The 72,089-nt window shown below is 46.1% G+C and overlaps 1 long non-coding RNA gene across 1 annotated transcript; it reads left to right on the top strand.

Moving 5' to 3' along the window:
* Positions 1 to 38,618: 38,618 nt before the first annotated feature.
* Positions 38,619 to 63,315, top strand: LOC129385315 (uncharacterized). Its single transcript, XR_008612890.2, has 3 exons — positions 38,619 to 38,825; positions 51,616 to 51,883; positions 63,070 to 63,315. It is a non-coding gene; the product is annotated as an uncharacterized lncRNA (long non-coding RNA).
* The last annotated feature ends 8,774 nt before the right edge of the window (positions 63,316 to 72,089 follow it).

The raw sequence follows: 72,089 nt of genomic DNA, 5'->3' as shown, positions 1-72,089 counted from the left end.
TAGATTTGCTCATTGCACCCCCCTCCTACAGAGGCATACTCTAGTAGTTGGAGGCACACAGCAGAATTTCAGAAACACAACAGGTGAGTGGAAATCATGCAATATACGGCATGCAATTCCAAGAGCGTCAAGGGCATCTTGTGTAATTATCTATGTGAAGAGAAGCTTAGCATAGCATTTTGTCGAAGTACACACCAAGATCTTTCATTTCATCGACCCTAAGGAGTGGAGCATCATGTAGGGTGTATCAAAATTTCACATGGTGCGTTTTGTGCATATAACTTAATGCCATAGTGTTGGAAGCATTTAAGAGTACTTATTGCTTCTGCACCAGTTTGAGAGTGAAAAAATTTCTTTTTGGAAGTCGATGCAGTGGTGAACACTGTTGACAGTCTGAAATAGTCTGAAAGTCTGAAATGTCGGCACACAAAGTCATGCTGTTCATTTATTAAAATGCTCTTAGCACTAACAGAAAGCGAGGAATCCCATATCGATTCAAACACCTGACGCACTGAAGAGGATAGATATAGATTGGCAGTTAGTAACTGCACATCTAGCACCTGATTTGTGCATGGGCAATGTCCATGCTACCTTCCGAGTGCTAGAAAAGGTACTAGACTTTAGGGAACTATTGAAGATGCTTGTGAGAACGAGGAACAAGTATGCTTCCATACGTCTTAACCCTTTCAGACACCACTTTATCCCGTTGATTGAAAGTTGCTTTCACCACATCTCTTGCATCCTCAGAATCGTAGAAAGTGTACAGCTGCAGCAAATATTAAGAATTTTCAATTGTTTAGCGAGTTTTGTCAAGTTTACAAAATTTCGACTCCATGCGAAAACTCACTACAGGAACACAAAATATGAAAACATGTACTATTTCGTGCTTTGAAAAGCTTGAAAGGCACTTATCCAGCCACTTGACAATTATGCCTGGTGCACGACATTGTAAAAAACAATGAAAGAAGTGAACCCGCTACATACAACATACTGACACAGAGTAACAACACGCAGCCGTCCACCTTCTCACTCATTTTGTTAAAACATTCTGCACATTATTCAAAATTGCAGCACAGTTCCAATAATAAGTGTTTCAAGATGTATGAAACACATTTTAAATACCATTACTTTCATCAGTGCTTTTGCTATTGATGCATGCTCCTGCTGTGCCCAATTGTGTAGACAGCGTCTCAAAGGGTTAAGCTCTGTGGAGGAAATACCATCAACACCACAAGAAAGGGAAAGTTTAAGGCACTTCATATACTTGGAAACGAGCTTGTCATTGACTATTAGCATACACTGCGCCAGACTGAGAAGGAAGGTTACTTGAAGCATATTTCACACCATATAGCAAACAGAAATGTTCTGCAAAGGCATCAGCAGTGTTCGAGACAACACCACTATGTTCATGAAGAAGACGTACATCTTTGGCACTCCTTTTAGAAAAGAGAGCCCACAAAGCTCCAGAAATATTTTGAATTATGTGTCACGCTGGCTTCAACACAATCAATGTGGTCAAAGTGATGATTCTAATAATAATAATAACAATAATAATAATAATAATAATAATAATAATAATAATAATAATCTTAGTGCTAACTTGGCACACTAGACTAAAAAGAAGGCTGATGCCTGTATGTTAGAGCATCTGATAACCAGACATCCAAAGCAGGAATTTGCAGGATGCAGAAGACACTTCCTTCCGCTCCACGTGCACACACACTTGCTCAATAACACAGCACGGCACACACGCACACATTCAACAGGTGCACAACACACAGGAGTGCCAATGAAGTCTGGTTCCAAGGAACGAGAATCCAAATCGCCAGGGGGGTGGAGAGAAAGCTCTGCATGCCAGATATAATCATGGAGTTGTGGTGTCGGGCCATAGAGGCGTGATGAGGGCTCAGGCTGTGCTGACCACTTGTTCAGACGAACTGAAGAAAGATTAGTGCTGTCCAGAGAGACGTCAAACACCCTGCAGTATAGACTAGTGCAATGTTGCGTTGGTATTGCAGGGTGTGCTACTTGAGGGGTTTGAGGCAATCCTCGAAGGCTGGCATGAGCTTGTGACAACCGAAAAGACGGGAGTAAAGGGTGCGTATTGTCCGGCGCTGAACAAGCTTAAGCTTGTTAGCGTTGCGAGTTTGGTACGGGAACTATACTGATGAGCAGTACTCAAGTCATGACAGAATGATAGAAGTGTAGAGTGCTCGGAAAACCTTAGGGCATCAGGGAAGGGAGACACGGGACACAAACCCAAGAAAGGGCCGGTGCTTACATACAGTGCTGGTGACATATGCGGAAAAGTTGAGAGAACAGCTAAATGCTACACCCAGAATGGGAAGGGCCCGAACAGTCTTTATAGAAGTGCCTCCAAGGAAGAAGGTTGGACGTGCAGCAGTTTCGTTGTAGCTGATACGCATGGCAGCACTTTTTACGGTGCTACTACAAAGTTTGATATTGTAGGCCCAGTCGTTCGCCTTTACGGAATGTATTTATTGTAAGCACATATGCTGTGCATCGGCATATTGTTGTTGTGGAAGCGTTAACTTGTTAATCAAACACATTCTCCGCAGATGCATTAGTAACTTGGTTTTGAGTAGATCTTTGTCCTGACTACAATTTATAGTATCGCAGCAAGAAACATTTTAGTAGAGGCTGAAGGGATTCCAGCAGTTTAAGCGTACTGACTGCACAAAACACTGATGACACCTTTTCACCTTCCCCACAATGCACTCACACCATCTACACTTTCCATAAGCAAAAAGTGAGATAAAAAATCAATTACAGTTTCATTGACTCAGTACTTGCTGCTTCTGAAGCGGGCATCGAATCGTGGTATACGCTGCTACATGCATAGGTCTTGCATGATGCAGGTCCTGCTATGCACTGCACACAGGGCACACGTTGCAAACAGATAATTTCTTTTTGCAGTGCTCAACTATAACGACACACTGACTCAAACATGACTGCGTTGTCACGTATGCTTCAGTGCGTCAGTGTTCTTGATTGCATCACGAGCGATTTATGCCCAACTAGCCCAAAAGACGGACGCACTAGAAAGAAGTGAGTGAATGAGTACAGTGAACTTGTACTGAACTGGATTCACATGCCGAATAGAAGAGCGCAGTGTCAGCTGAAACAGGCGGCACGGCTGATTATGTAAGTACTTCCAATAGTTCGGCTACTAATGTATTTCGCTTTCGGAAGTTATCTTTACCACTGGAAACAGCGCAGAGCTTGCCCGTTAAACTTGAGTCAACCGACACCACACGAAACACGCCGCGGTTGACCAACCCAACTTCCACACGGTTCATTCACCACATCACAGGTCACACGAAGTCAAGAGTGCCATATTTTAAATCACTGCAGCACCAAACGGACCTGAAAATTCATTTCCTTCGACAGAGTTTCTCAGGTGAGTTCGTTCACTCGCCAGTTACGAACTCGATGGACGCGCTAGGCCTACGCGTAACGTAAACAACATCGGCGATAGGCGAGTGTTGATTATCCAGACTTCGGAGCTCGTAAACGTGTTTCCATTCGTTTTGAGCACGACAATATGCACATACAACAAGCACAGACGTTGCGGCAATCGTGATTCGGTTGGCTGTTTTAGCAGACGATCGTACCGAGCCCGGCGGAACCCAGTGGGCAGGTTGTATTAGTCGGCGTCGTTCGAAGTCGCTTCGGATCCACGTCGCACTGCCACAACCCACGGTCGTCGGTCGGTTGATCGTGTCGTTGTCGGCCTACTATTACAACACTGTCTTTCAGGAACACTGTCGCGCGCGTCGTGCGTCCAAAACACTCGGACGATCGTTGGTGCCGGCGTCTCCGCACGGTCGGCCATTACAGGCCTAGCAGCCAGAGGCTCCGCAGCCTCCGATTGGTTGACGCCTGCGAGGCGTCGCAGCCTCCCATTGGTGCACGCCGGCGCAGCTTCGCCGCGCGCCGGCAAACTTCTAGCATCGGCAGTAGACATAATCGCTGCGCGACGTTCCGCTTCAGCGAGTTCCCGACCGACGCTTTGACGCATTTGACCCTTCGGCGCGCGCCGAAGCTTTCCAGCGCGTGCCAGTGGTTGGGGCATAAGGCGGCGCGCCGCCGAAAGCGCCATCTCGTTTCTCTAGACCAAACTGCTCCACGTAAAGGGTCAAGGATACCCGCCAACAGATTTCAGTGGCACTAAAGGGAAAGCTACAGGAGCGGAGCCTGTACACGCTGTTACTAGCACTATGGTTACTAGGGCACACGGAGGAAGGAAACTCAGGAGAGGCCCTGACGTCACTCTTTGTGAAGCGAAAGTGAAGCCGGAAGTTGGCGTTGCTCATGGCATTGCTCCGCCTATCGGGCCAGCTCTTCTCTCTTGTTTACATTTCTCGCGAAACCACGCCGCGCTGCGCGCAACCATGCTGCTCGGACTGGCGCGCTCCGCAGCCATACTAAACAATCGTTAGCACGTTAGCATGATTCCGCCAGAGAGGGCAAAATTTCTCGCGGATATTACTTCATCCGTTGCCATTGCCGTGACGCGGTACATTGCGTACAGCGTTGCATGCGCGTTCATTTCACGAACTTTATTTCCTCTTGTCCCACCTGGCCACAGCAACATCCGGTAGAGCACGGTCCAGATAACGCAGCGCAACAAAACACGCGAGACCAACGCAAACCTGCCCGCATGGCGCCTTTTGCCACGGTACGAAACCTACGGAGCAACACGTGTGAGCGCACAGAACAATAACAAAGCCGCCATTGTGGCCCGAAAGGCGGGGCCACTACAGCAAAGAAATAAAAAAAACAGCAAAACAAAGAAGAACCAACTACGTCATTTCCTCCACACTTTTCTCCTAGCGCGCGCAGGGGGTAGGGCCTCTCCTCAGTTTCCTTCCTCCATGCTAGGGCAAGTATTTGGGCAGTGTCGAAAATAAGTTTTATTTTCTTGGAGCTGAGGCTGAGTCAGCGTATAACTCACAGGCGCGACGGTTTCGTATTTGCCCAAACTCGGAATAGAAAATCAGAAAAATTAGCCGCCATGTTCAGCATTCAGTCGCGCATTTCTTTGTCTTATTTTGCGGTTGCAAATAAGATGTTACTGCTTCCTTTTTTTTCACCCGCTTAAACTAACGCGGATGAGAGTGCGGGGCTATTTCGGGCTATTTCCATTAGCGTTCTTACTTGCGCGCGCTTTGCCTCTAGTGCCACACGAAGTTGTGCACGCCAGTAAAGCAGAGCGTGCGCAAACGCAGACGGCCTGGATCGCTGGTTCGTGGCAGAAAACTAGAATCAGACGCCGTGTTCGCGGATGGCCTTAGCAGTGCGTCGATCCCTCAATATGATGCGTGCGTTTCCCGAAGGTCCATTCTGCTTTCGCCACGGCACTGCAAAACTGCGCCATTTTCGAGGTTCGAGCAAAGGACCCTTAAAAACTGGGTGCGGTGGTGAAAATATAACAGATTTCAAGGAAGAACGTCATGTCCTAATAAGTCGTAGCAAATAATTCTGCAATTATTGCCAACTAACATTTAAACGCGGTATCAGGAAGCAAGGCTGGTCGTGGATACCTACAACTTTCTCACCTTTGAAAACATGCTGACCTCGCAGCAGATTACGCTCTCGGCAGCTGGAGCTCGATTCTTTCCTCGCTGTCATGGCGGTTTCTCTCGCGGCCGTGTGTCGACGCTTAGGAGACGCCTGCAGATAGGTGCCGTCATCGTCAGTGTGTGAAATCACTCGAACATTGATGCTTGAAGGGTTGATATTGTAAGGAAACTCCGCTTTCACGTCGACCCTGTTGCTCGCAGAACTAACGCTTCACCCGTAGCCTTTTTCTCGACAACCGTTGCCGTGCTCTTGGAACTCGAGCGGTGGCAATGAGTGGCGCTCCCGCGCCAATAAGATTACAGGACACTGAGACATCGAACAAGCAAATCACTTTGTCGTTTGCTTCTGCCTCAGCACACGTCCGGCATAATAAAACGCTCAGTGCACCATCTTCTTGTTTTCATTTCGTTCTTATTTATGGCGTGAAGCAGATGGTTCTTCTGTTACTGTGCCGTGGCAGTTAGCGAGCGAAAAAGGAGAAGAATGGCTCCCCCTTCCCCCCATTTCTTTTTCATTCGGAGAGCATACAATCATGGAATGGATCTTAGAACAACAGTTACATTATTATGGTCCGTGCCTGTCAGCTACGCGTCCACAAATAGCTATGCGTCCACAATGCAGTAGCATTCGACGCTTTTCATTACAAGCTCTTGGACGTGCAATATATCCTAAATAAACAAATAAAAAGAAACACCCAACACAGAAACACTATCCAATGACTGCTCGGCAGTATGCTCAATGAGCAAAGAAAGATTGCCAGTGAGAGCTGGTTTTGCAAATCTGTCAAAGTGAACGCTAATCTTAAATGTGCTCTAGGGTGCTGGTTCATTCATTTTTAGAATAAAAAACAGAAGCAGCGCCATGAAGACAAAAGACGAGCGAGCGAAGAGCGCTCTGTCCTATGCTCTTTACTCGCTCGTCCTGTGTCGCGCTGTTTTGTTATTTATTTTAAATGTGCTCCACTTTTCAATATTCAATTCATATCCGATCACGACACGCAACGTAGTCAGGGCGTATATCCTCAGTTCCTGTATTTCGCATCCAACGATTCACACGCACACATTGTATTTAAGTAGCAATGAATTGGGTACGACAGAGAGAGAGAGAGAGAGAGAGAGAGAGAGAGAGAGGAAAGGCAGGCAGGTTCGTTTTCCAAAAATTTTCGATTTTCGCCCATTTTTAATAAAAAATTTACGACGCAAATAAAAGATTCGAAACAAACAGTCACTACATATTAAGTTTGTCTCTTAGATGCTGCAAGCGTCAAATTTACTGCAGTGGTCGCGGAGAAAAACGAATTCTCCTTATGCATGTATTTATATAGGAGCACCCGAGATAAAGCTTCCTCTTAAGTGGCAGGCGATAATGGTGCAAATTGACATGACCATGGCAAAGAAAACTGCTTGTAATCGACAGCGTCTATTTTCTGGAATGCACGGTATTACTTGGTCGCAGACACATCGTGCACCGGTGCACATTTCTGGCCCACACTACATAGGACACATGAACGCTGCAGAGACATGCGTGTTTCTCGAGGAACCTTCGTGGTACTCACGATAAACAAAGAAGGCACGGACGACAGGAGTGCAGCCCACTCTCATTAAAAACACTGACGCGCCAGCAAGATACGCACGACACGGGTGTAACCACTGTTGCAACGCGCACTCAAACATCGCACACTGCACATGCGTACCTCGGAGATTGAGTCAACAATGTCTGAGACTATGCAGTTGATGTTAACGATAGCAGGAAGTTATTTAAAATGAAATAACGCCGCAGGTAGCACGGGGAGGGGCGGTAGACGTAATTCAAGGGCTTTGAGAGGTGACCGAAGTGCAAATAGTTCGAATAACGCCATAACATCTTCCGATCTCAAAGGCCATGCTTTTGCTGGCTGCAGACACCAGCAGCGATTCAAGATTGAAAATATGTCACAGAATTTTTTTCTGTGATAAACTAAAGCTTACAATATAGACTTCCCTATGGTTATTTTTGTCTCGCACCATCTGTGCTTACTTGTCAAGGAAGGTAAAGCAATCAAGAAAGTTACAGAAAGACTGCTGAAGCGTCCGTCAAGTCAAGCCAATGCGTCGTCATCTTGTGAGGGGGGGGGGGGGGGGCAAAAGCACGCCAGCCACCGCAGCTTATGTGTTTCGGGTCGTCTTATCTTGCCGTTCGTGGTGCTCTGCGGATCCGAAAATGTGCTAGCGCGCCCTGGTGTTTTCAGAAGGTTGACGTACACGGAGTTGACATGTTAGTGTTATCCTTCTCATTTAAGTAAGGTTGCAGATTAATATTGCCTTGCTCTAGAATAAAAATAAAATTATATTTCAGGCTAAAAGGAAACGGCCGCCACCAAAGTTCCGAGACCCTGCATGCATTGAGGATGCTGAAGCACCTGTAACACCTGATGGTCATAAATAATGAGTACTGTCATTGGCAAATTCACATTTGATGAGTTCGAATTTCTTGAACTGAAATAGGAAGGCCAGTGTTCATTATGCTACAATTACTTTAGTAGTGAGGTGTTTTCTGGTAAACTTGCTGTGTTTTCTCTCCCTTTCTTCATATTATTTGCAAGCTACCCCTAATCATGCAGGAATGCAATGTAGCATTTGTGAGTGTATGCTTCCTGCAGCAATGTCAAAGCTAGTTTGCACACAATACAGGTAATAACAGATACTCATCACTGTTTTTGTGCATTTCTGAGAACCAGCCGTGTCCAGTAGATGAAACTTGTAGTGTCCATTTGAGTTTGCCGGTTAGTTCATGCAACTTTTCAGGACAAAATTTACAAAGGGAGGAAATGGAGAACACACAACGTGACCTCGGTTAAAAACTGACTGTTTAAGTTGATGGAAGGATTAAGAAAAGTAGCCCTGCATGTGCCCTTGCATTGTGCAGAAGTTAATTTGAGTGGGAAGGAGGAAGTGGTAATACAAAGGCATAAAATCACGATAAGCGGTGTTTGCATAGAAAAAGTAAATATGCACAGACTAATTTCTCTCGCTTGTCAGCTTGAAAGAACACCTTTCTTCAAGCATTGATAATGGGGCTGGCTCACACGTCTTGCTATGTATGTGGTATTCCTGACTGATTTCTCTTGCCAATTTTAAGCCATCTGTGAAAAGAGATAAACGATCCTAATCCGGCCTGAAGCCCTATTGCAGCCATGCATGGCCAAGTCGAACGAGCATACTGGTCTTTTGAATGAAATATGGTGATCTCATAGGTACATGTTTAGGCACCAGGCAGTCTGCCATGTGTATATTTGACCACATGTGAAAGGAATACAATACACTACCTTTCAAACACATTGGACAATTTTTTTGGCATCTTTAACAACAATTCACTTGCCTCCTTGCCTTTCTCAATTCAGTTCTGAACCATTGCGCATATTCTACCTACCTTATTTTTCCTGGAAATATATGTGCATAGCAGTCCACAAGTGAATTGAGAAAGCCACCCAGACAGTGGAAGCTGGCTTTGCTAAAGATGCCCAAAATTTGTCTCGTGTCTGTCAGGGGTAGTGTAGTCTTTTCTTTTGATCACATGCGTATTTGGTCAAAGGTACATGGCCCATCCATACTGGCCCGTGCTCAAGGGACCAGTGGGCTTGTCCCACTTGAGCATGGATCGACATGACGAGCTGTGCACCAGATTTAGATTGTTCATCTATTTTGTTCATCTATGGCGACCGATTGATGCAACAAAATCAGTGAGAAATTGCGCATCCAAAAATGGGACGTGTGTCAGCCAACGCTCATTGTGATTGCATGACAAAGAGGAACACTGTCTAATGACATGGAATAGCAATCTACATGCTTATTTATTCATTTTTATGCAAGTATTGTTTATCGTGTTTTAATACATTTGTTTTTCAACTTGTGCCCTCTCTCGGAAAGAAGCGCGCTGTTGTAAACGCTAAGAAACACCAGACATGGTGTGGTGTACGTATTTCTTGATTGGGGTATACGTCATAATACCGGTGGCCAACGCAGGCATCACATAGTAAGCTTGAAATGTACGAGAACTATGTTGATAACTGATGCAAATATTCTATAATGACCGACACTTGGATGTCTCGGTGATGCATTGGGTTGCCCGTACACGAGCACTCCTATGCTTATTTGCTCGCTAAGTAATCAGATGGTGAGAAGATTTTCCAATTCACGCTAGCAATCAACAGACATTGCTGCCCTTTGTCGAGTGGAAACCGATAAAGCCGAAGTAGTTCACAGCATATACACGCACCACAGCTGATCCACATTACATGTTCGCACAGCCAAAAGTAATTTCTGCTTACTGTAGTTACTGCTGCACCCAAAGGGCACACAATGGTTCCTGAACAGCTTTGCGTGAACCGACATCACATAAATTTTTTGCCGAACTAGCTATAACATTTCCAAATCGTTCTGCAGCAAGTGATACAGTGTGTAATTTGGCGGTTGATGGAAAAGTTTTGTTTATTTTCTGTCCTTTCTACCATGCAGGGTACGCGTGCACTCACTGCAAGACGACAACCTTCCACGTCATGGCCAGCCTCTCCTGAGCGATAAGTAGCGAGAATAAATGAAAGGGAAACATGGCGTCTGTAATATTATTGTAATATGTTCAATAAATGTTCTTGTTAACTTTGTTTCGTTGAGTAATGTCTAACATGCAGCATATCATAAAGTGTTACCACACGTGCTGGCTAATTTTGTTATAGGAATGCTATGAACGCCGGCAATCTAATGCATAAGCTTGTTATAAGTTTATTAGGAAGACATGCGACAGTCACAAGGAAACTGCTCTGGAGCACACATTAGGAAGGTATTTCGTGCTCACAAGAAAAACACTCATCAAGTATTCAACAGAAAGACGATGCCCAATATGCTTTAGCATGACATTAGGAATACGTCAGAAAATTTCAAAGAAAAACATAGGGAAGTCAAATGACTGTGATGTCAAAACTGAGGAGAGTTTCATGTGAAACTCATCCAATATTTTCTCAGGGAAGCGTTGTGCAAAGAATGCGTGCTGACGATCGTGTCTGCTATCGCTACGCGCCGCAGAAAGAGTTGATATTTCGAACTAAACGCCGTCTGCCCTTCTTGCGGGCGCCGGGCTCCAAGACGAGGGGGATGACGTATGTCAGCAAGTACGCCTACGTACGTAAATGCTGTGAGGCCGCTCATAGTGTACCGCGACTTTTCCGAGGATTATTAAATGCCACATCTGTTATTTGTGTACTTTAATGCTTCATTAGACGAATTAAAGTTTATAGAAATAATAAAACACAAACCGAACGTCTGCGTGTTCTTCTTTTGCTTCGCACAGCAGCAAGAGAGATGTACTTCCGTTTCGTCGGCCTGTTCCCACGTCATGCACTCGCGCGTGCTGAGAGTGAAAGTATGTCGTTTGCAACCGGGTCCCACTCGCAATCATGCTCTGTGATCCGTGGGGACTGCCTCAGTGTTTATGTAACATTGACAAAACCGTGCGCTGCGCGAAACGAGACAAGCAACAGGTCACGCGCGCGATCGTCATCGGATGTGCGCCGCGCAGCAAAAAAGCGCAAAAAAGAAAGACGTGACGTATGCGTCACGCGATTCTCCAGCTCCGTTATATGGCAGAAAGCAGGGAAGGAATTTTGCTTGTGGAGTCGAGACGGGGCATGTGGAGAGAGTGTCCATGTTGGTGGTGGCGTTGGTCTCCTGAAATCATGGGTCCGTTTCTCCGAAATATTTCTGCATTGGCTATTAAAGAACCAATTTGAAAAGTTCTTGCGGTAGAAAGCTCTGAAGATGGCACGTAAGAAGCTCCAGCAGATAACAAATATTTGCTGTTTGGTCTAGTGAGGCACTTTAAAGGCAATTGTTCAACGTCTCGTTTACAAGGTTGCGTTCAAGTTTTGCTGGCGTCGCTCGCTGTACTACAAGAGCATCGATCGCTGGCATGAAAAATGATAGACGTAACGTTGAGATTAGGAAAATGGCAGTTCGGATTAGCGCGGAAATGGCCATAGCTAATATTCTGCTTTAGATCAAAATAAACTAGTGGCCTTGGGTAAGTAATGTTATATGTATAGCAGATGCCCGGTATTCTATTGGTATAGGTAACAGAACGGGTGCCCAGTCTTATGCATCAGTGCTACGGAAACCCAGACGACAACAGGCAGAAAGTAATACAAAAGAAAGCTCCAGTACTCGCACACATTTCTCTCAGCGGCCTTACTCATCTACTGCAGAAGTAACACCAGCTAATAGCGACCATACCACAGCATCGGTGACACAACTGATTTTGCCAATGCTTTTCGCAGCTCTTAAGGCAATCTTGTCTGCTCTGCCGGAAGCAAACAACCTACCAGAAGTGGAAGCCTTGTTGCCTCTATAAGCACTATTGTGTCAACAATCCGGGCCAAAACTGCGGCAGGCACTACAAGAATAACCGCTACAAAAATGTCTCCATATTTCAGTGGAATGCCAACAGTCTTCGAAGGAAGTGTTCTGACTTTCGTAAACTGCTTGTACAATACAACTTCCCAATACTTTGCATTCAAGAGGCGGGAATCGATGACGACTTTCGCCTCTCAAATTATGTGATATACAAGACTTCTCGTCAAGGTGCTGTTAGCAGAGTGCTCCTGTGCGTGAGAAAGGACCTACCATCTTATCAAATTCCGTCCAGTGATTCAGACTTCCCGGAATTCATCGCATGTAAAGTATCCTTTGGCAAGCTCTGTATAACAGTGATTAATCTATATCTACAATCTTCAAACCGGATTTCAGTAGAAGCGCTAGTGGATATCTTCAAAATAGCTCATTCTAATGTATTTATATGTGGCGACTTCAATGCGCACAACACCATCTGGGGCAGTGATCATTGTGATGCACGGGGTAAAGTTATTGAGTGCGCAATAGATGAATGCAACTGGACTGTTTTAAACGATGGGTCGGCAACATTCCTTCGTGGATATAATTACTCAAGCTGCATAGATGTTACCCCGTGTTCACATGATCTAGTGAATGGTGTGGGATGGACAACAGATATGGAAACGCGCGGAAGTGATCATTTTCCCATCCTTGTTTACCACCCTTGCATGCCCTGTGATGTCAGGCGTTACAGCAGACTAACCAACTGGCAAGCTTTTCGGTACCGCCTAACGGCTCAAATTAATCAACATGCAACAGTGGAAAAATTTACAGAATTTTTGCAGGACAATATGAACATATGCACAAAGAAGGTCCCAATTCCAAAAGATTATGCTGCAGTTGACGGAGAATATGAACACCTAAGAGTAATCCGACGTCGATCCGAAAGAGCTTACCGACGGAGCGGAAGTTTTGAAGCATACAGAAACGCTCAGAAAATACACAATGTAATGCGCAGACGAATGGAAAATTTAGACAAACGGCGCTGGCGCGATTTCTGCGGCACGCTGTCTCCTCACACGGCTGTCCCACGAATTTTTCTAGTAATTCGTTCTTTAAGCGGACCTGTAACACAGAGCTTCCCATTTCGTGCTCTCGGTGTAGCTCGGGACACGTGTGAAATAATAGTTGCAGATGAATTTTGTGAGCTTATTTCCAGACCTACTTTTTCATCGCAATGTGCAGAATTTGATATTTCAGTAGTGTCGGCTAAGCGAAAAATTTCTGCTTGCTACTGGGCCCAACATCCTCAATTAGATCATACTTTCACATACTTTCACATTAAGCGAGCTTCAATGTGCAATTATTGCATCATGTCGTCAAAAATCCGCTGCTGGGCCGGACAGCATTACGTACAATATGCTAAGAAACCTCGGACCGGCAGGTACAAATGCTCTCTTAGACATCTATAATAACTTATGGATAGAGGAAACTGTACCTGACTCTTGAAAAGTCGCTCGAATCATACCATTTTTAAAACCTGGTAAGACGCCCTTGTGCCTTGAATCCTTCCACCCTGTTAGTTTGACAAGTTGTTCCTGCAAAGTAATGGAGAAAATGATTGACGCGCGACTTCAATGGTGGTGTAATGAAACGAATGTGCTGTCCAACTACTTAGTAGGTTTTAGAAAACATGGATGCACAATAGATGCAATATTAGATATAGTAACCTGTGTGGAGCATGAGCGTCCACGTGGGAACATGACTATAGCAGTATTCCTAGACATCAAGAGGGCATTTGACACTGTTAGTCACGTTCATGTTTTGCTAAGCATGTTGGAGCTTGGTCTGTCTGGCAGGTCCTTGCGGTGGATGTCTGAATTGCTACCAGGTCGCAAAATATTTGTTCAGACGGGTGAAGGAAAGAGTGCTGAACATGTTGTCAAACAGGGAGTACCACAGGGAAGCGTACTCAGCCCCTTCCTTTTTAACTGCGTCATGGCTGATTTAACGCGAAGGCTGCCATCACAGTTAAAGTTTTCACTATATGCAGATGATGTGTGTATTTGGACATCTGGGTCTAATGCTCAACTACTTCAAATGGCATTGCAAGACGGCATAAATATAATCAACAAATTTTTGACAGAGAGAAGAAAGGTACTATTACACGCAAAGACAGCTGTATTGCCCTTTACTCGAAGGCAGTTAAAAAATTTCACTCTTAATCTGGAAGGACACCCTCTAATGATTGTCACACAGCATGGATTTCTAGGCATAATACTTGATAAGCAGCTATCCTGGGCACCCCACATAAAAAAACTCGAAACGAGGTCAATGCCATAGTGACTGTACTTCGCAGACTTGCAGGCACATCATGGGGCGGATCAGTATCGTCCATGCTGACTGTTCACAATTCATTAATACGACAAAAAGTTGCGTATTCCGCGCCCATCTTACACGGACTTTCCCACACGTCAGAAAAGTGGCTGCAAAGACTTTTAGCTAGAGGACTACGCCTATGTCTAGGAGTTCCACGAGCGACTTCTAGTTCTCTTGTAATAGCTGAGGCTCGCCAATCACCGTTTCCAGTTAGGCGAACTACAGAAACATGCCGGCATTATTTCCGTCTTCAAACCCAGCATAAAGACCACCAAATGGCTCTAGACATAATGAAACGAGATAGAAGTTATGTTCATGTAGAAATTCAAAAAAATCTTCACATATTGCCAAGAAATGAATTTTGGAACTCAGACATCGAATATCCTCCATGGCTGCTTACAGTTTCAAAAATCGAATTGTCAGTAGATGGGATATTCAGCAAAAGAGATGTTCATTCGAGCTGCTCAACAACTAGCGCTGTATCAGATATATATGCGGTATTCAGGATACACACACGTCTATACAGATGGCTCCAGTACAGCAACCTCTTCAACTTCATCATTCATTATACCGCACCTCAACAAAGAAGAATTATTTAAGTTATCTCGTGCGACTTTGTCCACAACAGCTGAACTGTTCGCAATCCTATGTGCCATAAGATTTATATTGTCAGTAAGAGATGCGCAAAAATGGGTAATTTTCAGTGATTCACAGGCGGCTCTAACATCATTCTGCAACACAAAGGGGAAAACATTCAGTGACAGTATAATATATGAAACGCTTAAAAACCTCACAAAGGCAAGCGAAGCGAAACATTCAATAGCATTCCAGTGGATACCAGGGCATTGCGACATTCCTGGCAACACAGCAGCCGATGAAGCAGCACGACAAGCGCACCTCAAAGATGATACGGCTCCGCTCCCAATATCAAAGGATGAATTACGCTGCATTATAAGGACAACGTCTCTCAAAATGTCTAGAAACACTTGGTTTGACCAGAATTCTAAGAGCTCGGACTTATATCATATTGATCCATTTATTGAATTGAAATTTTCATTGTCAATAGATAGAACTATGGAAACCCTTATTCATCGATTAAGGCTAGGCACTGCCTACACAAAGCATTTCTTACACAGAATTGGCCGTGCGGAAACCCCCGAATGTGATTGTGGATTTGTAGACGAAGATATATATCACCTCCTTCTAGATTGCCCACATCTAGACACACCAAGAAGCCACTTAAATCAGCGCTAATTAAATTAGACCGCAGACCTTTCAGTTTAAGGAAACTTTTGGGCCCTTGGCCAACAATGGCCTTACAAAAGAGTGCTTTAAAAGCACTAAAGACTTTTCTTGAAGACAGCGGCATTGCTGGACGTTATTAGCGCTTTCATTGTTCCCTTCATTTCATTGTCACTGTATATATCCATCTGTTTGTGAATTATGTTATGTTGACTGTTCTGCTGTGACTGTATGTGATAATGCATTTACACAATGTATGTACCACCCGCTGGCTAGACAATGTGTTATTAGGCGACAAAATCTTTTGTACTTTTGAGACTTTCATCTGCATAAGTGTGGAGACATTTACATTGTATATTGTATGTACCATGTGTTCCTTACGTCATAGACTTCCTGTGGAAACGTTGCGAGATAAGTCCTGGTGCTTGTGTGAAAAGACTATTTGACATGTCACCTTGAACCCTGTACGATGTATGACGGAACCATTGAAGAGATCAGGAGTAGCCGGCGCCTTAAACTGTGCGCCAACATCTCCTTATATCATATCAATAAAAAAACGCAGCAGCGAGCAGGCGGGAATTAGACGAAGTGATTAATTTAGACGATTTGCACGCGTTTAATGAAGTTGGCTAATGCAGCACAACTGTAACTGGGTACTTTTGGGAGATACATTCGTCCACGCGGTGGAGTTAGACTAGTGATGGACATAACTATGAGAATGATCATCGTTATGGCCGTCGCCCCCAATCTCTCACTTAGCGGGTAAATGTGGCTTTTGCCGGAAGTTTCGTAGCACTAATGAGCTGTTGGGTATTTAAAGGGCTACCGCCCCACGCGCAGCGTTCCGCTACTTTCGCCATGTGCTCTGCGAAGTGTGAACTGCTTGTTGGTTCTGCCGAAGAGTTACTGTCGAAACTGAAAGCTACTCTAAAGGTGGTCAACAACATAAAATGAAAGATAATCGCCTGTCCAAAGTTTAAACGTTGACTGCAATGAGCCTTCATTACAGCACTGCAGAGCACTACTTAGACTTTGCTATTTATTAGGAACTCAGTCATCACCAGAACATATATGCTACAATATCGTAACACAGTGCAAGTCACGAGTACACTACAGATATAAGCGAACATGATTTGGCCACTTATCTTACGACACGAAGAATATTGTCAGACTCATGATGTTCCTCATGAAGCCCTGCAGGTTGCTGAAAGGCCCCAAATGTTGCCCCCGTGGTGCAATTCCACAAAGCTATATGACTGGACAGTAACTCATCAACAGAAAGAAGACATTTCACAAGAATACATAATACAAGAGTTCCGAGATATTCAAGAAAAATATAAAAACTACACAGAATTTCACACTGACGATTCTAAAACACAAGAATACCTAGGTGTCGGGATCGTAAAGAAAAATTGGGAAAATCGAATTCGGATAAATAACTTTTCTTCAGTATTTACGGCCGAAGTTCATGCGATATGGATGATAGTCAAGAAAATTACTACCGACAAGCAGAAGAATGTTATTATTTATATCGATTCGTTAAGTGCCCTGAGAGCTCTAAACTTAAACTCTGCGTCGGAACCCCTGCTTGGCGAAATCTTAAAGATGGCCTTTAACAAGAAATACGGAGGAATCATACGATGCTGCAGGGTCCCAAGCCATGTTGGGATACCAGGTAATGAAGCAGCCGATAAAAGCGCGTCCATGGCAGCGCACCAAAAGCATAACTCAGGCAATCAGAGATTGGAATTCATTGCCTAGTGATATTATAATTTGCTCACCTGACCATTTCCTTCTATGCTGGAAAAATATGTCTATGAGTACGCATCTTGATTTATAAGTATAAACTACACACACCACATGTTGTTTCTAATTGGTATTGATGTACTTTTTTGTTGTTTACCTTATGCTTCTGCATTTCTGTTCATTAACCTTTAAGGGATGACTCAAGGAGGTCACATCCTCTTATTGTATTACTCAACGACGTCTTCTTGCAAACTACAATATTAACAAGTGTATAAGTTTGGCATTCATATTTTGATGCAATGTATTTTCCCATGTCCCGCAACAGCCTCCAAATGGAGGCTAGCAGTATGTATGAAATAAAATAAATAAATAAATAAATAAATAAATAAATAAAAACTTCCATACATATACAGTATTGGACTGAATCGGAAGGCCCTAGCATGAAAATGGCAACAAGAAGAGAACTCATGCATAAATAACAAGTTGCATAGGACTAAACCCCTGCTTGGCGAATGGAAATCATGCATTCACCAAGAACGGTTCTGTCAGGTAATCATGATGATATTTTGATGGGTAAGCGCGGGCCGGTGCGTGCGCCGTGGCGCCATCCCGTCGTCTAGCCTTCCGTGGTTTCTTTGCGCATGCGCGTCTAGCGCGTATCGGAGCGACCGTCGTGTGATATTTTGAGCACCTCGCAAGCACCGGCGCTGCCTTCTCTTGTTTACTTCGCTGGTTACTCGCACCGCAGAAAGAAACTTCTAGGCGCCACCTCATGTACAGACATTTCTTTTTACAAATTAAAGCGACGCCGTTGTCATAACTTCCGATTGCGCGAAAAGGCATTAATCTTGATTACATACAAACGCACCAGCGAAAAGTGAACAACGTTGTAGAAAGTTTGTTATGTTCAATGAATATTATTTCATGTAAACGCGTTTAAAAAAGATGACGGTCGAAAACACAAATCCCAACACCACTCGAGAGCGGAAAAAATAAGAGGACAGGAAAGATTGAAAGTGGAATAGAAAGGCGGAGATGAGGGTAGAGAGAGAGACAGGAAAAGGCGACTGCCGGTTTCCTCCAGGTGGGTCAGTCTGGAGGTGCCGTCTGCGTGAAGCAGAGGCCAAAGGGCTGTGTTGCCTCCGCCGGGAGGCCTTAAAGGTCCAAACACCCAGCATCGGCTCAACTTCCAGGATCCTCCTTTCCTTAGACACGGCTAAGCCGCGCATGGCTACACGCGGGAGGGGCCAACCCTCGTGTGCTCGGGTATGTAGCGTCGCAACACATCAAACGCCTGCTGACGCAGACGCCCCTGCGCGATGAGTGTAGATGAGTACGAGTAGGTGAGTGCGAGGCTTAGCTTGAGGCACCGAGGCTCTAGCGAAGCATCGCTTCCAAGGCAGCCCGTATCTTACATGGCTAGCTTGGAGCGCGGCGCTGACATCGGCATTTGCAGTGCTCACGAGCGCTTATGACGCCCGTTTCATGGAATTGCGGTCGCGCCGGCACGCCGAGAGCGAGGACTCTACATCGAACTCTACATTTACGAACTCTTCATCTACGGCATAGTAGTGCCAGTGGAAGATTGTAGTCCGGTCTGGACTTCTCTGGCGGCCAGACAGTATGTCGTCCACGGTATGCATGGCTCGACGCACGCAGTCATACTGTGTGTGCAGCCAGTCGAACATTATTTACAGGCTTTCGTCCAGGGAGCGGTGGAGTTCCAGAATACCGCGAGGCCACATGTGGTTGTTACTGCACAGCCGTTATGGAGTTCGCCCCCTCGCACCTCGGATGATCTCCGTGCGGACGTGCAAGACATGCGCACGAGAACTGCCCGCAAGCCCAAGCTCTAGCCGTTCGTTACCAAGGGCGAACGCTTCCAACGCAGCGGGAACGCGTCGACGACATAGGCGGACTCATTGCTCCTGTGTACACTGGAGCTGAGTGTATGGCGGTGCTTCGATGCCACGCCGCAGTCCTACTGCAGTCCTAGATCAAGACACCCCTACCTTACCTTGGTGGCACTGTGATGTCTGTCGGGGCGCTTGACCTACCTTCAGCTCCACACTGAATCGAGAAGCAAGTTCCCGGCCGTAGTTCCCGTCCTTGTGGTCCTGCCCGCCAACCTAATTCTGGGCGCTACCTACCTCTTCTTTGGCGAAGTTTGGCTCACCATCGAGGACGGTGCAGTAAACTTTCTCCGCTTTACCTTGAGTCCTAGAACTAGACAGGGTTCCTATGGGGCCGAGACCCCCTTCTCAACCACAGCAGTCCTTTATCCGGCCTTCACGCTCATCAATGATAAGGTACAGTGGGGCACCGGCTCGTCTCGTACTAGACGTTCTACCACTCTAGACTCCCGACGGGCCCGCGGACCCGGAAACGAGATACTTCCTGTCCCCTCGGTAGCACATCTCCGTTTCCCAGGGCAGGCATTGGCTGAAAGCACCACCCTTCCCGCCGTACTCCGCGACATCTTGCCCAAGGAAGCCGAAACGACCAACACAACTGAGATTATCGTTATCCACCATGTTCCCGTGCGGCCCAAGTCTACCTATCAAACACGCAGGAGACCACAAGAGAAGCCAACCAACCACCTACGGGTGCGCAACAACAGTGCTCTTGCAGTCGTGCACGACAAAGTGACCAGGAATAATCCCTCGTTTCACATCGTACATCGTTGACTACGAATGAGCTCTTCGCTCAGCCTTTTTGGGAAGACTTCTACCTGAGAGGTGACTGAGCGAAGGTGTAAAGACAGGTCTTACATTAATAATGTGCGGACAAATAATCTACAAGTGCACACTACAAATGAACGTGTATAAATGAACACTGAATAAAATCGGCATATCGTAAGAGGTCAAAACGTCGTCGTCCCTTCCGTTCTAACCTATAGTTTTGTTGCTCGTGTCTGACAGGCGAACGGCCGCTGTTTACCTGTAGAAGTGGTGACACATGAAATCCAAGAGCAATAAGTAAGCGACGGAGCGCAGATCACCGACCCAGGCTTTGATGTCGTCCAATGACACCGGATGTTTGGGCTTCGTCACCTGCACGCGAATAGAGGCGATAGAATGAGCTCATACATGGGAATTCCTACATCTACGGATGTATACGGATATCTGCATGTTTTTGCTAATGAGGAGACTTGCGGAGAACTCCAGAAATCTCTCGATTTTGCCGCCAGAACACACGGCATACGACACTTTACTTACTACACTTAGCGCATACACAATACAACATACAAAATATTTCGTCGATATTTCCGTCTCACCGAAAAGTTAAAAACGCCTTGTTAACATGGGACGCGCAGGCGACACTGATCCATGGTCCAAGTAGGTGTTGTAGTTCAAGGTGTAACGCTTGAGTGACACTGAGTAAGAACATCAGTATGGTCTTATGGAGGGCAAATAAGTGTAAATTGCAGATGAGGTGTTATGCCGTTTCTCACAATGCACGCAGGACAGAATGGCGATCCTATTTGAAAGTTTTACAAAAGAAGTATTAGGTTAAGGAAAGCATGGACAAACTTGGCTCACGTGCGCGCGATCACGGCTGTGAAATGTATACCCTACGATATTTCAGTGGCGCATGCTGGGAATGTAATTTTATGGGTTTTAAGAAGCCCCTCGCCAATTTCATGTAAAGACCGCACAGCAGGTGAAAAAACACACGTCGGTTGTCAAGCGCGAATAGGCGGAAACTGTCGCCCTGCGTCGGTCAAGGTAGCAGACCTGGTCAGAGGCAGTATAGTTCAATATCTCCTGTGGATATTCGCGTTCGGAACAGTTGAAGCAGTGAGCCTCAAAGCACCCGCGGTAAGGAAACATGCCTGTTTCTGCAACGTTGTAAACGTTTCGTTGACATTATTTCATTCTTATGCTCATGATGTAGCAAATCTATTTCAAGCCATCTGAATGCACTAGGAGCATTCCCATTTGGCATGCAGCAGCGCTACCCAGACGAGGAAGAAGAAAAGAGGATTAGAACGCAAGCGCTGACAGCTCTGATGCTTGTCTAATATGAACTTCCACCAGCTCGCCCAACTTTCTGTGCAATTGCGATAAGAGCGACAACAGGAAAGTTTTCGAGGTTGAGTCTACGAAATAATTTAATTATGGTGTTTTACGAGCGAAAACCACTTTCTCATTATGGGGCACGCGGTAGTGGAGTGCTCCGGAAATTTCGACCACCTGGGGTTCCTTAACGTACACCTAAATCTAAGTACACGGTTGTTTTCACATTTCGCCCCCATCGAAATGCAGCCGCCGTGGCCAGAATTCTATCCTGCGACCTCGTGCTCAGCAGCCCAACACCATAATCACTGAGAAACCACGGCGGGTGATTCTAAGGGAAGCAGCATAGATAATAATAAGCGTTGAATGCGTTGAGATAGATTTCCTTGTCTGAAAACTGCACAATATTGATCCATTGATGAAAAAAAAACTTTAGTATGCGGTGCATGACACTGTTGTAAAAATTTTGAGATTTGCTAAGCGCCATGAGCGTTATTGTACTTATAGGTGGACAGACGATATATTGTACAGCGCCACGCATTTTACCAGACTAAAACGATTCTAATGATCCTTTGCAAAAAGATTCTACGCACCCTTTAATATTAGCCCTTTGATAGTTATGCTTATAATGCTTCTGGCATTCCCATGAGATCAAACGTCAGCATCATTTGAAATCAAGAGTTCGACGACTTCATGTAAATGTCATTTCTACGTCAACTCGTTTCGCGTTGACTTCACACGTATTGTCTCAGATGGCGGGAAGGAAGTCGCGTTTCGTGAACACGCCTTCTGATGGCCTTCGATGGAGAAAACTGTGTGCCCGCAATCGCGTCGACGCTTCATTCTATGTTTAAGGGTAACAAAGAGAAAACATCGCCTTGAAACGTGTGAGCGCCAGCAGAAGTCCCCCAATCCATTTCATAAGCGCCTTTGTATTTAGTTGCATCAACATACCCTCTTGATTGCGAAGCTGGCTTTGTCTCGCGTCGTTAACGTCGTTTTCCGGCACCCTCAATTTAAGCCTAATCGAAATTATTATTTAAGATATCCAGTTTACCATAACCCAGGTTCACCTTGCATATTCCTTCGCTTAACGGCGGAGGCTTTATGAGGTCGACCTCACAGACACATCGTAAAAAAACCGTTTAGAACAGAGGACACGTACTGATCTCGCTTAGCAAGACGTAGAAGCAGGAAGTATCATTGCTGGCGGCAGAGCTTGACGAACTTGTTTCGTCTATGTTGAATGTATTCCACTTCTTTGATTCACAAACGTTTTACAGCAGCGTATAACCACCTGGAACATATTTGTGTTTTCTTTCTTAGAAAACAGCTTCTCTTAACAACACTGGCACTCGCGCGTCATAGTTGATCCCTGCTCCGGAAAAATTCACCACCAGCGTCTACACGCGTTTCGACATACGTTCCGACGAACGTCTGCGCTAGTCAATCTCCGGTATGCGCTAAAGGAAACAAAGGGCAAGGCGCATTCCGATGCATCAAAGTCCTCGTTGTTCAGCAAAGCGTCCTTCAGCCGTGGAGGCAGGTATATGCTAGTGTCTTCCAGTAGTCGGGCAGGCAGCGCTGCTTTTCCGTGTTTTCTGAATCTGCCTCTTCGCTCCGCCAGAGGAAGTCCATACAGAAGCCTAGGCACCTCAGCGCCATCCAATAGAAGGCCACCGGGTTGAGCTAGCAGGTGCCTCTGCCGTGCGATTGGTAAACGCCCTGTAGGCGAGCGAGAACGTTTGCCTCTGCCCCCTAACACAGCCAAGAACCTCGGAAACTGCAGTCGTACGTTACATAACGGCAGACATAACTCCTTGTTTCAAACTCTTCCAGGCACTTAGATACATTCTGTCCTTTTATCGCTCTAGCTACCCTAAAATAAAGATGTTAAGAAAATCACTCAGATGTATGAATGTGTCACGTTGTAGGTTACCTTACGAAAAAATCTTATTGGTTTATGAGCAGTAATCACAAAGGAAACTCAGCATTACCTGTAAAACCGGGTAATGTGCATTGTACATACACACGAGCACGTGAGGACCAGTGTGTTTCGGTTTGGCTGAACATAGCGCGAGTAAAAAATGTAAACTTGGCTATAGGTTTCAAACGTTTGCTTCATGCGTGCGTATATGACATCTTAGTTCCTCATTTTATCGGCATTATGCGCGTCCCGCATTTTAACCCATCCCTCTTAGTGGTACGTGTGATTGTTAGCAAAGCTCTGCAGTCGCAGACAAAAGTGCTCGACTTCTACTGTCTTGACGACGAAACCTGCACGAGACTCGATGGGAGGACAAAATGTGCGTAACATACGAAGATTCTTTGTTTAGGCATGGCTGGTGCTTCTGCAGTACATTTTTTTCTCAGTGTTTCATTCGAAGTTCATCGAAAGAAAGCAGTGTTATTCTCGTTGATTTACCCTACACTCGTTCCCAACTCACGTCAAAGATGACGTACTGGAAGAGCTTGTAATGTGTGATATCGAACATCGCCGCCCCATTCAGAGGGTGGACACTCCCAGACAGTCCAGCCCCAAAATAAGGCATGGTCGGCAAAAAAGATGGTGGCGTTCAGCCAGCCGAGCTTGAAGGCCACGAAGATAAGCGAGTAGGCAGCGTGGTAGTAGCGGAGCAGCTGCGAATTGCGCATCTAACGGAACGGTTTTTGTGTCGAGTAAGCTATACGTATGCGTCACAAGAGCATACACGTAAAAGTGTATTTTAACAAGGAGCTTTACCTCAGGCTCAACTTCTTTACGCGTGAGCGTACATGCCCCCACGTCGGAGATTCGCGATGCGGGTGTATGAAGCTGGAAATGTTGGTACAGCACCAATTATGAGGTCAGTGGCGCAGGCGACACAGCGAATTATTGCCGACCTAGATAAGAATAGGCGAGTGCCACTGCGGATGACGTCGTCGGCACAGCTGGCATGGGGCCAACTCGCACAGGCAGTGCGGTGCGGTGAGTGAATGAAATGTGAAATAAAATAGTAATTTAATAATGTGCGTAAACAAGCTGACTTGAAGCGTGCTAAAGGATTAGAGAAATGATGAGACAAACAATAAGATAAAGAATTAGATAAACAATACGATAATAATTAGATAAACAATGAAGGCAGAAAGGAGACAAAGAACGCTCACGCGAAATACGGGTTCACTTCGTAGAGCGAGAAACGGTTTTTATTATTTTCTCCCTAAAACATGGCCTAAGAGGAGGCCGAGACAAAAGACAAGTAATGCCAGGTGGGGTCTCGGATTACTCAAAAGAAATACGCAGCAATTTGGCAGATTTCTGAAATCTAATTGAAGCTGAGGCGAAACTCGAAAATGCAGACATTAGAAAGAACATGGGTTGGTTCACATTTCTTCTGGATCGGCTTGCCCTGTTGCATAGCTATTTATTCAAAATAAAAGCCTGGAAATCCACGTCAGTAGAAACTGCATGAATGGATCAGCGAACTGATCCTCCATGAGCTGTCGTGTGGAGCTCTCATATCTTAGCTGTTCTAGAATCCCGTGTCGAATATCCCTCGTTACTAAGCAGAGCCACAAGTGCTTAATTCAGTCCTCATCTAACCTTGGGTACACAAAAAAGAAAAAAAAGCTAAAACTACTTCTCACTTCCGTTTCAAATTTGAGTATCAGCGCTTCAGTCGTACACAGTAGTGATAATCGGTAAATGAAACAACGATGCATTTCCCCAAAGAAATGGAGAATGAATTTCGCGAAACTAATGCTAAGCAAAGTGTATATGCGGCATTTCAGTGCTCTGTTCCAGATTGCATCTGTGTTTCTGCTTTTTTCTTTCAATCCTGAATTTTTTACAAACTAGAAAATAAACTTGATTGATTGATTATTAGATATTCTTTGCTGCTCGGCTTTAATTGTGCAATTGGGACATATGCCCTGAAAGGAATCATTAGAAACGAAATTAGTGAACCATTGTTGTTAGCTAACGAAACACTGCGACTCGTGTACGATATGTTTCTTCAAGTCGTCCAAACGAGGTGACATTATTACAATATCTACCACAGGAGATTTGTTAAGGTATCAGTTAAGTAAGAAAGAATGACCACTTGCTATTGCGGTGAATATGTTCCTGCGATTAATTAAGTTTATTTCATAGCGTCTGATCTTTAGACAGCAAAACTTGTCCGCAAATCGCCGAAGTTGAACATGATTGCAAAACATCACGTCTATAGATTTAAATTTGCATACAATAAAGGTAAGAAAATTTCACCAAGAACAAGCGCCGAGCTTTTGAAGGAAACAGAAGTGAAAGTTCAGATAATTTATATTGTAGCTAAACGATTTAAATTGGCAACGGTAATTTTGTTCGTTAGTAATAGTTTACCTCCCATCGAAATTGAAGACAACATGCATAAAAAAAGGGCTGAGAACGTGAGAGAGATATAGACAGAGGATGAAAGGGCAGTTTCAGTTTCAAGGTTCAAGTTCACAAATGCATATACAATGCATAGGTTAAGCACCATACGTTTGCAGACATTCCTGATCTTATCGTAGAACATAAATTCTTCGCATAGACCGCTTGTCGCGGTTGACGAGCAAGGTCAGCGTTTTCTTTGACGTCAAATGTTTTCTGCGGAAACAGATCTTCACAAGGCCCATCAGAATGTCAGCTGCGGGTGCCAGGAGCAAGGCAGACGCTTTTGTGGAATGCGTGCATGCGTTTTCGCAGGACGCTGAAAACGACGTCTCACAGCGAATAAAATTAACCGGAACTTCCCCGAACGAGGACTGTCCAAGATATGCGTGCCATTATATGGTGATCGTCGTTGTATAGAATTTCTTATGCGTGGTAACGATGTGTGGGATAGTTATGCGGATGTAGTATATGCGTCATTTATTTATATGTGTGAGTAGGACGAGCAGAGATGCACGTATTTACATCGCCGAACATATACATTCCGCACAACGCCGATAGGCATATAATGGTACGCACACCTTTGACAGTTCCCTTCAGGGAGGTCCCACTTAATTTCTTCGCGCAATGTCCTGCGCTGCATGACAAAGGACGCCTACGTGTGAAAGCGTAACTTATGCACGAGTGGCACATCCTCTCTTTTTGCAGGACGTCTCCTACTGCTTGCTATCCCTATTTTAATAAGCCCGAGGAGGGAGCGCGATCAAATCCAGGCTGCGGCGGCCTGATTTCATAATCAGCATCATCATCAGCCTGGTTACGCCCACAGCAGGGCAAAGGCCTCTCCCATACTTCTCTAACTACCCGGTCATGTACTAATTGCGGCCATGTTCTTAATCTCTTAATCTCATCCGTCCACCCAACTTTCTGCCGCCCCCTGCCACGCTTCCCTTCCCTTGGAATCCAGTCCGTAACCCTTAGTGACCATCGGTTATCTTCACTCCTCATTACATGTCCTGCCCAAGCCCATGTCCATTTCTTTTTCTTGATTTCAAGTAAGATGTCATTAACTCGCCTTTGTTCCCTTGTTACCACTACTGTGTAAGTCTAGGGTTAATGGGGGCACACGGCAGCGTAATGTTGTTTTAATTATTTACAATTGTCTTGATGAACACAACCGTATTGTCCACGAAAATCTTAGGTGCTGAAGAGTAGTCCATGATGTTATTGTTTCAATGATATCTCTTCGAATTCAAAATTTTGGTTATCTGATCGCTCTTATGTGTGCCACTTTTGGAAGAACCGATGTTATCGGTTCATTCTGGGATGCTCGCGCTAATTAATGGGTCATTTCATTTATATGTAGTCCACAGTGACCTGGTACGATAATAGTTTTGGAAGATTCAGGCGTGGAGGAACTAATTTTAGAAGCGTTTTTAAGGCTGGTGAATTGGCCGAAGCTGTGAGCGAAGTACAGACAGAAAAAGAATATGTTATAATAAGCCATATGGTTGCATTAAAAGGGAGTTTCTGTAGCGCCAGAACCATTGCCAAAAGCTCAGCTTCAATGACGGGAGTGAAAGCTGGCAGTCCTAAAAAGAATGACCAGCTAGCGAAAGCGAGAAAATGCCTGTGCGCGCCTTGTCGTCGTTCACGGACGCGTCTGTAGCTATTATGTTATTTGTACAGGGTAATCTTGAAACCGAATAGTTAACAACCTGACTGATTGAGACTTAGTGTTTTGTGGGAAAATGGCATCGCATTTAATCGTAATATTCTGATTTGAGTCATATTATGGTCTCGAATGTTCGTTTGTCTCGAATGTTCGAAAGTCTCGAATGTTCGAAAGTCTCGAATGTTCGTACTTATGCTATCTAATTGCTTTTGTACAAAGACGATCTGTGGAGCGTGTAAACGTGGCCAATGAGCAAGAAAGGAGTTAGGATCATTGATAAAGACATATTCAGATCACTTGAGCAGAAAACTGTACAATTTTAGAAATGTTGGAATTTATTCCTAGCTCTTCAAATTGCTCGGAGTTGCTGCTCCTTCATCATTATATGGATCACTATATATATATATATATATATATATATATATATATATATATAAATAATTAGGTGCTTAGTCGTGACTGCGGCATGTAGTGCACGTGTTAATGAAAGAATGCGATGCCAACTAGATGGGGTCAAATCATCAGCAAGAACGTCAACTACATTCTCGATATGCCGCGCTGGCAGGAGCACCTAATTTCGACCGGTATTCTACCGGTGAAAAAAGTATAGGGGTGCCTGTCCGCCCTTTTGCCTGAAAGGCAAAAGGGCAAATATTCTAACACGATGCACACATGGAAATAAGCATCATCCGTCCCTTCACCCAACTCTTGCTCTCACGCGGCATGAAGGAATAAAAGGTCGCGAAAGACGGGGATGAAGCAAACGTCTCGTTTCGTTTACGAAGGAACAGAGTAACAAGTCATACACAGGTAAGTAAGCATACATTTTATTTCTAAGATAGGTTAAGGTGACTTAGGGAAAGCGCCTTGACGGCATTAAAATACATTCCTGATCGCTTCATTTGCCAATTCGCTCGCTGCGAAACGATGGAGGCCTAATGATGACCAGCCACATATAGCCACGCATAGTTTTTGGAATTAGACACATCCATGCGCCACACCGTGTGACTGCTATGAGAAGAGTAATCGTAAAGGAGAACTACGCACTAAGTATCTCGTAGAAAAGGTAATCTATCCCGGATGTGTTGTAGGTGGCAAAGTGAATCACGTGACCATCCTATTCGCCAACCTACAAGGCGAGAAGACGTGTGAAAAAAAAATCGAAGGAAAAAACTAACAGTGAATACTGCACATGGACGACAATAGGAGGAGGATGCTCGCCTAACCGCGTGTCGACGTTGACAAGTGTTCGAGCGAGCGAACTGCGTCTGGCGCCAGATATGAATGAGCTTGAGTCCGCGGTGAAAAGAAATTTGTTTCTGATCCCATTCGAGCATATATGTGGTTTTACTGGAGTCGGAAAGAGGTGGTCGACGCTGTAGAAATGACACAGACATAGCAGTAGCCGAATGAGGTCGTCGTGCCCATCGGTAGCAATTACACGCAGGAGTGGCAGATGTATTTTAACGAGAATTAAATAACACTTGCAAAGATTTATGAAGAGCCAAGCCCGGCTGCCATCCAAGAATGCGTATAGCGTGCTTTGAGAAGCGGGTATTTGTGGCACTATGTTGCACAATGTGTAACGGCTGGCGCATGCCCTTACCGCCGTACCTTATGCTTACGGGAGAGCCAAAGAAGTCAAGAAGTCATACGTGCTGCAGAGGTGACGTTTTGAAAATCAGGGGACACCTAAGGAGGGATTCAAGGGGCGTTTAAAGGTATCAGTTGATTACGGGTGTTGCATACCATTTCTCTTGGAAATGATCTAAAGCGGCGTTATTTGAATCCTTCTCCAGTGTCTTATAGTCTAACTATGCATCACAAGCACCAAGTTCACATTTGGTCAAAAATGGACGGCACGTTAAAGGTAACGCGTAGCGAAACCATACCGTTTCTCACCTATTTATTTAAAAGTTCGGGAATTATTTACTGAATGCTCATTTTTGAAAGGAACATAGTAGCTTTTCATGGTGTTCTCTGGGGATTGAGAGCGACTCCCATTCTATTTTTGCAGGCAATGGGAGTCCCGTTATGCCTTATTTGCGAAGCTTAATGTATATTCAACAATTTCGTCGTCATGGAAGCTTTATACTCCTGTTTCCTTGGTGTCGTAAGAGAATGACGTTTGATACGCAGGTAAATTTGCATGAAAAGAGTAAGACTAGGAGCGATATTCCAGCAAAATTTTAGAGTGGTTTATTTGGCAACTGAAAACATTAATATAACTGATTGAAAGAAAGTGCTTCGCTAGAAATTGGGTTTTGATCCTGCATGGTCTGGCAATTCTACACCTCTGTTTCAGCATGAAATGTTTTTAGCTGCCTTTGTCGGGGACCTTCAATAGACCTTGAGCGAAAATCCAGAGCCATTGTCTGGCCACTCTACACGAGAATAGGACAAGAATGGGTCTAGAACGAAAGAGAACATCGAGGCATCATTAAAACGAGATCATCAAGGCAACGAGTGAAAACTTAATGCTGTCTCTGGCCCCCAACCTCTTGCACATGACCGCATTACATACGCTAGTTACTGCCTAAACAAATTAAAAAAAAATTGCTTCAGATGTCTTCTTCATGTTCACAATATGAAGCTGTAGCTTCTAGTACGCTGAAGTTTTATTTGTCATTTCCAATAGCGACGTTCGAAAGTCAGATACACTGCACCATACACTTGATTGTCATCTTTTGGCGCTGAGACAAGATTGCCTGTGCTCTTTTGAACGCCAGCTCTCCGTGAGTTCCGCGGCGCGGGTTTGGCGCCGCCTCCTTCGAGAGATGGCGCCACTTGGCATGACCAGCCCCGCGGCGTTGGCGCGCCGCGGATGTTTGTGAGATGGTCGTGAGTAAACGTCGGAATTACTCCAACCAATGTGTTTTGCCAGTAGCCATTTCATGCTTGCATCTACTCTCGACTACGGGAGAGCCAGAATTTTTAATATGGGAGCTTATTGCAGAGACCGCGTCGATGAGAAATAACTAAACTAAAGGGGTGCTGGTGACTCCACTATAATACAAAGGCGTTGGCAATTAATACCGCTTAAGTATACAATAAATGCGCATTTACGCGAACGCGAGCTTTCGCCAGCTCTGCTAGTTTACTTTTCACGTCTCATTTCCCTTACTTCATCCATCTATGCACCAATTGGCCGAATGGCGTATTTGCATTACAATTTTCCGTTGACTCTCTTTCCGCGTGCATCTTCATGCTGGTTATTGTAATGAATAATTGCAACAGCATGTCATGCAACGATATCTACTCGTACTCACGCAGAAGAGAACAGTGTAAAAATTGCCGTTCATGTGAAACAGGCACGGGTAAGCTCAAAGATGCACTTATTTCACACCTCCCAGATGTAACTGAAAGCCTGCTTTTCTGGCGCGTTACGTCACAAGCGCCATTTTTCGAAGTCCGGCAGTAGACGACGAGACGTCGGTGCGAGAACGCGTCTTTTGTGGGATGTTGTGCATGTGCCCCCTCAGTGTGTACTGTGTGCACTACATGCAATCGTGTTTTTCTGGATATGCTACTGCTTTATGGCAACTAACGATGCACTTTAAGCGTTCTGTTCAAGGGTGCCGCGCCAGCTGTTGTTGTTCTTTGCAATTACGTATGTGCCTCCCACCTACTATGGGAGATTGGACAAAAAATTAATGCATTATTCTAATGTATAATGAATATATTTCCAATAACGACGGACTTAGTGCTTTATAATGTAGGTTTATCTGTTAAAATAAGATCAGTAAAGTGAGACGCAATGAACAATCTTCAACTCAAAAGTACACAAAGAGGAAATGATAGAATTTAACAGGGCATTCGTTTGGGTTCTGTAAGAAATTTTTTGTACATCGGAGCAAGCGTCCCGGTGGCTGCATGCCAAAGTGGAGACCCCAACAGAAAGAACAACAGGCTCTGTGAAGCCTTGGCCAAACCTTCCCATTATCCGGTTACATAAATAGCAAGGGGCAGGATATACTATTGACAGCAGAAGGCCAAATGGCGTTGAGACCGAACATTGTGAAACTTATTGATAGAGTGCTCCGAGGGTTTTATAAACAGTTTATCAACAAAAATCAGTTGCTGTGTCGGTGTCAAATAGGATTTAGATCTGGCTACTCAATGTGGCACGGTCACGCAGACCTTGAAAGTCTCATTAACATCGCCCGCACAAAAATAAAAAAGAATTCAGCAGACACAATTAAGACTGCTTACGTGTACGAATGCGAAAGCATTATGATCACTTAGGTGAAATGCTTTCGATTGATGTTTTCGACATGCAGTAAAGTTCTCTCAGTTGAATCGGTGTGTGTGCCTGCGTACACGCTGGCCGTAGGCTGGAAACGTTGTGACTATTTTGCTGCAGAACGATGAATCTTATTTTATGCCTAATGGTAGGACTGTCGTGACTACGTCGTCCTTTCTGTTTTTTTTGTTCCCTTGCTGCTTCTTCTGAGGCGTCCTTCTGTGCGCGACCAGGTTTCACAGCTGCCGCTGACATAGACGCGTCGGGACTGCATCGCAGTAGACACAGCAACGATGAAATCGGGAGAGCTAGTGACGCATGGGAGGCAGCGACGTGACGAGCGCAATGACGCACACACTAGGCACACCTCATTTTATACACTTATGATTTGGCATCAAAATTGCACCACTGTAGACACAGCAACGATAAAATCCTAAGAGCAAGTGACGCGAAGAGCGATCCGCTACCAAGAACTGTGCATGGATCTGTAGCTTGTGGAAAACTTTATTACGGCTTTAAAAGCACATGAAGTTTTAGTTTAGCTAAATTTTGTCGATGTTTCTTTTCTTGGGGAGTAATAATCCCTATCCCTAGGCTTTCATTACGCTGAATGAACAAGCGTCGAAAACTGCTGTAGAGGCACTCCTTTAGTGGCAGGTACGTGCACGAAAAAAGAGCATGATGACTCACGGTTCAAAGAAGACAGACAAGTCTTTGTCACAGTAAAAAAAAAAACTAAAAATAAGACAGAAAGGAAACACCGAATAAAGCCACCGCGGAATATTAGCAGCTGGTGAGAAATGTCGGGCTACAATGGTGAAGTCTCCGTTGCAGCAAGAACGCTTTTAGTCATTTTTAGGAGGTGTCGAGCAAGCCGTAGCAAACACATGCGTATAGCCTGAAGTGGTTTGCGTATGAAAAAAGGGTGTGACGTCAGTGAATTTGTCTGAGCGACATTACGAACCGCGTTTTGCCCATATATCCGCATACGGTATAACTCAGCACTGTTGAGTTCAGCGCGAGCTGAAAGCATAAATTTCGCGCACGTCAGTGAGGTCAGAAAGCAGTGCGATGAGCCAACGCGCCGAGCATCGTCGGCGAGGCTCCACGTTTTGCGCGATGACGCGCGAGATAGTTGCGAATGCAGCCATATGGCTTCCGAGATCGCGCTCCCAGTTAGAGCTAGGGTGGACCGATCTCGGAGACCATGCTGCAGCGTTGCTTGTTACAGCGATCGCATTTAAGGCAGAAAGCTGGGCTAGCTGGTGGTTATTCGTATTTCGTATTTATTTATTCGTATTTATTCGTAGTATTTGTGCCCTCCTGAGAATAAAACCAGTTGATGTCTAGCATTCGGTGTGTCTTTTTCACGTTCCTCTCCGTGTCCTTTTTTACACGCTAGTGCAATGTTCCCAGCGATCGCCACCTGGGAAAAATTCCCCTGGAGGCTTCATGCAGTCTTCGGTCGGAAAAGGTAGCTGTTGAGCCGAGTATTATCTTGGCTCAGGTGAGCCTCCCTAGTCGACAATTGATTGAAAAGCGTATATGCGCCTAACACGCGTTATCCCACACACAGTGCGGGTTTTCACGACAGAGATGGCATCGTGACCACAGGTGCCCTGCCATTGAATCCTCGCTTGCTGAAAATGAAATTTTATTGACACAGCGACGTCCTGTAGACGGGGCAAGTGCGAGCTGGCGCGCACTGCTCCCGTGCTTTACACGAACATGAGCTAATCGGCGAAGTTGCATCATTCTGGCACTAGAGGTAGAAATTACGCTCGAACGTGAGCGCAAATACTTAGTTTATGAACCAATGTAAACGAGTACTGGGAAATTTCATTGCGTTTGTCTTAATCGCCGGTTGTTTTACCGTCAGTGCACATGCAGTAACGATGGAAGATCCTATTAACTGCAATGAGCTATGCGGCATTGATTCAATGGATTGGACATCTAACTTGGATACAGTACTGGACGCACACTTCGCTCATTTATACGTTTCCATGTCTGAAATATAGTTTTTCGAAGTTACCACGTATCTAAAGCTAACGTTCAATTTGTAAACAAAAATCATCGGCTCATCCGTTGGGTCACAGTATATTTGTCAGGTCCGTATGCTGATATATAGCGTAACACGTACATTGGTAAGGAAGCGTTGGTTGTAAAGAAAATATATTTGTCTTCTTTCAGAAACCACGATGCGTTTCCTGATCGTCCTTGTTGCATCACCTGCTCTCATGGCTTTGCTGCTCACAGGTAAATTTTTTTCTTTTTATGGCAGCATTTCTTAAAGATTGCGGCTTTTGAACGTTTGAGTCACGAGGACTGGTTTCTCGAAGTGATTCGGTGTATAGTGCAATGTTTATTGAACGTTGTACCCCATTATTTCTTTATTAAAGTTCACTGGAGACTACTTTGCCACTGCCCGTTCTCGGTTTGCTTACAGTCACAAGATGTTCAGCATATTTTTGCGAAGGACAGCTGTGGCCAGTAAGTTGCAGTGGGATGGGGCCTCTGAAGTGGGCAGCTGTTACGACTTCATTTTGCTGCAGTTGCGACGGCTTTCAGTTAACGACAATTCAGAGTCACCCACTATAAGTCCTCACACAGTTTAGAATCCAGGGCGTAGTTGCTTAGACTCCTGTTCAGCAGGATTTGAAACAGCACATCGTCCTTCTACGAGTGGAACTCCCGAGCGTGTTCGAGCCGGACCTCCTCCTGTTCCTCTGAGGAGGGCTGGCAGGCTTTCGTCTGCGTGGTAGAATCGCTCATTGTAGACTTACAGTAAGTTGTTGTGCTGTCTTTTTTTTTTATTTCGTAATTTATCAAGAAGATTGTAACATGATATACGACAGCGGATCCTAGTTATAGCTACTTCAATTGTTGTTGTTTGGGATGCGCTAGTTTATAATAATAAGTTGCACAGAGAGTTCTCCAAGCAATATTTGCTCCGGAATCTTGCCGCTAGGATTAAAGCGGATGTAGCGAGAATATGAATGGCTATATATTGACCACCTATTGACGTATTCGGCGTTGAATCTGCCGTTTCATTAGAAAATTGCCTCTACACCGAAGTACTCACACTAGCCAGATATTAGTTAAGTGGTGAAGTATTAATGATCTAAACGCTCACAAGACCTGTTTGTTACTACATGCAGTGAGCGAGGTGCACCTAGATAAAGAATCAGTTACGACCCATGTAGGCTCCATTAATGGGTTTAGTTTAAGAAGAACCAAAAGAATTGCTAAATACTCTGCCATAAAGACGTGTACAACACCTTGAAGAAGAAAGGCAGATGACCAACACAGAATAGGGCAGAATATTCCGCTATCACTCTTCGTTTTGCCATGCTGCAGTCGTTTTTATCCCATTTGCTTGCATTGGCATAAAACAACCCTGCAAAATAGCAATTAACATTTTGCAAGACAGGTATGTTGCATTACTTGGAAAAAAGATAATCAAAGTGTACGTATTAGACGAGGATATTCCTCGTAGCAAATGGCGTCGACCTCCTTTATATGAAGGCTCAATAGATCCAAAACAGTTTGTACAAATTTACCTTGCGGTACGCTGAACCTACGCCAATGTACGTAAAAAAAAACATAGCAGGCTTAAGAAATGAACATGGTTCGGCTCCGTCCTATTGGTGATTCATATGTTCCTAAAATATTTATCCTACAAGGAATAAAACGGCGTTATAAGTGAAGGCGCCCTTGCTTCCAGACGCAAAATAGTATTTGCTACAAATTTAGGCAACCCTAAACACAGCCTTAACGTCTGCCTTTCCAGAAGAACAAGGGGGCGAAGTTTATAGACCTACACGGCATAGTAATACGCACGCCAAAAATCCAGCACAGGGCTTACATACATGCAGAAATTTGATAAGATGGCTCTGCGCATCCCTGTTCAACTAGTGCTTATTTTTGCATTAATCCCATTGTCCAAACACCTTTTGTTCTTACTGTAATCTATATGCTTATGCCATGAGAGACAGCTTTCATATATCACACTAAGATACTTGACAGTATCTACTTGCATAATAATGTACCGGTGGTAAAAAACCTGTATACGCACTGGGTCTTAGCAGCTGAACAATATTATTATTATTGAATACAAGCGATTAGCATTTGTCGACATTTAGAGAAATGAATGGTATTAAGACGGTCTTCTAGACCAGATAAATACGTTTGCAGGCTTTTAAACAGTGTGCGAAAGTATTTTGCCGATGAGAAAAATGCCATATAATTTGTATAAAAGTAAGTATACAGATCTTCATGGCATGGAATGGAGCTCAATAATATATTCAATTATACCAGGGACAGCACTTCTCCTTGAGGAATTCCTTTTTATTGTTGATTTATGCCCGATGATAAGCCGTTCTAAAAATAATAAATTTCTCTGTCACTTAAAAGCTCCAAATCCCTGTTTGCAGATATTTGGGAAGTTATCAGACCTGGCTAATATCTCGTGTTGAACGCTATCGTATGGTTTTGTGATGTCTAGTGCAATTAATGCTGCACACTGTCTCTCACGCAAGCTGTATACGACTGTCAAAGTCAATGTGCGCCTGCCATATTGAACAGCTTAGTCACGAAACAATTTGATATGGACTCACGAGCTTTGTCTTATTGATAATCTTCAGAACACAAACATATAAAGTTCTTTCTATTATCTTTACAAAATTTGGCGTTAAAGCAGTGGACCTGACGTTGTTTGATGCATAACTGTCCCAGTTTTTTTTTTTCAGGAATAGTAAAATGAATGTAATTTTTCATTCACACGCAATTCGTGCCTTTTTGACTGCATAATTAATACTGTTCAGTAGGTCATCTTGCGACTCTTTTCAAACAATTTTTTACGTAGTTGTAGTGACTACACCTTGGCCCTGTACAGTCGTCTGAAGTTTCTGTATTATATCCGACAATTCAGCCATACATACATCGCTAAAATCGTCCTCAGTAGGCGGAATAAAAGTTGGGGGAGGAACTTTGGAACAAAAATTGATTTTCTAACACTGTGCTAAAAGCTCCAGCGAATAAATCGCTGGAGGCTATGGTCAGTGTTCGCTTGTGCCGGTGCGCACGTCACCACGCAATAGCAACAGTGGCATGGGTAGGATGCGTAACAAAAAGGCACTAAGCCATAGATCTGAAAACCCACAAGTGGAGGATTTCAAATACGCAGAACCTTCCAGTTGAGAGGACTTCAAGACATATAAAAACAACAACAACAATATTGAATTCAGGTTATGTGATCACAAATAGAGTAAGTACATTGCTTTCATTGCACCCGGGCAGCATATAGTCAAACGAATTGCAAGAGATCCAGATTTCCTTTTGCACTGAATTGAGTAAGCGATTTAAGCAATAAGCATTAATAAGCGTTTGTGATGCCACGACAAACTGTGCTAGCACACGCGACAGCCAAGCACGTTCTCCGAACACACCCGCAAAACTAAGCGGGACACCTGGTGCTGAATGTCTGACTGTTGTTGCTCTGGTCGACGTAAAAGAAACCCTTGAATTGGTAACCCGTGGAACATTCATAGCCAACCCGAAAGGAGCGTAGCAGGGGCGGACAGATGATTAACATGATTAGAACCTTCTTTTACAATCGTACCTTCCAAGTTTTCTATGCGCCCACAGGCAAGAAATTGCACATAATCAAATTTACAGCAGCGATTAGAAGAATTCATATTTGGATCATTTGAACAAATTACACTATTTGGCAAAAAATTAGGTGCAGTAGCGCAATAACATTGCGTTTTTCTTATTAAATTTTCGTGGACAAGAAAACAAAGTTAAAAAAATGATAAAGTCTGTGCAACAAACAAATGAGAAGAAATACGATCCGCTGAGTGAACCGACGACGGAAGCTGCCACCATGCAGACTGTAAACCAAGTGGAACAGACGTGTTCAGGCGGACTCGAGAGTTCCCAAAGAGGAGTTCGGCATATTAGTGCCTATGGCGACTATATTGGTACCCCCAACTGGGACTGAGCGCAATGTAAGATAACAGCGTCGCAATAGTTCCTACTATACAGCGAAACGTAAGGCGGCGGCCGCACAAAGAGAGATCAGATGTGGGTGTCCGACAACCCCAAAGGGAAATGACACCACTGGTGTGTGTCAGGGCACTAAGTCAGGAATGCGAAGCCATGCACCATTTGTTGAGCGAGGCTCATACTGTGAGAGAGGAGAGAGAGCCAGCGAAATGTCAGAGAGGTTAACCAGACTCAGAGAATACTAAGCCGTTTGCCTTATCATGAAGGGGCTTCGTCATCACAAATGCGGCCTCGAAGCGATAGTACACAGATATACGTATATGCCGATACGGGCACATCTCTCGTCACTTTCCCCGCTTATCGAGCCCCCTTAATGGGACCGCTAATGGGCACATTGCGAATTAAAGTTATCAAACGGAGGCATCATACGCATAATGGGAGTACGCTTGTGCGAGGAAATTATAAACCCGACGCGGTAGCGAAAGAAAACTTTGCTAGTATTGTACCGTACGGTAGTATTATTGATTCCAGCAGTAGTATTGTACAATGCATATGATGCATCCACAATGAAAATTGCCTATCAAATATGATACTTCTAAACCACTGCATACCTGTCCGCGTACTAGCTGAGGCAGCATAGCTTTGCGCTGCCAATCACGAGATCGTGGGCTCGAATCCCAGCCGCGGCAGCCGCATTTCGATGCATGTGAAATGCAAAAACGCCTGTTTACCTTGCATTGGGTGCACATTAAAGAACCCCAGGTGGTAAAAATTATAGCGGAGCCCCCCCCCCCCCCCCCCCCTTTTGGCGTGTCTCGTAATCATGTAGTGGTTTTGGCACGTACAGCCCTAGAATTTCGTTCAATTCATTACCTTTGACCGGACCGGCATTCCAACTCCTCTTTTCTTCCAGGAAAAATATTAATTCCTCAACTGACGCTTTTTACAGAGATGCAAGCAGCTAGTGGTCTCGGAAAATCTATTCGTTATCAAGCCTGTAACACTCCAGAGCAGCCATTTTACACCAATGAGACAAAAAATAACACCGACGTTCTATACATATACAACAAGACCAGCCAGCAATGCGAGCTTGTCCTCATTGACAAAAATATCAGTGGCACATTCAACAGCCGCATACAGTGCATACAATGCTGCGATACGGGTGTGTACTAAAAATTTTGCTATTTACTCGGTGCATTATTGGCGAAGCTTTCTGAACGTTAGAGCAGTGTAAATAGTTTGTGCTTTGCCACTTATACACAGTAACAAATGCGTGTCTTTAGTGCTCACGTTAATTATGCTCATTATGAAAACAGAACAACTTTATCTTGTACAACATACCGAGTCTCCTAAACCTAATAAATAGAGTATTTCAGCTAAACGTTTAAAGGAAGTCGGTGCGCGCTACGTAGAATCAAAAATCGTAGTATTGTTCATGTCCTGCAATCAACTTATACTATATTCAGAGAAGAAATTCTTCAGCTACTTTAAAAATATAATGTAGTTATCTCCCTACAATTAGAATTCAATACCAAACCCTCCACACTGAAGTTATTTATTTATTTACCGAGCATTTTTGGGACGTGTACAGTACAGATGAAGTAGAGTAGTGTCGTGGGAATGCGGCTACGGGAAATAGTTTGCCTGGCTGAAGAGAGTATTAAGAAACAGGCCAGTGATTCGTTTCCGTGAAATTATCTATTATAGCTTTGATGTAATCAGAGCTCCAATGAATGCACGCGAAGTGTCTAAAGGCACGCCGTGACTAGGTGCTCTCGCGCAGAGATGTTCAAGTCCCTTCAAACTTGCTTCGAAAGAAAAATCGCCGCTGCGCGCGGAGAGAATGTACAAAATAGCATAGGTTGTAAGCGGCGATGATCGAAGCGAACTATGTCAACATGCAAGTTTGTAAAGATAACTGGCTTTAGAAAAAGCTCCAGAATCAGCTTGACGAGCATGTCTGCCCCTTGGCTTGGCCGGAGTGCTTAGCCGCATTCGGAAGCAGTGCGCAAATAAAAAGAAAGGACCATTTGAATATTTGCCGGACCTAATCAAATTTAGAGTGCGTAAGACCACTAAAACAATATTTTGAAAAACTCGCAGTCTCGCCTGAAAGGGAAATCATTGATAGCGATAGCAAGGTAGTTGACGACTACACGAAATGGGGTTCGTAGTTTTGTCGGTAGTGTAAAGTGCAGTGAACATTCGCTTAGTAATTAAACTAAAAGCATGGTGTCGAGCGCAACGGCAAACCTGAATAGACCTCACTAGATGAACAGTCACTACGCCGGTGTGTTTAAAGGCAATAACAGAGAGGAGCGAACGCTTCGGGCTGCCTCTCGCTTCAGCACGCATCCAAAACTTGAGATCATGCTACCTCCAACGGCTGATGGAAGTGCTGATGGGCGTGCCGCGCACGGGGTGTGACAGGAGCTTATCGCACTTGGACATTATACTGAAGATCACGGCCACGGCGATGGGGAAAACTCCCCCGGAATGACCTTATAATTGGTATTCCAGTAAAATAAAGTGACGAGTGCAGTCGAAGAGAAATTGCACAGCAGCATCTTAATTAATCAGCCGCGGACGCAAAATATCGTTCTGCGAGATAATAAATAAACAACAACGATAATTTAACTATCATAGCGAAGCTGTATGTGGCTAGACGATTCGTCTTTCCGTTTGTCCTTCCGTCCATCTGTCGGCCGCCTGTACACCGAAAACTCGTGCGGCGCAACCCCATGCGCATACGCGAAAAAAAGAGTGGAAGAGAGGGGCGCGATGAGCCAATATCACCTAGATCGCACAAGGCCTGTTTATCCCGGTCCGTGACGTCAAGCTACACGGCCCATAATTTCCATTGTCAATGCTGCCGTGGTGAAAGCGGTGACGTAAAAATCACACTTGCCTCCTCGGGGGCATCCCCATTAGTTTCTATGGCAATCAGGCCAGTTAACATGACGTCATGGATCGGAGTGACAAGGCCTTGCGCTATCTAGGTGGTGTTGGTTCAGCTGCACCAGTAGTGACGTCGTCGCTCTCCGTTGCAGCCGAGCGCTCGCGCAGCAGTTTTTCTCCGGCTCGGAATTGGGTAGGGCACGCGTCATATGAATTCCTGACGAGCATGCAGCGTTCGATCAGCGACATCGCGAACAGAACCGGGAACTAGCTCGTCTACGCTGTACCGATGCTGCAGCCCGAGCGCGAGCACAGGGTCGTGCAACCGAGCTCAAGGAACAGTATTTTCACCCGAACTTGTAGATAACATTGTTGTCATATTCTTGCAGTCTGAGGCTCCACCGCGCCAGCCATCCTGAAAGGTCCTTTAATTTTGATAGTGAACAGAACGTGTGATGGTAGCTGACGAGTTTGAATGGCCTGCCAAATGAGTAAGGGTGGAATTTTGCTGTAGCCAAAATGATGGAGAGGCATTCCTTTTCGGTCGTAGAATAACTGCCTTTCGCTTTTGACAGCGACCGGCTAGCGTAAGCTATCACACGTTCAAATCTGTCTTCTGCACTAGGACGGCACCGAAGCCTAGGCTACCGCCATCAGTGTGGGTTTCAGTATCGGCGTCCTCGTCGAAGCGCGCAAGAACCGGCGGCGACTACATGCGTCGTTTCAGTTCTTGAAATGCGTCGGCCTGCGGCATTTAGCATTTGAACTCGACATCACAATTAGATGTGCCAGCGGCTCAGCGATGCGGGAAAAGTTATTGACAAAGCGCCTGTAGTAGGCAGACATGCCAAGGAATCTACGCACTGCACTATGGTCAATGGTCTGCGGGAACTTTGCGATGGCAGCTGTCTTCTGCGGGACAGTGCGGACTCCAGATTTGCTGATGACGTGGCTAAGGAACAGCAGCTCATCGTAAGCGAAATGGCACTTTTCCGGCTTGAGAGTAAGCCCTGAATACTTGATGGACTCTAGTACTGTCGTATGCCGCCTAAGGTGATCGTCGAAATTCCCGGCGAAGACGACGACGTCATCCAAGCAGACAAGACAAGTCTGCCAATTTGCTCATTGCACCACTGGCATCACTGCAGAAAAGAGATGTCACGTACGCAACCAGAAACACCGATATTTGGAACGTATATTCATTCACAACAGTTCACGGACAACATCTTGTTACGCGAACGCAGGATTGACTGGAGACTATTTACAAAGTACATTTACAAAAGTTAACTGCAGCGCTGGCCAGTTCAGCCGACAGCTCGGGAGCCAGAGAGCCTTCGTCATGTCCGTCGCGGCGCCCACGTGCATCGGCCACAAGAAACACGCAATAGGCATGTATCATTACCCCCGGCGGCAGAAGCACAGTCCCAGGGCGTCTAAATATCGGTGAGAACAAGACAATAACATGGCTTGAGGCGTGCGACAGGCACAACGTCTGTGGAATTTGGGGTAGATGAGTCGCTGGTACTGACAGGGGCGATTTCGTAGGTCAATGGAGTCCTGGCCCGCAGCACGCGATATGGGCCTGTGTACCGAGACAGGAGTTTTTCTGACACGCCAACGTGACGAGTCGGGAACCACAGGAGTACCAGAGGTACAGGCGAAAAGTGAAAGTCTCTGTGTGGGCGAACGTACAAGCGCCGTTGCTTGTCTTGAGAAGTCAGGAGGCGAGCGCGGGCAAGTTCGCGTGGTTGGGCTGCCCTGCATAGTGATGGCGTCCAGTGCATACTCGCTGGTCTCTACTGCGGCGAATGGAAGGGATGTGTCCAGTGGCAATGTGGGTTCTCGACCGAACAGCAGAAAGAACGGGGAATAACCGGCAGTGTCGTGACACGAAGAATTATGTGCAAAAGTTACATAAGGTAGGGCAAGGTCCCAATCAGATTGGTCGGACGAGACATACTTTGCAAGCATGTCGGTTAGGGTGCGATTCAGACGCTGAGTGAGACCATTAGTCTGTGGATGATAAGACGTAGTCATCTTGTGCTTGGTGGAGCAGGACTGCAGGATGTCGGCTATGACATGAGAAAGAAATGTCCGATCACGGTCTGTGAGCAGTTGATGTGGAGCACTATACTGCAGAATCATGTAGCGTCAAAGAAAATCTGCAACATCTGTCGCGCAGCTTCTTGGAAGCACTCTGGTAACGGCATAGCGCGTAGCGAAATCGGTCGCCAAGGCGACCCACTTGTTGCCAGACGAGGATAGCGGGAAACGGCCAAGTAAGTCCAAGCCAACGAAAAAGAACGGCTCCGAAGGAATGTAGAGCGGTTGAAGGCACCCGGCAGGGACCCTCGATGGTGTTTTTCGGCGCTGGCATTTATCGGACATCGCTACGTATTTCCGAAAGGACCGGGCAAGGCCTGGCCAAAAGCATCAGCGGATCCGGTCGTACGTGCGGGAGACGCCAAGGTGACCTGCCCTTGGTAAATCGTGAAGTTCTTGGAGAACAGCTGACCGGAGGTGCTTAGAAATGACGAGGAGCAGGGCATGACCGTCGGGGCGAACATTGTGGCGGTATAATACACCATCGCGGAGAACAAACAGGTCAAGGGACGAATCAGAAGGCGAAGATTCCAAGCCATCAATGATGGTGCGCAAAGTGGCATCACGGCGTTGCTTGTCGGCAACGTGTAGCGGCTGAGAAACGAAGAAAACGCAAGCGGTGGTATCGGGGTCAGGGTCACCGGGTGGTTCGTCCACGGGATAGTGTGATAAACACTTTGGGTCTTGTTGTAATCGGCCCGACTTGTACATTACTGTAATGGAATATTCTTGCTGCCCCAGAGCCCAGTGACCAAGCCGGCCGGTAGGATCCTTGAGTGCGGAAAGTCAGCAGAGTGCGTGGGGGTCCGTAATTACAGAGAAGTGCATGCCATACAAATAAGGGCGGAATTTGGAAACTGCCCCGACCAGCGCCAGGCATACACGATCTGTAATCCAATCGTTGCGCTCCGCTGCTGTGAGGAGGCGGCTATCGTATGCGATAACGCGATCTTGACCCTGTTGTCGCTGGGCTAAGACGGCTACGATACCGTTACCACTGGCATCGGCACGCACCTCTGTAGGAGAGGACGAGTCAAAGTGGCCCGGTATAGGTGGCGTGGTGAGAATGTTGGTTCGGTGGGTAAACGCGGAAGTTGGAGCGGGACACCATATAAACGGCACGTCCTTCTTCAGAAGATCACTAAGTGGTGGGGCAATCGCTGCGAAGTCTTTAATGAAGCGTCAAAAGTAGGAGCAGAGTCCTACAAAACTTTGGACGTCTTTGACAGACTGAGGTACACGAAAAGTCGTGACAGCACGAATTTTCTCCGGGTCTGGTTGAATGCTGGAAGCGTCGACAAGGTAATCACTGTAATCACTGTAAGGTAATCACTGTAATCTGCGAACGACCGAAGTGACACTTCTATGAATTTAGTTGGAGCCCAGCCTCACGGAACAGTTGATAAGCGCTCAAGGTGTTTCTCAAATGTAGGCGAAAATATGAGAACGTCGACTAGGTAGCAGAGGCATGTTGACCATTTGAACCGTTTAAGCAAGGAGTCCATCATACGTTCGAACTTTGCTGAGGGTTGCATAGACCAAATGGCAGAACTTTGAATTGATATAGACCATCAGCAGTGACGAACGCGGTCTTATGTTGGTCGTTTTAATCCACAGAAATCTGCCAATAACCAGACCGCAGATTTGTTGATGAAAAGTAGTTGGCACCGTCGAGATAATCGAGGGCGTCGTGAATGCGTGGCAAAGGGTAGACGTCTTTCACGGTAATGCGGTTTAGATGATGATAATCGACGCAGAAACGCCATGTGCCATCTTTCTTTTTAACAAGCACCACGGGCGACCCCCAGGTGCTCGACGAAGCTTCAACAATGCCTTTGACAAGCATCCTGTTCACTTCATCTTAAGTAACCTTACGCGCTGAAGCAGAAACTCGATATGGATGGCGATGAATAGGTCTGGCATCACCAGTATTTATGTGATGCTTAACATTTGAAGTCTGGCCGAATTGGCGATTGCTGAGGTCGAATATGTCGTGGTAGGGAACCAAAAGGCGACACAGAGCTGCTGCTTGTTCAGGCAATAGGTCCGCAGCAATCATAGGTCGAAATGTTGCGTCAGGGCAAATAGTATCCTGTAGACATGGTGAAGAATCTAAGCAGACGTCTACGGGAAACGTCGTGACGTGGTCATCTCTGATAGCACGGAGCGTTGCAACCGATATGCCTTTGGGTAGAACTTCCTTTGTCAGACCAAAATTAACGACAGGGAGGCATGTCCGGTTATCGGCGACGCTGACGACGGAGAGGGGCGCAGTTATATTGCGCATCAAAAGGACATCAGGAACAAGTGTGGCGACGTAATTACCATCGGGCACAGGAAAAGACGATAGCAAATCGACGAAAGGCAAGGCTTTAGGCGGCAGGCCTACGAATGTGGTTGTCGTAAAGTTTTACGGCAGTTCGGCACAAATATGCGCGAGCAGAGGAAGTGCGAGGCAAAGGGTACCGACAGAACAGTCGATCAAAGCTGAATGCGCCGTAAGAAAGTTGAGTCCAAGGATTAGGTAATGGGGACACTTGGTCAGCACTGTAAAAAGGACTGGAGCGTGGCGGCCGGCAATACTTATACGGGATGTACACATTCCAGTGACGTCAACAGCGGTGCCATCGGCCAGGCGTACGGCTCTAGTAGAACGAGGCGTGAGAACATTCCTCAGCCGACGACGGAGGTTACGACTCATTATGGGCACTGGGCTCCAGTATCTATTACCGCCGTCAAAGGCACACCGTCGACGTGAACATCAAGTTCTAGTTCGTTGGGGCTGGTTGGTCGATGGTGAGGTCCGGTGGGCGTTGATGAAACGGCGCAGGACTTGTAGCCTCGAGCTCGCGGCGAACAATACTTGTGACGTGCTCATTTAAGGGTGGTGAAACGGTAATGTCGACGCAAGACGACGTCGCAGCCGTGTTAGGGAGCCGGGAGTACTGTCAATGACGTCGACGGTGGGCACATTGTTGAAAACCAACAGGTTGAACGCGTCGTCCACGATCCCTTTTAGTACGTGGCCGACTTTGTCGACCTCGACCATTTTCTCGTCGACTTTCCGGCAAAGAGCGAGCACGTCTTGTATGTACGAGATATACAATTCAGTAGAAGACGAAACTCGGGTAGCAAGCCCTTTTCCAGCAGCCAGCTGCCAACCGGTGAGATTTCCAAAGAGGTCAACGAGCTTCCCTTTGAAAGCATCCCAGCTAAAGATCTCGTCCTCGTGTGTCCGGAACCAGACACGAGGAGTTCCGCCCAAGTAGAACAGGACATTGGCTAGCATAATGGTTGGGTCCCAGCGGTTGTTTTGGCAAACACGCTCATACAGGTTGAGCTAGTCCTCAATGTCGACATTATCTTGGCCGGAGAATATGCCAGGGTCGCGCGGACTGGTAACGGTAGCGTACGTTGTTGTCGGGGTTGCAGAAGTAGAAGGAGACGAGGTGTCACTGGGAGCCATGGCGGAAAGCAGGACGGTGCGGCCGCTGCGGAGCTCCATGGCGAGGACGTGGAACGGCACCCTCCACTAAAATGTTACGCGAACGAAGGATTCAGACTGGACACTATTTACAAAGTATGTTTACAAAAGGTAACTGCAGCGCTGGCCAGTTCAGCCAACAGCTCGAGAGCCAGAGAGCGTTCGTCGTCTTCGTCAGGGCGCCCGCGTGCATCGGCCCCAAGAAACACGCTATTTGCATGTATCAGTATGCTTCCATATTAAACCTGTGCCAAAATTACAATTTATATCTTCAACGCATTCGGCCAGAAAATTTGCGTCATTTTGTTTCAGTTATACGCGATAGGGTGGCAAACTTTGTTTGAAATTTGCGAATTGATATTATGCACATCATTTTGTTTTTTGGACTGTACATTTGTGTAAAAATTGTCGTTTGTTTGTGCATTCTTATATACCTTTCTTCTGTGTTCATATGCTTGTACTGTTTGCCTTTTTTCTAAAGATAATGTATTTGTATCGTGGAGGTGAGGGCCCGTCAAGCTGGAAGTCTAGCTTTTTCTCTCTACCTCCCACATGGATGGAAAATAAAGGCATTATTATTATAAACCTGCTAAAACTGTGTCCATCACGCGCTGGAACGTTGCAGGCGCCGAGCACAGACCGAATGGCATGACCTTGAACTCGTACAGGCCTTCTGGTGTGATGAAGACGGTGTTTTCGCGATCTCTCTCGTACACTTCTATTTGCCAGTAGCTAGACTTGAGATCGATCGACGAGAAGAATTTAGCGTTGCAAAGCCGAATAAATACGTCGTCTATGCGTGGGAGGGGGTATATGCCCTTCTTTGTGATTTTGTACAGTTGACGATAATCGACCCAGAAGCGTAGGGTTCCGTCCATTTTCTTGACTAAGACAATAGGAGATGCCCGCAGGCTTTTCGACTGCTGGATGATGTCGCCACGCAGCATTTCATCGGCTTGTTGTCTTATAGCTTCACGTTCTCGCGTAGAAACTCTGTAAGGGCTCTCGCAGAGTGGTCTAGCGCACTCTTCGGTTATTATGCGATGCTTTTCGGCTGGTGTTTGTCGAGTCCTCAATGACGTGGATAAGCAGTCTTTGCATCGTCGGAGCAGTCTTCTGAGCTGTTGCTGCTTAGTCATGGGGAGAAATGGATTTATGTCAAAGTCTGGTTCGAGAACAACGGTTGTCGGAGTAGATGTAGCCGAATTCGAGAGTACAAACGCATCGCTGCTTTCCAGAATTTCCTCGATGCATGCAATCGTCGTGCCCTTGTTGATGTGCTTGAACTCCTGGCTGAAGTTTGTCAGCAATACTTTCGTTTTTCCTCCGTCCGGTCGAGCGATTCCTCTTGTGACGCAAATTTCATGGTCTAGCGGTAGACGTTGGTCACCCTCGAGGACGCCTTCTGCCTCTGTAGGTGTTTTGGTGATGACGGAAATGACAATGCTGGAGCGGGCGGAATGCTGACTTGATCTTCGAGCACACTCAAGGCGTGGTGACGACCACAGCTCTCCGGTGGTATCACTTGATCTTCTGACAGTGTTATCGACTTCGACTTCAGGTCGATGATTTCACCGTGTTGGTTCAGGAAATTCATGTCGAGAATTACCTCTCTTGACCACTGTTGAAGGATAACGAAAATGGCAGGGTAGGTCCGGTCTTGAACTGTAATTCTTGCGGTGCAGATTTCAATCGGCTTTTTTAGGTGTCCTCCAGCGGTACGAATTTGAGGGCCTTCTCATGCAGTCCTAATTTTCTTCAACTGGGTGGCAAAGGGTCCACTTTTCCCGGAGTATCGGCTCCTGTGTCAACTAAAGCGGTGACTGCATGACGAGCGAGAAGAACGTCGAGGTCGGTGGTTCTTTGTCTTTCGTTGCAGTTTTGATCTCGGCGTTGGATCACAGCTCCGTCGTGTCGACGTGTGGTTGGACTTTCGCGTCATGAGGTCTTGTTCTTCCGGCGTATTCGTTGATTCTATGCTTCGTCGGGATGGTGGCGTCTGGTCGATATATCGTCGAGATCGTCTTTTCGGCATCATCGTCGGCGGTGGAGGATTTTCGTTAGTTTGAGAAACATCAACCGCACCTCCATCGCTTGCTGCTTTTAGTTTTCCGGAAATGGACTCGCAGACGACTCCCGACCTGGGCCAGTCTATGGTTGGCGTTGCGGCGACAGGTAACGGCCTGGTGACGGTGAATGGGACATTCGTCGTGTTCTCCACTGAGTAGCGGCGAAGCAGTCGGCGATATCGCGAGGTCGTTCGCCAAGCTGTGGTCGCGGCACGTTAACGGCGAACCCTCGCAGTCCCATCTCCCGGTAGGAGCATCATCGGTAGACGTGACTCGCTTCTCCGCAGTAGTAGCCATGCGGGCGGTAGTCTGGAGCGCGCTAGACGTCTGTCTTCCTTGAGTAGTTTCGCTGGACGATGGGTGGGCAAGCTGGCGGCGGCGGACGGCGGAACTGCGTCGTTACTGTGCCCTGGCGTGGGCGCGATGGTAACCGCTTCAGGCTGGCCCTGGGGCGAGTCCGGCTGCGCTTCGGGAAGTTCCAGTGGCCGCTGGATTTCTTCTCTCACGGCGCCAGCGATCGAGGCTACCTGAGTCTGGGATCTTAGGAACATCCTCTGAAGTTCGTCTCGCACGATTGCTTTGATGGTCTCACGCAGGTCGTCGTTGGCCAATGATTGAACTCCGGTGTATCTTATCAAGTTCGTGCGGCGGTTGAATGGTTGGTTCCACATTTCCAGGGTTTTATCGATGGTTGTTGCTTCGGAAACAAATTCAGCAACAGTGTTGGGCGGGTTGGGCATCAATCCGGGGATGAACTCCTCTTTTACCCCACGCATGAGGAAGCGAATTTTCTTCTCCTCAGGAATATCCTGGTCGGCGTAACGAAACAAGTGCGTCTTCCCCTCTGTGAAGATCGCTTTATTCTGGTTGGGTAGTTGTACTCTAGTTTCCAGCATAGCTTCGGCCCTTTCTTTGCGCACAACGCTCGTAAATGTCCACAGGAAGCCGCTTCGGAACAGGCCGCATGTTTTCAGGGTCGACTCCTGGTTCTCACACAACGTTCTGGCAGCGTCTTCTAATGCGAAGTACACGTGCCGCAGCTTGTCGTCGGAGCCCCAGTTGTCGAAAGTCACGATTCGTTCATATGTCTCCAGCCAGGTTTCTGGGTGTTCAGACGATGATACATGGATGGCTAGTGGGTCCCGAGGTTGTTGCAGCAGAATGGGGGATGCTGGAGCAGCCATTGGGGTTTCTTTCCTGGGCTTGATTCCTTTCCTGTGGTCGACTTGGGAAGATGTCCGTATTCCGGTCGCAGTCCTTGCTGCTTACGGCTTGCTCGCTGGTCCTTGGCGATGTTGGTGCTGTCTCCGGGTTTCGGTCTTGGATCGTGGTTTTGCAGGGGCGTTCGGTACATGAACGCACTAGCGCCTCCCCCAGACGTCGCGTAGTAGTGACGGTAAAGCAAGCATCAAAACTGGGAATGACGAAACTAGCGTTTTATTGGGCGAAGCTGTCCCCTCAAAAAGGGGATACACTCAAAAGAACGGCGATAGCCGCGAATACATTCAGCGATCATCGAAATCTGATCAGCGGATCAAGCGTGTCGGCGTTCATACATCGGTCATCGAAGTGTCCAGAGTAATCCCTTGGACCCACGTGTCTTGGACCCACGTGTCGGACCCACGTGTCGGACGCACGTGTCGGACGCACGTGTCTGACGCACGTGTCGGACGCACGTGTAAAGAAGTTCTACACCATTCGCGTCGCGCGATGAAATCATATTACACATGGTTCGGTCACAACAGACAGCGGATAGAACCAAACATAACTTTCGAGAAATCTCCGACACATGCAGGCGCGTCCTGCGCTCTGCGATAACATTTATTAGGTGGAGAAGCGTGGTCATCCGATCAAGATAAACAAGTACACGTGTCAATATATTATATGGACGTTCGCCCTCTATTAGACTTTGGTTGCGTTCTCTTTTCTGGAACTCCAATCTATAAGTCCTGTCTAATTCTTTTAAAAACAGAACCATCAGGTTTGTGTTTAGGTCTTCCGAAATTTGTTGAAAATTCTGTTCGTTATCTAGAATCCTGTGTTCCCCCTCTTTTGTGCGGATATCCGGCTTTGACAGTTCATGTTCACCCACCTGCTTTTCCCCCCTTTTGCACTGCATTGAAATCACCCATTACTACTGTATACCCAGTTTGCACGTTTCTCATCGCTAATTCAACATTTTCATAAAATTTATCTACTTCCTCGTCATCGGGACTGGATGTTGGAATGTAGGCTTGTACTACCTTTAATCTGTACCTCTTATTCATTTGGATTATGTCTACTGCTACCCTCTCATTAATGCTGTAGAATTCGTCAATGTTGCCCGCTATGTCCTTATGGATTAAGAATACTGCCCCGTATTGCCTCTTATCTGGGAGACTTATAAAACATGGCCATTAGACAGCAATGTTTGAACTTCCGACTACCGCAACCGAGCATACGACATAGCTCAGTAAGATAATCCGGCAGCTGGCTAGGCTACGTTGTCGCCGAAAATTATGGCCCAGAAAGCCCTACATGCCTAAGAGATCAGCTGATTTGTCCGCTTCTTGCATGACATAGCGTCAATTCTCGGCATCCTTAACCTCTTATTCCCTGAAATCACCAATGCACGTGGTCTTGAGCGCGCCTAGGTACACAATATATTTTCGCTGAATTTGAACTGCACTTTACACTTGTGTGTAAAAATAAACAGGGAAAAGTTTTCAGCGCTTACGGAGAGGCCCCGAGTCGCGTATAATCCATTCGTGGCATCTCTGCTGGGAAATTGAAGGCCAAGTGTTAACCAGTGGAATGTTTTTGTGAGGTGAAAAGTCAGCGTAATGCACTTCTTTTTATTAACGTGGCAGTATGTTATAATACGATTTATGTCAAAAACACTGCTGTATCGTTGTGCAGTTTTGAAGTAAACAAAATGCAGGATTACATATATGTGTTTTTGGTAAATTGAGTAATTGTATAGCCTTGTTCGCGTGCATAAACAAAACATTTGTTTGTGTACATGTCTACATAGCTAAAGACGTGTATATGAATTTGTAGCATACCCTGGTAGGTTAAATGCACTTGGATTACATAAACAACTTAAGCTATAACTAAGTTATAAGGGCAGGAGCTCCTTGAAGCTGCTGTGCAACTTTTTCTTTCTTGCCCTGGCATTCTTGTAGCAAATGCTAAAAATAAACTTGAAAGGTATAAAATTCACACCTAATCCAGATTATTACAAGCATTCATCGCACCAAAGTTCGGACGAGAATTGAGAGCCAGGTAACCGAAAACTTCCATTATACATCCTATACGGTCTTCCCCAAAATAACAAATTAAATTGTATATATAGAGTCAAGGTAGAAGGAGTTGTATATAACGTGCCTGTATTTTTTCTTTCAAATGAATAAACTCAGACCAAGAGATCGATGGTCCGTCTTGCACCGGTGATCCGATAGGCGTCTGCAATGAGTCTGTTCCCGGACCAAGCTTTGGCAGCTACGATAGCGAAGATTACGGCTACGGACCACTGTGCGACTACTCAAATGACGAAACCTTCCCTGCCTCCTTTTACAACACATCTTCAGGTAAATGCGAAGAATACTGCGCTTGCTCATATCCAGACAACAGAACGGACGATCTGAATTTTCATGTGGGATTGCATAATTGCCAATTTCAATGCAGGTAAGTCACATTGGCTGAGAAGTTTCCATTGCCTTTATTTTCTCTATGGAAATTAATAGTACTCCAACGAGAGTTGAAAGCACATTACATCACCTACGCTAACCACTTCAGTTACGCATTGCGATATACTGTCTATAAATTCATAAAAGTTATGTAAGTGTTTCAAGGCACTGCAGATAAGGGCGTTGAATTTACCTGCAGCTTGACGTCTGCGACTTTCACCCTGAAACCGCTGCAGAGAACTGGCAAAAAAAAAATTAAATTATAGGGTTTTACTTGCCAAAACCACTTTCTGATTATGAGGCACGCCGTAGTGGAGGACTCCGGAAATTTCGACCACCTGGGGTTCTTTAACGTGCACCTAAATCTAAGTACACGGGTGCTTTCGCATTTCGAGAGAACTGGCAAAAAAAAAGCAGTTGACAGAAATTGTGAGCACCGTGGCTGAAGCTTTTAAAGAGAACTACAAATGGATAATATTCTGCTTAAGCTTGCACGATAGCGCTAAGTACGCGCAGCAGAAAGCATGAAAGTTTATCGAGAACTGCAACTGTCCTTGGATTAAGAGGAAGTTTCAGGCGAGTGCAAACTCCCATTGATCTATTTGAATACATGTAAAACGCAGAAATGCATTTACGAGGCAATGTCTGGACCGATTTCAATGAAACCTGTAGCATTTGAGAGCAAATTAACTTATAGTGACTCTAGGAAGCACATTTTTGACTCAGCGCCGGAAGTACGTAAGGGAATTTCCAAAAATTCGGACGTTAAAAGAAGGATATAGACACTCACTTTAAAAATCCGTAACTCGGTACCAAAGAAGAGATATCGCAGTTCAGTAAAATATATTGCTAAAGTATCTATAAAGCCGAGAAATTTGATAATATGCTCTACAGCTTATGCGACATTATTATAATGCTTACGAGCGTTCTTCAATTGGGCTTCCAAAAAAGTAGGGGTATATTTTACAGCAGTGTATAATACAGTTTTGTCCACTTGACATGTATAATTAGGTGCAGTTCACGAAATAATTATAACCTTATCTTAATGTTCACTAAGAAAGTTGTAAACCTAATATTTGAGACAGTTTCTGGAGATGACCCATATTCGGCGATTAATAAATTTGACGGATTAAAAGGAAAGTCCGATCTCCGAAGTCAACCGGACTTATTTGTCCCGTTTAATTTCCACAAATCTCATAGAAATTGCTGCAGTGGTTGGCCAGAAAAACAACTTCTGCGTTCCCATGTATTTAGGCAGGGGCTCGAGAGATAAAGATGCCTCAGAGTAGTTGCAGTGAAACATAGAAATGCTGTGTGCATGGGATGAAATATGGTATGGCGAAAGTAAGAAAGTCTAGTATATTAAGTCCTAATCCTCCCTCTTTGTGAATAGCAAGTGTTCCTGGTTTACGTATACGCGTAAAAAGGTGTCTAGTAAAAGGAGAAAAGAAACACACGAACGAAGTGAAGAACAAAGAGAAGTAGGGATGCTAACCACGTAGTTTTATGGTTCGCTACATTGAATGAAGAAATGGGAAGACAAGGAAAAGCTAAGAAGGCAGATGGTTCATGTAAACATTAGAAAACGCCTCGTTTTGCGGCTTTTTAGGACTCTTAGCTGCCAATAGAGCGTGCGTAGCTTTCCGAGCTGATAATGACTGAGGCCACGGACCCACTAACTTTACCTCTATAAAGGACGGCGGCGAGAGAGCTGGAGCTCCGAACAATTTTGGAAGGCACTGAGTGGCATTTCTTCGAGCGGCCAATCGCTTGTGAAAACATGCAAACAATCGCATTAAGATTTATTCGGACATCACTGCGGAATGGCGTGACGTAAGAGAGCCCACAAGGCGCGACACCGTTGCCTATCTCATCACAGTTGCATGAAGGTGCATTTCACAAGAGGTGTGTCATAAAACGACCCTAAAATGTGTGCTAGGCAACGATGACTAACGCGGCATTGAGAAGGCACACGGGCTGGCAAACCTCCCCGAGGCACGGTTCAATCACCACTCCCAATCTCTGAGCTTGCCCCACTAGTTATGCAGTAACGCCTGAATAGGAACAGCGCTGCCTCAAAAATCGCTACCGACAAACCCGTGGTTGCAACCCATGGTCCCGACCACACTCTTCTGGTAGTGTTATCCTGTGGTGCCCAAATTCTGGCAGCCAAGGCCAGGACGTGTCACACCATTACCGACGACATGGTTACCTTAGCCCCCTGTCGGAATGCAGATGACTAAAGATAGTCCAGGGACAAGCACAGTGGCTCAAGGCGGTGGCATCCTTTGAAGAACGCATTCGACTTCGAGCTTCCCTTTGAAACTTCATACATGAATCTTCGATAGTGAACCATGCTTAGCCCAATTTCATTCCACGTTCGCAAAACATGCCTGGATCCATCACGCAAATATAATTAGATTTCTCCTTGTCGGCCTATCGCTTTTGTAAGAGAATTATATCGGTTATTCCAACAGAGGAAGCGGAAGAGGGGGTACTCGAAGGGCTTAAATATATCTTTAAGTTGATTCAAATTATTACCGTCGAGCTTGCCCTCATTTCGAAAAGCACACTTCCTCTAAGGAAAAAATATGTCTCTAACATTAATTTCGTGACATTAATTCATTGTGCAAATTCAACGGTTCTTTCACATGTGTTTTTACAGTGAAGGTTTCTTTGCCTCTTCCGCAGACTTTTGCGTTGCCGCTGCTGCTGTTCTCTAGCACGCGCGTCGGGGGCGATATATAGAGCGTGTATGTACACGGCAGGAGCGTGGCAGAGAGGAAGGTCGGCGCGTGAAACGCGCTTGAACCTTTCCATCGCGTGGCATGTGCACAATGCTCTCTGGTGCTCCCTGGGAGTCGCCAAATTAGCCTCTTGACAGCTGTAATTATCCGTGACCCCCTTCAAAAGCATTGCAGAAACTGCAGCGCTTACCTTTCTACCAATGTGCAAGTCCAGAGGGGACGTAGAAAGAAGTGTAGAGAGTATAGTAGGCAGAGAATGGATAGAACCGACGCAATCGCGAAGCGAGTGAATAACAGCCTTGCCACTCTCGCATTTCCCATACAGGGTGAGAGGGCGGGAGAAGGAAAAATGACATGAGAAAGCAAGGAAACAGCGCTTGCGGGCAAACTAAAAGTACGGTATGGTACGCTATCGCTATTTATAAAAACTACACACCATGCAAATTTACCAAGAGGATAACTGACACAGGGCGTGCAGACGTGAAGTCGCACTGAAAGACCGTAGGGTCCAGGGGGTGCTACGGAAGCGGTCGCGCGTCAAATCAACACTTCTGTGCCCACCGCGGTAGCTTTACGGCTATTGCATTGCTCTACCTTGCGGGTTCAATCCCGACCTTGGCAGCCGCATTTCGACGGGAGCAAAATACAGAAACGCTAGTGCACTCAGATGTAGGTGCACGTTAAAGAACACCAGAGTGTCAAAATGAATCCGGAATGCGTCACTATGCTGTGTCTCATAATCATATCGCGGTTTTGGCACGTGCAGCCCAATAATTCAATTAAAGTTGAGCACTTATGCCAGAATGCGATATGCCATGTGAGATAACGATAGTGCTGAACCCTCTCAGAGGTTATGAACAACGGCGCACAACGTCTGAAGCAAACACGTCTCCCTGTGTATTCCGCATACATACCAGACGGACAAACAACTGTGGTGCACGCAAGCTAACATTTATCAACTCACCAGTCTCGTTTGGGAAGAAATTATACATTCGCCATCAACACCATCGGTGTTTATCGTCAATGAAAGAAAACAGCATAGAAAGCTTCGTTTACATCGATTCCTACAGTGCGTGGGATGCACATATTTTTCCCTCATGTTTTCTCCCCCGTGTCCCACCCATTTAACCACCGGTTTCTTGGCCAATGCCCCGTAATGGGTAGGCGCAATAATACAGGAAAGAAGCAAGGGAGCATTTGCAATCATCGTACAGGTGGGAGTCAGCCATTTCACTTTGCGTGGAATGTTAATTTATGTTTACCGGACAAGAATTGCTGGGAATTGTAGCCGTAGTAACGGATTGTGAGGCGTGTGCTAGTGGCCGCTCTGGGCCGCAATGACGTTTGGCTAAAATGACTGCTCTGCACGCAGCAGTTATGCTGCCGCTAAGCTGGATGCAAATATCGGTGTATGGCATTGCCGTCATCACCAGGACGATGACGACGAAGCTGCCAATCTATGAAAGCATGCGGATGCGTGCTTTCCACGCTCCAGCCAGGTAGCACGCGATGAGAACATCTGGGCACTTGTAGAGGAAAACCAACCAACATCCGGACATCTTGACATCAGCGTACCGACCTGTGGTCACCTGCGTTCAATGGACAGCTGAGATATGGTAATGTGATCACCTGATGGAAGCGGTGACTCCCGGACGCTGCGCGGGAATGTGCCACCTCCTCGTCCCTGCCGATGCTCGCACCAGACATTCACGAACCTTCTCGTTATTGACAACCTGATTCAGCCTCGAGGCGTGCCTACTCCTGCATGACATGCAAACAGACCCCAACAACAGCGCCCCGTCGAACCCTGCTATACCAGCGTGATCACAGCGACATGGCCAAGGCGGATGTTACGAGGACCCTTACGTGCCGACAGGCTTTCCGCACATGTGCGGCCTCCAGGAGTTGTAAGGTGTCCATGTTGACACGCCGGACTTCTGATTTATCCAGTCGGAGAGCCAGTTGCATGAAAGCAATGTGACTGACCCGCTGCTACGATACCACCACGCGCAGCAGGAGCTACCCAAAGAACTTCGCTCCTAACACCAACGGTGACACACGAGTCCCGACTTTGATGAGAACTTGCGGACCGTCGCGCTCGCTCACGACTCCATGTCCCCGCCTGCACCAGGCCAGGAATTTGCGGGCACGAAGTCCACAAAAGTGCAGCATTCACCTGTACTGCCACTGCGAACTGACTCATTCAAAAGGGAAGCTGCATCCTCGTCTTCTCCAACCCCCACGCCCTCGTACACATTTTCCAAGCTTTGCGACTTCGTGGCGTTGATTTTGAAAGATACAGAACACCACTTTCTGAAAATTTGGAAGCTTAATTTTTCCACTATTTTAAATGGTTGACAAAAGCCGATAGCCGACATTTGTCAAACGCGGCTCTCAGCGCATTTAACACGCAAAAAAATTTCGCTACAGCATGTACATAATGCTTTCATAAACAAAATTTCTCGATAGTCCATCTAAACGTCTACAGTTTAAGACGACAGCTTTGTTCCTTATCAAACGCACTAACAGGTGCTTTTTTTAAGAGAGGGAATATAGTTATATAGTTATTCGTTGTAATATTGCGAGATCGCAAATATAGCTCCTCAAATTTTTCAATAGTACTTGATATTCGCTAGAGAGAAAAAAATTAACTTAATTATGGGAGAAGCCATCTCAAGATTAGGGTAGAGGCTTGGCTGATAACGGCGGCGCAAACCCCGCTGTTATCATCTCAGAATGGCTGTCGACGGTAACGCAATTAGCATTGAAGCAATGAAGCAACACAATGTATTGCTGGAGTCACGTTTATTTAAAATGTGTACTGGTCAGTTCCACGCCTCCGTTGCCTAGGCTATGTGCAGGATACACTGAATCTGGTATCGGCTCACTTTGCCTATGGCACTCGGTTTGCAATGATCTTCATGAGCACGTCGGTATGACGAAGACTGTAGGACAACGACGAAGTGACGGCAGTGGAATGACGAAGGAATGGCGTCGATGGGACGGGAAAGGCGGTGTGACGACATGACGACAGATAGATAACGATTTTGAAAAGAGGAAGATGGTATAACGATAATATCGTGACGATGACGGCATGAGGACAACGGGATGACGACAGGATAATGTTGATGGAACGACAAAGGCGCTATGACAATGAAGGCACGACGACAAATAGATAATTCTGAAACGATGACGATGGTATAACGACAGCGTGTCGATGACTGCATCATGATAATGAGATGAAGAGAAGTGTGTGACGACGGTGGCGTGACTACGACGAATGACGAAGGCCGGATCACGACTATTGCTTGGCCGTGACTGTATGACGGTGACCTCATGAGAACGAATAGAGCTGTGCACGGGCCGCAATTCTGAGCCGGCGCCCGGCCCGGGCCCTGCACTACCACAGGCGGCGCGGTCCGGCCCGACGCTAAAGAAGCCTGTGTTCGCCCGGCCCAGCCCGGCTCGGCCTTAGGCCGGGTTAAGACCCGACCCGGGCCCGGCCCGACCTGCAATAAGGCGACGCCGACACAAAAAGAAATAATATGGGCAGTGACGACGTGTGCTTCCTGTCGACTTCGGTCAACGACCAGTCTTCAAGCAATACCAGTGCCGAGTGCAAAAGCCCCCTATACGCCACCGCTTGGCTAATTTGTATGTGTGGCAAAGGCGACCCCGCGTACGCCGTACACAGACTTATCTTCGCTTCCCAAACGCTTCCCTTCTCAGCCTTTCTACTGGGAGGCGCCTGCAAGCGGTGGCTTTTCCAAAGCGTCGGTACTTGGTAGAACCGAAAACGCATTCCGAGCCTCCCCTAGCTTTCGTTTGCTTTTTGTTAGCGTTTTTACTTTTCTCCCGTCCCTGTTGATTCCATTTTTGATGAATAAATACATTGCACTTCCTGCTGTACCTACATGCGAGACGACAAGCATACTTTCGCATAAGGTACGCAGTCGAGGTCGGGGAGCCCGACCGGTCCGTCCGAGACATAGAAAGCCTGGCACGGGCCTGGCCCAAGCGCGAGTAAGAGTATCTCCAAATGGCCCGAGCCCGGCCCGCGGGCTGGGCCGGGTCCGGGCTTTTGGGCCAGCCCAAGCCCGTGCACAGCTCTAAGAACGAATGCATGACAACGACTGTCTGACTACGACGGAATGAGGACGAAGGCGTGAAAAAGGCGGCATAATCACAATTGAATAACGGCAGCATAATTACGATGAAATGAGGGAGAAGAAATGATGTCGAAGGAACGACGCAGACGGTATGAAGACAGTGGCGCGACAATTGGGTGACGGTTATGAAGTGATGAAGATAACATGGCAGCGTGACGACGGTGACATGATGACAATAGTATGACGATGGCTGTTTGACGACTATGGCGTGACGACGATGGCATGACAAAAGTCTGATTATGAACTTAGAATGACGAAGATGGTTGACCTCGACGGCTCAGAACAATTGCATGATAAATAACGAATGAAAATGATTGTATGACGACGCAATGAGGACGATCGCATGACAACGGCATGAGGACAATAAGGTGACTAGGAAGGCAAAGCGACGATTTCTTGAAAGGCACTGTATCACGAAGTCTGCGTGACGACGACGGCATGACGAAATTCGGATGATGAAGCTGGAGTTACGATGATAAAAGGAACATTACAGCATCATGACGACAGTATGACAAGAAATGCATGAGGAGTGTACGATACGAATTTGCGGCCGCGTGCAGGAGTTGGCTGATGTTAAGGTGGACTTTGAGAACGGAAGCTTTATTTACATTACGTACAGGACTTACAAGCAAGTAAAATAACAGTAAAATGTCATCGATGGCCAGCAGCACATCGTATGCTGCGGCCCGTGGCAAGAAGAACGTCTCTGAAAGTCTCTCCCTTTTCGTTCGTTCGCTGGCTTTTAACCCCTTCAGTCCATCGGGATCACGTCGCTTTCAGCCAATCGTCGAGCCCGTACAGGTGTCGTCATGTTCGGCCAATGGAGACACTCACTGGGCTGTCTCCTTCGATGGCCGCAGCCGTCCCACGCTGCCTCCTCGCCTGTTCGTCCCTGAGCGACCTTTCAGTGCTGCAAAGCAAGCTTTATCGCGACAAAGGTACCTCCAAACGTGCTGACATCCATGTTTACTTTCGGGAAGCGTCACTCAGGGTGGGGGAGAGAGGGAGGAAGGTTAGAGTCGAAAGCTCCCTGGGCGACACACGAGAGCAGGCTAACCAGCCTGTCTGGCGAGTCTGGTAACACGATCACCGCTCACCTGCACACCATAATTGGAAAACGTCGTCGAGGGGTTGCGCTCTGAGAACGTGACTGATGCTGAGAAATGGCCCGTATGTAACGGTTATACGACGACTGTTAGAGCGGGATGACAACGCTGTAATGACGACGATGCAATGACCACGAGCTCATAAATAGTGGTCCAAGCTATCAGACAACTTGGGTCACTAAGTCGGTGTAGAACGCGTGACGACAACGGCATGACGAGTGTCCGATGAGGAAGCTGGAATGATGACGATGGGGCACCGCGACGACATAACGACCACCTGTCTTACCTAGTGGCCCGAACTGGTAGACTTGAGCCACTGCATTGGCGTAAGATGACAGACAGACAGACAGACAGACAGACAGACAGACAGACAGACAGACAGACAGACAGACAGACAGACAGACAGACAGACAGACAGACAGACAGACAGACAGACAGACAGACAGACAGACAGAGACAGACAGACAGAGACAGACAGACAGACAGACACAGACAGACAGACAGACACAGACAGACAGACAGACAGACAGACAGACAGACAGACAGACAGACAGACAGACAGACAGACAGACAGACAGACAGAGACAGACAGACAGACGGACGGACGGACGGACGGACGGACGGACGGACGGACGGACGGACGGACGGATTGAAAACGCCTAAAGTAGACAAAGAATGCTAATCGGATAAAAAATAAACAGGCGACAGTTTTTTCCCGAGGCGGACGTCACCTCAGTGCAGGAAGCCGTGGGCTCTGGTCGATATTCGCTAACTTCTGAAAATATTCCAGTGCACCAAAAAATTCTAACACTGCCAAGATCTAGATTTTCTTTTTGATGCATCGAATCCTTAATATAACATATTAGGTGTAAACGCGGTGAAACTTTTTTTTATTTAAGTAAGCGATGTCTCATTGATGTATTTTAAGCCAGCAAATGATTTTTCCCTCCTGCGTATTTAATATCGTAATAGAGACTTGAGCTCCTGCTAAAGTATTCTCGTAACAATCCTTGCCCCACTTGTGTGCTCCCTACGGTCTTATTGAAATTTCGTTGACTTGCAATACGTTGCGCTTACATCTATTGTGGTCTCATGCAGCTGACACGCGGTATGGCAAGAGAGCAATATTTTACTTTAATATGCCGGAAAGGTGTGCTGAAAAAAAAGCATGCCCCTTTTCATTGCCGCACTAAGCACCAACAAATGTAGGAGAGATATTACAAGCCCAGTATTGCAAAAATTTTTAAAGATTTCTGTGGCGTAGCATTTTCGGTGACTTGCTCGTAGGAATCCTTTTCCCTATGCTTTTTCTGCGCAACGGGTCTCGGGGGAAGTGAAACACTCTGAGACTTCTTTTCGCGTCTATACGGTGCACAAAGGGGCGCAAAAGCCAGTCATTTTTTATGCCTGAAATGAGAAGCGCAACCGAGTTGCTGCCGGACCCATTCGTGCGATTTTCGGCACAAGTTCCGCATTTCGATCCGGCCGCGACGCACCCGCCGCGTACGTTCACTGCGGTAGCCGTATACCACAATGCCGGCCGTGCCGCGTGGTACCGTTCAAACGCGGTCACTACTCTGGATGGTGGCGCTGCTATCGAGGCATTCTAGGAGGGAAGTGAAGAACGGCAATGTGATGATAAATCTGTATCTATCTGTTTGGGAAAGCCGAAATTATGGCGGAAACCATCCTCCGTCATCATCTAAGTCAATGCGACACAATTTCGAAACTCAGTGACGGAACCATACATCAGGAACTTTATATTGTTTTCGATTTCATGCCGCCCAGTCCGGAGTGTTGTTCTTGTTCCTTAGAGTCACCTTCACTGCTTGCCACCCTTCGCCTAGTGGGTCTGTTTTTACACAAGATCACGTGGTGTCACACTGCCGAGCAGCGAGCACATCATCTCCTCCACGTCGACCGGAACGTGGGCGGCTTGGTCGACGATACCAAACTGGCCACCATGCATGAGGAGCCTCACTCGCATGAACGGGATTCGAGGCGACACGATGCGTTCGGTGATCTCGTTAAGGGGCGTAAGGTACGAGGGCCTCTCGGGCTAAAGAATCCACTTCCTCGAGAGAGGCAAGGGGCCATGTTCCTGTTCATGGAATCCCTGCACGTGGAGCACAGCACAAGCAAACTAACGTCCTCCAGGGGGAAACGCTGGCCATAGGATCGCCACATGCACGGGCAGCGACGCCCTGACGACGTCTTGAACGAACCAGAGGCGATCACAGATGCCACATGCCACATGCCACACCAAATGTGGCTTCGTCGAAGTGCTGTTGAAGGTGCGCGTCTGCGCCCTGCTAGTACCGGTGCACCAATCGGAACAATCCGCGCCACTTGGTCTCGGCGACGCGTTCGGCGGCCGTCCGCTTGGGGTGTAGGTAGCGGTACAAGGTAGATAGAGAAGGTTTGCTACAGAGATATAAGAAATTTTATTGAGAATTGGTTCGGCAGTTTTCCTTCGGGGCGATACGGGGGAAGAGGGGATTAACCCCTTTGCCGCCCCACCCTCCATCAATGATGATGAGAAAGGGAAAAAAACGTGAAGGAGATTTATCCAAATTCTAAAATGAAAAGCAGGTTTAGCATATCTGGTTAACTCAACCAGGCTAGGCGACTATTTGTCACCACCGCCATTCAAAGGGATGCCAATAATACATCATCATCTTCAAACTCTGCGACCTTGGGTGACCTCGCGTTTGATCCGACAAGGCTAAGAAATGCTTCGCAGTTAAAACACATTTATCTGAACGAACAGGGGAAACGGACTCTCTAACCGCAACTTTCTATATGTTAACTTTATGCCCTTTTTTTTCTATCTTGTATGGTGCACATTTTATAGTGCACAGTGCACAATGCATTGAATGTTATTAGCCGATCCTCCCCGACTGAAATGCCCGCTCGCGCGATACCTAGATATCTGAATAAACCATTATAAATAAACTTACGAAGCCGCTGATGCGAGCATATGGCTGTGCAATTTAGACAAGCAAGTACTTCTTTTCGGAATCGTAGCAGACCGGCTGACAATAAGAAATGACTAAAATATGATGTGTAACTCGTAGTTCATTGTACCTGAGTTGCATAAACCTGGGCGCGACTGTATGTGAATTTCCTTGACTATCATTAAAAAACGTATTATTTTTACAGCGGCTATAACGAATATATGGCGTCAAAAGGGAAAACAATACGGCTATCTGAATGAAATGTGCCTTATTCTGAAAAAAAAAGAATTTTTCTTGACACGGATTCATCAAGCTACCTACCAAATTCGGATACATCCTGTTCTGTAGAAACATATTCACTTAGTTTAATCTGAAGAAACAACCGGTGCGCTGTTCATCTAAGTGTTCTAAAGTGCGAAATGCTTCGTTTACTATCATGTGAATTTGACAAATAAACGATACTGAGGACTCCTACGCCTTATGAATTTGCTTATTTTGTTATAATATATTTATAATAAAGCAAAAAATGGCTTGCTTCCTGCTAACTAAAGAGTGGAGTCTGTTAATGAATCCCCACTACTAATGAATGGGTTCGTCCGCACGGTGACATCAATCTTTCAACTACTACACGCTAGCGTTGTTCGTAGTGAACTCAGATAACCATGAATTCACTGCGCACACCTAAATGTGCACTTGAATAGAGATAGACATTGATAAAAAATGAAGATACGTGCACTTATAACAGAAGCCGTGCTGGCATCTGATGCCTACTGTTGAATCGAAGACACATGCAACGCAGACCTCGAAGTCGACAATTTTAAATACTTGGTAGTCAGAATTACAAATATACTATCATGGGGTACCCATATTGACGACGTTTCTTCATCTACTTCTAGAAAATTGGGATTTCTTAGACATAAACTGAGGAATACGCCCTCCCAGATCAAACTTCTTGCATATAATACTTTTATTCGACCCAGTCTAGAGCACGCAAGCGTGGCCTGTGACCCGTATATTAAATTGATTGTTTGTAAACTAGAATCGTTCAGACGGGAGCAGTATCACTCATCTAAAACGCCTATCACAAACTTGATTCGCCTTCTTCACTGATGGCTAGTAACGACATCCCACTTTTGGCACAGCGCAGAACAATCGCCAGGCTCAAGTTTCTTTCCTTGCTCCACATTCGACTGTTTAATACAAATCCTGGTGAATACCTATCTCCCAGTTTTTCCAGGCAGACCAGACACAGCCGCAATCACGACCTGACACCATACTTCGCACGTACTAACCTTTTCAAACGCTCGTTTTTACCGCGAACCATCAGCGAATGGAACGCACTGCCTCCAAATAGTTTTTCAGAAAGTGACCTTCCTGACTTAGAATATCACATGTATAATTATGACTCAACTTCATTGTTGACAACGCCACACTCTTTTGTATATTGTGACAATTCACGAACTAACTTGTGGTTGCTTTTTTTCCTTTGTGCGCATAAAAATAATTTTATAGACCTGTAAAATTTTTGCCTCCAACGTGTATTTCATTATGTTTGCTAGTCTATTGCTTGTCTCAGTGGTAATGCTTTCTATATACTTTCGTATAACTTGTGCAGCTTGGTTCACTAACTTCCTTTTGTCACGTCGATGCTGGATCTTCAGACTAGAGTATGTATTAAATAAATAGCAAGTGAAAGAAAAAAGATGATGGCGAGCAAGAGGACGCTAACAGTACTAGACAGTACTGAGATGTGGCTAGCGAGTCTAAAGTGTGTGTGTGACAACTTTACTGAATATCTTGCAAATTAATGGCCTGAATCTAGGCCACGCCGGGGGCAGGACTCCTCTGAAGCCCATCCAGCAAGCTTCCCGGGCTTGCTGGTTGGCCCAAAGTTCGTCCTGGAGATCTGAGCTAGTCAGTGCGGCTCTTCACCGCGCCCCTAGTCCATGCGGGGTGACCCCAATTCTCCTCTACACTATTTCGAAATCCTAGCGTATATGCTGTAGGGGGGCTTCTATATCATGACATACTTTACATTTAGCATCAGGGTATAATTCCGGAAACATGCGATTAAGATATACCGGGTTCGTGTAATTTCTGGTTTGAAGGCGCCTCCAGTCAACTGTTTGAGGCCTGTCGAATTTTGGGCTGGGAGGTGGATGTATACACTTCGACTTTCTATAGAACTGGGTTATTTCACTGAATGAAAAATGTCTATTCCTATTCTGTTCCATCTCCTCCTCGGTCACAGCCTCCTCCCTAATCGGGCGCGTTTAGTGAGTCCTCGCGCAACACGACGGACAGAGTCGTTAAGGTTAGGGGTGGCGGTGGATTCGCACTCTCTTTGGGCTGGGAACTAGATGAGTTCCTTATCGTAAACTTCCTCGGATAATATGAGTTCGGCTTTACTGTTTAGAATTCTTGCAGCTTCAAGTGATATCCATGCTATGGTGTAATTTCATATATCCGATTGAGAGTCGCTACTAATGTATCTATATTTGGAGATGAGATAGCCAGAGCGATGGCACCCTCCTACGCAACCTCGGATACCCTGGTTTTGATTGAGCACTTGTGTAAGCTTTCTTGCTTTGTACTAATTTCTACTGCTGTAAAAGCTTGGTGATTTGAATAATCGGCGGCGTCCACGAACAGCGCTTCCTCATCATTGCCATAGTGTTTGAGTAGACCTTTTGCCCGGCTCGTTCTCCGGCCCTGATTGAATTCAGGGTGCACATTTTTGGGTAAATTTGGGATTTGAATCCTGCTCCTGATCTCTCTAGCCAACGCAACCTTGGGTCCTTTCTGGTTATGGTAACTTATTTGTAATTTATCAAGTATACTTCTGCCAGTTTGGGTGCAGGATAGTCTTTCCAACTGAGCTATCTGCTGAGCTTCAAATAATTATTCCAACCTGTTATGCATGCCCAGCTGCATTAATCTCTCCGTAAGGGTGTTTTCGAGCAAGCCTATGACCTGCTTAAAGGCTTTCCTTATGAACGTATTGATTTTGTCCTTTTCTGCCTTGTACCAGTTAAAGTACGCAGCTAGCTACGTAAATGATGTGGCGTATAGCAAAAGAGTAAATGAGCCTAACAGTGCTAGCCTCCTTCATTCCCTGATACTTGTTCGTGATTCTCCTGGTCAGCCTAATGGCGTTAGTGACCTTGGTCACGAGCTTTCTAAGAGTTTCGCCGTTAGTTCCCTTCGACTCAATGTTGAGTCCCTGTACCCTAATTTGTTTAACGATGGAGATAGCCCCGCCATTCTTCACACGAATCTGTATCTCCTCATACTCTCTTTCTCCTTGATGGTGGCTCAGGTAAGTATCCATGCGGCACATATCACTTTTGTTCCGGACATGAGCAGTGACCTCACTATGCGAAGAATAAAGCCTTACTGTGAATATTTACATCACCCTTTCGCGGTTCCTCTCGCGTCGACAAGTATACACACAGGCCACATAAAAAACCCGGAGAGAGAGAAAAGCTTTATGATGCGAAATGCAGAGAAGTGGGTTGAGGTTCACTCCTCTAGCTAGCTGTTCTATGTTGAAGGTACCGTGCCCAGCTACCTTACAAGAGCTTTAGTAGTTTAATTCAATTTTCCATTCAATTCAATTTATTTCGCGATCACATCAATACACGATAGCCGATAGCATGACGATAGCGATAGCTGGATAGCGAAAGCCGTGGTAAAGCATAACACTTTGGCGTCATTGCAGCCGCATGAGGTCACGCAAAATATAAGTAAACTAAACATTCACAAAGCGTTTAACCGCAACAATACAAAGTTCTGCATAATATAACAAAATACATGATTAGTGAGAAAAATAAAATTGACATGCAAGTCCGTGATCCTTCTCGCGGACAAAGAAAAAAATAACGAGAGATGAACACTAAGAACAGTTTACACCCTTTGGCGTGCCCCTTCTGCCACACAATGATAATCGTCATCTGCCTTGATGCGTTTCCTTTCTTTATCGCTGCGAGCCCGGAACTTTCCAATAACGAACGGCACGCGCGTTATCAAAAGGGGCGCTCCAAAGTGTGTAAACCGTTCTATGCTGATAACGCGCGTGCCGTTCGTTACTGGAAAGTTCCGGGCTCGCAGCGATAAAGAAAGGAAACGCATCAAGGCAGATGACGATTATCGTTGTGTGGCAGTAGGGGGCACGCCAAAGGGTATAAACTGTTCTTAGAGTGAAGTAAAAACAAGCTGACATGAAAATACACATTAGCACCAAAAGTAATAGAATATCACTACCCACATACGTCAGTCAACACTTTAATTAAAAAGTTTAAGGCCATTCGGCCCTACGAAGGTGGATGGCCAGCAGAGCCCCTCCTGCTCAGCAGCGCAACACAGTAGCCGCTAAGCCAACAAGGCGGCTGAACAATTTCTGATGGAGTACAGGTGAAGTACATTTCTCTGGGGCTAGTGGAATATTATATAGTTTTAGTCCTTGCGCTAAATATACAACCTTTCGCTTTCGGAACATTTACACATAATCCTTTTTTTTTTAGGTTCGTTTGTATATGTTTTCAAGGGCGTGATTCGCAGTACCCGCAGGACATCTAAATAAATTCCGGAAAAGAATATGCTCGTGTCATCGGCGTAGATTATGAAATTCGCAGCTGAGGTTGGCACTCTATCGCTAATACAAATGCCAAAAATAAAAGGGCAGCGCCTAATATGCGCTTTTCAGGGACTCTACGCGTAAATATGCGCATTTCCGATAGGAAGCCGTTAATGCTGACAGACTGTTTGCAATTTTTAAGCAAGATTTCTGTAAGACTCCGGCGTTTTCTCGATATCACTAACAGTAAAGTTTGCTAATTAAAAGGTCGTGAGCAAGGAGGTGAAGAGCCTTAACGAAATCCGCGAATATACCAATTATTGTTTCATTGCATTCAAAAATTTCTCAGAATAGAATGTTTTTTCTGAAATTTACTTAACCGATGACTTATTTTTTGGAATACCTTGGAAAAAAATTGGAAGCACAGATACGCACCTTTAGTTCCCGAAATCCTTCTTGTTGCCCTTTTCAATGTTACGGTAACACAAGCATTTTGTATTCTGCAACACAAGACTGCATTAGCAATGCATAAATTAAATATGTACGTTGAAGACGGTCAAAAACCAAATTTATAGACCTTATTTGGGGGCCATCTATATATAGGGAACTAATATAATTTAGGATTTTAAATACATACATAACTTCATTATCATTTACTGGATCAAGAAAATTGGCCTCTTAGACTCGAATAACATCACTAAGGTCATTATTAAAATTTCACCTTTATTAATTCTTCTAATATACACTACAAACGTCCTCCTGGGCTAAAAAGGCAGCTTGACTGGACCCAAGAGGCGTGCTTATAAAGCTAGAAAGACTTTCAAAGTGTTTGTCGCTTGCCCTGATACTCCTGGAGCATTCAATATTATAGAGCTAAGCTGAAAAGTCTTTATGCGCAATAAGATAGTTTAGCTTTTTGCACATGATGCTTGCGCGTTTACTGGCGCAGGCAAACTGATCAGTACAATAATATCCTACTGCTTTTTTAAGCTCTATATTCAGGTGATTACGAAACGTTTTAAAAGCTTTTAAGTCTTTTGGTTCTTTAGTTTAAATAAAACAACGACATGACTAGTATTTGTCATTCATTTTAGCTTAACGTAATGTGTAAAGTTTGGCTTTTGGGTGCACTGTTTACGTTTTATCGTTTCTGAAGGAAATAATTCATTGCAAATGGAAGGTATTGTTTCCAGAAAGGATTCGTAGGCTCTGTTCCCGTCGGGGTCATTGAGTGTGCAATCCCACTTCAGTGGCTAGTGAGCACCAAGCACTGCACGCGGTTTCCTGAGCACAAGGTGAAACGGCGAGCATTCTCGACAAATGCGCTCATATCATTCAACAATAAGAAAACACACCATTCATATTTATCGGAGCGCAGGCACAACATTTAATGTCACTGTGATTACAATTGCTTTCAATAATTACCATCGCTAACGTTCTGCGACTGCGGGTCACGTTTTAATGGCGAAAAAGGGGTCCCCTGTCACAGCCACCCATGTGCGGCGAGAGACATTACGAGCAGATGACAGGCGCTTCGTCTGCTATAAGCGCTACTATGGCAACAGCCATTCATTCTTTGGAGCGAACGGCCTCGTCGACGGTTCCATGCTAGCAGACGACTCCACTCGGTTTTCGAATGATTGACAGTAGCTTGACGTATGTGCATATTGTGGTCTGGCCCCGGCGCAATGGCGGCCGTAACGAAAGGCGCGGGCGCCGACGAATCACGACAGGGCAAGCGAACGAACGGAAATGCGAGCTGTTTGCGCGATCGCATCGCAGGTTAGCGTCATACCGGCCTCTCGTGCAGATCCTCGTCGCAACGAACAGACCTTCCCGCTCCAAGCGATAAACAACTCCACCATACAAATGTACGGCCAACGGTCTTGGATTTAACCTTGGATTGCGCCGTCCGTTGCGGAGGATTTTCATTCTTGCTGATGCCTCGCAAGCTGTTCTCGGCGCTGACTTCCTCAGCTCCTTCAACCTTGCGGTAGATATGCTTTCTCATCGCCTCATCGATCACAGCACGCGCCTCTGCATCGAAGGTGTACTCTGCACCACTTCGCCGACGGGGCTTCGAGTTCTCGCACCCGTTTCGCCGCACGCAAAAATCCTCGCCGATTTTCCCAATCTTACGAAGCCGTATACCAGAGAGTCACCGGTGAAGCACTTGATCACTCACCACATCGTGACCACTGGACGTCTTTACTCGGCCCCGCCGACTGCCTGGAGACAGTCTCGCCATCGCTAACTCTGCATTGCGTGACGTTCCTCAAGCAACTGCGCATCGCCACTTCACATGGTGCCAAAGGGAGATCCTGGCGACATGAGGGGATTACCTTGCTCTGAACGCCCACACCTTACCAGACCGCTATCCACTTCCTCACATACAAGACTTCACGTCGAATTTGGCTGGATGCACGGTCTTTTCTAAAGCTGACTTAGTGAAAGCTTATAAGATACCTGTGGAACCCGCTGACGTTCCGAAGACGGCAATTACCATCCCTTTCGGCATCTTCGAGAATGTGATGATGCATTTTAGATTGCGCAACGCTGTAGAGATTTTCAGCGCACTATCAACGAGGTCACGCGATGTCTCGACTTCGTGTTCGCCTATCTTGATGATATCGTCACAAGCTCATCCAGCCCCAGGCCTGAAGGGCACCTGCGCGCCCTTTTCCAACGACTTTATGAGTACGGTCTCGTCATTAATCCGAACAAGTGCATCTTCGGCGTCGCTACCATCGACTTCTTAGGCCACCTTTTCACCAACAAGGTAATCGGCCTCTTGCTAGCAAAGTGAAGACATTTGAAGACTTTCCACCCCCGACTTCACTAAAGAGACTGAGACAATTCCTGGATCTACCGAACTTTCAACGCGCTTTCTTCCGAAGAATGCCAATTTCCTGAAGCCTCTGACCAACCTACTGACAGTCAAAAGATCCGGCTGCGCCACTTGAGTGGAGTGAGGAAGCTGCATCTGCCTTCGCTACTGCCTAGAAGGTGCTGGCAGACGCCACCGTGCTCGTACATCTCGTTCCTGATGCCCCAATTCTCATCACCGATGCATCGAGCTTGGCAGTCGGCGCAGTTCTCGAGCAGCACGTATCTGGTTGGCAGCCTCTTTGGCTGTTTCTCGCAAGAACTGCAGCCACGTGAAGCTAAATATAGCACATTTGATCGAGAACTCCTTGCGGTGTACCTCGCCATTAAGCATCTTCGTCACTTTCTGGAGGGCCGGTACTTTCATCTCGTCACAGACCATAAGCCCCTGGGGTTTGCCTTCAATCGGAATCGCAGCAACTACACTGCAAGGGAGATCCCTCAACTGTGCTTTATCTTAGAGTTCATAATGAAGTGAGTTCACAGCAGCGGCACAGCGCAACGATCCTGAGCTGCATCGCCTTCATTCCTGTCCTTCAATGAGTGCCCGCTTTTGTTTTCGTCCTCATTGATAACGTGCGAGACATCCACTGGTGTTCCTCGACCTTTCATACCTTGGGGATTTCGTCGTGCAATTTTTGATCAACTGTACAACATGAGCCATTGTGTAATTCGTGCGACCCAGATGCTAGTCACGACTCGCTTCCTTTGGCCTAGCATCAATGAAGGCGTCCGTCGCTGGGCGCAAACCTACCTTCAATGCCAGCGTGTTAAAATTTGCCGCCATATCGCCACATCTAATTCCCCATTTTGGTCTCCAGATGCGAGGTTTTTCCATGTACACCTCGACATTGTCGACCCTCTCCCGTCATCACGTGGGATCTATTACCTGCTCACATTTGTGGACCGCTTCACCCGATGGCCAGAGGCGTTTCTCATTACATATACTACGGCAGAGACAGTTGCTACAGCTTTCATGAGCGGCTGGGTGTCGCCCAGGCTGCCAGTTTCAATCGGCCTTATTCACCGCGCTTGTCAACATCCTGGGCGTTTGACACATCCACACGATCGCCTACCATCCTTCCGCGAATGGCATGGTGGAACGACTTCATCGACAACTGAAGGCTGCCCTCACCACTCATCAGCCAAGGAAACATTGGCTCGTCCAACTTCCCTGCGTCCTTCTGGGCATCCGAGCAGCACTGAAGGCCGACCTAGATTGATCTTCGGCTGAACTCGTCTACGGCGTTCCCCTGCGCCTTCTTGGAGAATTCTTAGCGTCGTCGCCGCGTTGCACCCATGATGCTTCTAACTACATCCGGGAGCTGCGCACCACGTTTCGTGACCCTGGTCTCGTAATTCCTGCTGACCGACAATACCGTAGGCCAGGAAAACTGAGGAGGGGCCCTTTGCGAAGCGGAAGTGAAGCCGGAAGTTGGCGTAGCTCCGCCATCACATTGGCCCGGTTCTCCTCTATAGTTTACATTTCTCGCGAAACCATGCCGCGCTGCGCGCCACCGGGCTGCCCGGACGAGCGCGCTCCGCAGCAATACTAAAAGAAATGTAATCGCGACGTCTCCTTGCATTACCGCTGCCGAAGTCTTGTTGAAAGAAGTTCATAATTAACTTCGCTAATTCGGTAGCGAGGTCGAATCGGCTGCTTTTACCAGTTTTTATGAAAAAAACATGCTTTAAAAGACCAGCCACCTGAACTGTTCTCATCAACCGCAGGTACCGGCCGCTGCCCAGTTCTTCGTGTTTTT

Source organism: Dermacentor andersoni, chromosome 7 (genome assembly GCF_023375885.2).
Source record: "Dermacentor andersoni chromosome 7, qqDerAnde1_hic_scaffold, whole genome shotgun sequence".
NCBI lineage: Eukaryota > Metazoa > Arthropoda > Arachnida > Ixodida > Ixodidae > Dermacentor > Dermacentor andersoni.
Note: the sequence above shows the minus strand (reverse complement) of the source record. Positions and strands in the feature narration are given on the sequence as shown.